Genomic DNA, 72089 nt, shown 5'->3' with positions numbered 1-72089 from the left:
GTATTTCTGTCCGCGTGACCTGAAGACTTGTTACACTTGAGGACTGTGAATCCTCCAGCTGGTTAGGCGTCGCGTTCTGAGCATCCAAGAGTCATTGTGGATCGCCGGTGAACAAAGTCTGTGAAGGTTTGGAAGTCTACCTTGAAGACTTACCAGAGTGATTGGGCGAGGACTGGGTGTCCTTAGCTCAAGGGGAATAAGGTGAAGACATGGTCTTCTGAGTTAAATCTCAGCCTCCCTAACCAGACGTACAGTTGTCACAGCAACTGGAACTAGTCCAACAAATCCTTGTCTTCATCAAGTGACTGGTTCTATCTTCTCCCTCTCTTTATTTACAGTTTATCTTCATGAAGTCATTGCCTGCCCTATTACCTGTTTGACTTCACTGTGTGGCTTCTATTGTTGTTTGGTTTCATACTATCTTCCATCCTGATCGTTACTACCTAGCTGCTATTAGTCTTCGTGCTTTCACTTCATTGAATACTTGACTATGGCTTTCCTAGTGTAGTATACCTTCCGCTGCATGTCAATAGGTTCATTTCTATTGTTTGTCTTCGAAACTCCCATGTTTTGAAGACGTTCATAGAAATCGCCTATTCACCCCCCTCTAGTCGATAACTAGCACTTTCAATTGGTATCAGAGCAAGGTACTCCCTTGTTCTGTGTGATTCGGTTTAACCACCTGGAGTTTTAGCTATGTCGACTGTAGGGATAATCAAAGTCTCCGCTGCATGCCCCGTCTTCGATGGAACTGAATATCCCTACTGGAAGAATAAGATGCGCATGCATCTTGAAGCCATTGATGTCGACCTCTGGTATGTCGTCAAGAATGGTGTTCCCAAGACTGGTGAAGGTGTCACTCCTGCTGATGTCAAGAAGTTCATTCAACTGGATTCTACTGCCAAGAACATCATCTGTGGTCATCTGACCAAAGGACAGTATGGCCGTGTGAGTGCTCTGGAAACGTCGAAGCTAGTCTGGGACTGGCTCTCCAAGGTCAACGAAGGCGTCTCAACCCAGAGAGATCTCAGGATCATTGTTCTTCGCAACCTCTTCAACCGCTTCAAGAGAAACGACAATGAGAATGTCCAGCTCATGTTTGATCGCCTCACTGACATCACAAATGAGCTTCGGGCTCTCGGTGCCACTGAAATCACCAAGCATGAAATCGTCAAGACACTCCTGAGATCACTTGACAGCTCGTTCGACACCCTTGCCCTGATGATACAAGAACGCCCTGACTTCAAGACACTCGATCCGTCTGACATACTTGAGAGGCTCAACACACATGAGTTCCAGCTATCTGAGAAAAGAGATATCTATGGTCCAAACTATGTCCGAACTCGCGCTTTGAAGGCAAAAGCTGTTTCCTCATCTAAAGAAGAATCTGACTGCAGTTCTGGTGATCCTGAAGACATTGGAAAGGAGCTTGCTATGCTTGTGAAGAAGTTCCAGAAGTTCACTAAGAAGAAGGGCTTCAGAAAGTCTTCACGATCCAGCTCAAGAAATGATGAAGCTTCCACTCATGATTACAAGAAGAGAACATGTCACAAGTGCAAGAAACCTGGACACTACATCTCTGAGTGTCCATAGTGGGACAATGAGAACAACAACAAGAAGAGCAAGGAATATGATTCTGATGACAAGAAGAAGAAGAAATCCTCAAAGTCTTCTTCCAAGTCTTCGTCCAAGTCTTCATCACACAAGAAGAGCTCATCTGGCAAGGCTCGTGCTTTTGTTGGCAAGGAGATGGATTCAGAGGAGGAGTCTGCTTCTGAGGAGGCGGAGGTGGAGTCTGAGGAGGAGTCCGACTCTGGCGTTGCATGTCTGGCTCTAGCTACAACCTATGTTGCCAAGTCCATATTCAACACTGAAGACAATAGCCCCATCACCAACGCTGATGCTAATGACAAGGACGAATCTGCTCCCACCTACTGCTTCATGGCACGTGGTGCCAAGGTAAAATCACGCGATGCTTACTTTCAAACATCAAGTGAAGATGACTCTGATTGTGAATCCAAACCCAGCTACAAAACACTTGCTAAAATTGCAACTGAACAACAGAAAGCTATGGAACATACTCAAAAACTGTTAGACAAAAGCGATGACCTGTTGGACGCAGAAATGACTCGATCTTAGTCCTTAATTGAAGACATAAAAAATCTTCATGTTAAGTACCAGGAACTTGAAAGTCGTCATGAAACGCTCTCAACGACTCATGAAAAGCTTTCCTATGATTATCTTCAAAGGAAGCAAGAACTTGAGAAATTGAGAGCGGCTCATGAAGATCTTCAAAAGGAGAATGAGTCACTTTGTGCTCAACAGATCAGTCCCGCTCAGGAAGGATTTGAACCACCATGTCTAAAATGCCTTGAGCGTGATAACGCTACTTCTGTTGTTGAATGTTCTACTGCTGCTACTGTTGCAATATCTTCAATTGTTGATGTGGTAACTAACCCCTCTGCTGAGGATACCACTACTATTGCTGATGAAAATGCTAGGTTGAAGACATTGATTGAAACAGGGATGTACAAAAGTCTCAAAGGGCATCAGACACTGTGCGATGTCCTCAAAAAGCAGATTCTGAACCGAAACCCTAGGAAAGAGGGTGTTGGGTTCGAGAGGAAAATGAATGTTGATGGTTCTTACTGGAAGCCTGAGCAGTACCCCAAAACCACATGGGTTGCTGCAAAGGGACCTTTAGTGGATCCATCCACCTTATCTGGCTTCACTTGTGCTAACCCTATTATCATTGATGAATCCTTTGATGCAAACTATAAACTGTTTAAGAATCAGAATGGTGAAGTGTTTGCCAGGTATATTGGTACTAACTATAGGAATGGGCCACCTATGAAGAAGATTTGGGTTCCCAAAAGTTGTCTTGAGACTCTTCCTGTCAATGTCATCATGACACCGCCTGGGAAGAAGATAAATCCCAGACCAAAGGCTTCATATGGTCCAAAGGCTTCATACAGACACGGGACTCACCTGAGTCACCCTAACACCAATGTTTTGCAGGGAAATCATACTCAGATGTATGAATATGAGCGTGGTTCTTCAAAGCGCTATGTTCATAAGACAAAGAACTTTTCTGCTTATTCATATGAGTATTATTCTCCTCCTGCAAGGCTATTTGCTAGGGCTCCAAAGCCGAAGTTCTCAGATGCTGCACTTAGACTCATTGCTTCTAAGCCACCCCTAAAGATGTGGGTGGTTAAGAAGAATTAACTTTTTTTGCAGGGAAAGGTCTCCAGCCGGAAATCAAAGGCGTCTGATGCTATTGCTGGGGACCTAAAACATCTTGTAGGGCGCAAGATAAAATGCCCAAATGGTCTTACTATGTATATTGTTCCTGAATCGCTTGCCAATCATCCTATCAGTCCTAACCTTGATCTGAGCTTTGATAATCCTCTTGTCCGTCAAATGTTTATGCTTCACAATACTCTTGGTGAAGCCTATCCCCCTAACTGTACTGTAGGGTATGACACATCATGCTTCAGAATGGATTATGGACAGCGGATGCACTAATCATATGACTGCTGATCGAAGTCTTCTCATGGACTCAACCTTACGTCCATCTGACAAGAGTCACATCACATTTGCTGACACTGGTAAAAGCAAGGTATTGGGTCTAGGTAGAGTTGCAATCTCAAAGGATCAGCACATGGATAAAGTGATACTTGTTGAATCCCTTGGTTTCAACTTAATGTCTGTCTCAATGCTTTGTGACTTGAACATGATTGTGATATTTGGAAAATATCGTTGCCTTGTACTAATGGAATCTGGCAAGTCTCTAGTCTTTGAAGGGTATCGAAAAGATGATTTGTACATGGTAGATTTCTCAGCAGGACCACAGCTTGCCGTATGTCTTCTAGCAAAAGCTTCAGAGTGCTGGCTCTGGCATCGGAGGCTAGGGCATGCTGGCATGAGGAACTTGCACACTCTCGCAAAGAAGAAGCATGTCATAGGCATCGAGGGCGTCAAGTTCAAGAAGGATCACTTATGCGGTGCCTGCGAAGCTGGAAAGATGACAAGGGCCAAGCATCCCTCGAAGACAATCATGACGACATCTCAACCCTTCGAGCTGCTACACATGGACTTATTCGGCCCTACTCACTACTCTACTCTCACTACTACTGCTTGTCTCTATGGTTTAGTCATCGTTGATGATTATTCAAGATATACTCGGGTGCACATAATCCTCTACAAGACTGAAGTGCAGGATGTCTTCGGACGCTTCGCCAACCGTGCCATGAATAACTATGGCGTCAAGATCAAGCATATCAGAAGTGACAATGGCACAGAGTTCAAGAACACCGGCCTCGACCTTTACCTGGATACATTGGGCATCGCTCATGAGTTCTCCGCTCCATATACACCTCAGCAGAATGGCATCAATCTGAAGCAAGTACCACTCTACTGCGACAACGAAAGCGCCATCAAGATTGCCAACAACCCAGTTCAGCACTCGAAGACAAATCACATTGAAATTCGTCATCACTTTCTCAGAGATCATGTCATGAAGGAAGATATTGGTATCATTCATGTCAACACTGAAGAGCAACTGACAGATATCTTCACAAAGCCCTTGGATGAGAAAAGGTTTTGCAAGTTGCGGTGTGAGCTAAATATCTTGGAATCCTCGAATGTCTTGTGATTAGGCACACATCCTAACACTTATGCATGTTGACGACTTAGATGTGCAACACATGAAGTATTGTATATCTTCAATCAATGAAGACTTACACTCTGAGTGTGAATATATTAATGCGGAAATTGACTTCGGAGCGCCACGATAATTGTGTGCCGTCTCTGGGTCTAATACTTCCTATACGGTGGGTAACGCCACCACCAAATCTTTGTTTGAAGTGTTTCTCCTGGCATTACATTTGCTAAGTCTTCGCATTTGTTTTATCTTCAACATTGATTTGTCTTCCTGATGATTTTCACCCTGTTGATTTAGTTTTACTCACATATACATATACTTGTGTTTTGTCCTCTACAACATTCACTTATAGCTATGTCTTCTCATTTGAATCTTTTGGACTAAGTGAATGTGATCGGACCCTAACTTCTCTATGCTTCTTCCTCAAACTCTATCTATCCAAATCATATGCATTCGATTGAAACTGTCGAATGTCTTCTCTGCGTCCTTGTTAGGAGAAGATACAGAGACAAACATTAAATCTATTTTAAATGCTCAATCCTTATTGCCTGAAACCTGGAGAAGCCGGAACGACCACCCGACAGTCCAGGCGTGCGTGGGAACATGGAACAACTTCCAGTGTGTTGCATGTTCGCCATGTGTCCCTCAGATGTGAACCGCCAGGGGCACCTGCGTAATTGCGCTGTGCTGTCCCTCTCCCTATAAATGCACATCACATCGCGGTCAAAATATTTCTTCCACCTCTCCACCTCGACAAACCCTAGCGCCACCGCTAGCTCTCGACGACGCCGGCGACGAAGCGCTTAGCTTCCGTGACATCTCCAACGTCGTCCTCACGCCGGCCGCGGACATCGCCTTCTCTGCCGCCGCCGTAGGTGTCTTCCGTCGCCAAGTTAGGGCACAGAAGATTGAACTGCTCGGCCTCCTCTTCTACTCCGTCTAGCACTTCATCGTGTGGTAAATTAAAACTCTCTTTTTACTGTCTTTTTGATCCAATAGATTCATCCTTCCTACCAAAAGTGGTTTCTGCCTCCACAAATTTGGATCTATCCTGTTCTGCATCTCATATTATGCCTAGTATATTCACTTATGCTTCATACGTAGTTAGATTCCTCACTTGTACCTATTCTTGGATTCGTACAAATCTGGAACCAACTCTCAACATATAAGTGAATGTCTTCGCGCTATGAGGTCAATGTCTTCTAAACTGATTTATCTTCAAAATCTTCTGAGAATGCATATGACCTCTTCCCCTTCCCTTGCATCTCTAATGCTGTCACAGGTACATATCCGTGGGAGAATCCCTTGATTCTCATAGTCTGCATTCATTTGCAGAATTCTTACAACATCATATCAACTCTCCCGAAGCTAGTTCCTATCTGACCAGCAGACGGAAGCCTTTGACAGTTTGAAGCCATTCAGTCTGAACTACATGGCCACAGATAAGTCTGCTAGGAAGGGCGGCAGGCATCTCCATGGGGGGACATCAAGAGATTTGCCACCTGACCTCTATGAGCTGTACAAGACAGATCCAGAAGAGGATTACAATCAGCGCAAAACACGAATCCAATGGATTTGAAGATATTGGGCTGAGCAATGGTACAAGTACAGGTTCGTGACCCAGGAATATGCTGAGAAGAATGCCATCAAGCGACCCTGGGGAGACATCTTGTACAAAAATCTTCCACCCAGGTCCAGAACTGAAGCCATTGATCAAGGTTTCTACCCTTGCATGGTCCGTGGACCATAGCCTGCTGATGCCGACCCATCTTCTCTGCTGTGGTGTCGTGAAGACAATCTGTTCAAGCGCAACTACCAGTTTGCCAAGAACTCGGCCAAAGAGAACAAGAAGTCGCGAGGATTAGACTTCAACCCCGGTCCCTCTGCTCCTCGTGCTGATGGCACCCGTGATGCTGAACCCAATATTGTTGGGCCCTTCTACAACCTTGAAGGTCTCATCACTCATATTATGGTTCAAGGGGCTGCCGTGGATCACTCTGCCGAAGACGCTGATTCTGACGAAGCGCCTGCACCACCGAAGCCTAAGAAGCTAAAGAAACCCAAAGCTTCAAAGCCCTCCACTGCACTAAGAGCTTCACAAGCGAAGCCTCTAGCCACTGCTCCTCCTGCACCAAGTGTGAATTCTGAAGATCTCTCACGCATCTCCAAGTCTGAGAAGAAGAAGAAGCCCATGCAAACTGCTGGTCAAGCACTGACCCCAGCTGCCGTTCTGAGAAATGAGAGCGAAGCCATTGATCTGTCTAGTAACGACGATCTTGGCGATGATGCTCCTGAGCTGCTAATAAAGAGCAAGCAAGAGGCGGAAATCTTCAATGATCTTCCCCTCTTCGATGTGGAAGTCCTGAACAAGTTCATTGATGAGTGGTTCGATAGCCCAAACCTCAGCTTTGATGATCTTCAGCTCCCCATTGGCCTTAGCATCTCCTTCCATGGAGCCATTGCTCCTGAGCTGGCTCTAGCTCAGAAAATTGTTGAACTGAAGCACAAGATTGACTATGAAAAGGCTCAGTTCAAGAAGCATATGGCTAAGCTCAGTGTGACTGATGTTCAGAATTTCAAGCAAATGATGCATGAGCTCAAGGAGGCGTTTCACAAGAAACGTGACGAAGCTAAAGGTTCTCGAGAGCGCATGAAACACCTGGCTGCCAAATGTGTTCAAGCCTACAATGAAACTGAGAAGCGCAAGGCACTTGGGCGTCCTGCCATCGACCCCAAGATGGCTGCCAAGAAGCAGAAGCCTGCTGTGGACCAAGCTGAAGCATCCAGGCGGGAAGAACCTCGCATTGTCTTCCCCGCCAGTATGACAGGCGTGAAGCCTAAGGTCCCCATAGTGGCTTCGGAGCTCAAGAAAACAAGGGCAGCTGAAGCCAAAGCCAGAAAGCGCAAGACCAAGAACACCACTGATGAGGCTCCACCAACCAAGAAGAGAAGAAACATCGGGCTGCTCCCACAGAGCCCCTTGTCGTCGAGCCGATCTCAGTTGCTCGTCCTGCGTTAGAACACTAAGAGCGTCAGTTGATAGTTCATGAGCCTGCTACCACAGAGGCTCCTGAAACTGAAGAGATTCCAGCTGTTGACCCCACCGCAGCTGAAGGCATTCGTCACCAAGACAATGTAGAAGATGATGATGTCCTTCCTTAGATCGAGCACAATGTGGTATCATCGCCTGTTCTCACGAACAGCGAACTCATCAGCATTGGTCGTCCTTTGACGCCAATTGCTCAGGATAATTCATGGGCTGATCACCCTCAAGACTCCCCCCGTCAAGAAGAATCACCACGTACTCCCCCAACTCAAGTCACCACTCCGGTGCTTGATGACGATGACTTTGAGGCCCAGCCTACTCCATCTCCACAAGCGTCGCCAGCGTTTCGCAGGCTTCACAAAGGACCAAGGCCACAAGTCACTCTTTCGAGTGTTCCAGAAGGAGAAGAGCTCCACCACTCTGTCTCACGACAAGTGTTTCCTGAAGTCTCTCAAACTGCGAACATCTCAGAGTCTGAAGCCAAAGCGGCTGAAGACATTCCGGCTGCATCAGCCGATGAACAAGAAGAACCAAGAGCAGAAGATGAACGTGTTGCTACACCCCCTTCCAACCCTGAAGTTGTTCTCGAGGAGAACATGCCCGACCCTCCAGCTACTCAAGTGGAGGCTGACAACACTGAGGCAACCACCAACACCAATACTGAAGCCAATGACGTTGTCATGGCTGAAGCTAATGTGGCGCCTGAAGTTAATGTGGTGCCAGAAGTAGTTGCACCTGAAGCCAATGCTGCACCTGAAGCAAATCTGCAGCCTGAAGTCAATGCCACTGCTCCTGCCACTACTCCTGTACCGCCTCCAAGGCCACACACCATCGAGCAAGCATTTGATCATGGTCAGCTGGTTACTGTCAGATGGCCCATTCTGGTTCCTCCACCTGCTACTGGTCCGCAATTTGACTATCATGTAGAGCACAGGCCTCAGGTCCAGAAGCCTAAGCCAAGACTGCCAAGGTTTCCAGGTACTGCAACTTCACCAGGGTCCTTCAATGCAAATGGCTTCATTGCGCACAACACTTTATTTGATAGTGCCAAGAACCCCTACTCCAAGCCAAGAATTTCATCTGATCGGTTCTGGAGCTATCAGCAGCGCAGTTACTATTCCTGTGTTCTCTATGATCAAGGACGCATCTTTCCACATATGCGCCTTGACTGTGAAGCTATTGCTGGACTGCCCTGCTTAGAAGAAGCCCTTGAATTCTTCCGTGATGCTGGTCTTCTGAACTTTGTAACTGATAAAGAGCATTGGAATGAAGAGCTTCTGCTACAATTCTATGCTACCCTCCACATTCGCGGCTACAACAGGGATCCGAAGACATGGATCCTTGAGTGGATGACAGGCAACGTACATCACGAAGCGAAAGCTCTTGATATCATTGAGCTCACTGGCCTGCCCGCTCCAGGTGAACTTTTCGAGCCTGGTTGTCAGCTTCACCGCAATGCATTGGAGAGCATCTTTCAGAAGCCAGAGCCCAACATGAGCCAAATGCTGAGCATGATGAAGCCTCTGCCACGCGACGCTGAATATCCAAGAGAATTCTTTGTTGAAGACCTAGAGTATCTGCCCCGCACGATCTATCATATCATAAGGCGAACTCTATGGCCCATCAAAGGACATTCTTCTGCAGCGAAGCTTGAAGGAGCGATGAAGACATTGGTCTTTTATATCTTCAATGGCATCAGCTTCAATGCTCAAGACATCTTCATCAGGCAATTGGCTGCATTTGGCTCTGACCTCTTTGGTCTGAAGTTCTATGCTCCTTGGGTTATGCGCCTTATCAAGCTTCATTCTGCTGTCAACTATCAGCCTTCTACTCGCAACCATTTGATATTCTTGCCAGAGGATGATATGTATGTTGAAGCCATCTACCCAGATCCTGCCAAGGAGCCAATTTATCTTCATAATGCTGATCACCAAAGCTTCACACAGCCCATTGAAGGAGTTCTGGCTGCCACTCGTGTTTATCCTTTGGCTGGCAATACACGTGCACCACACCGTGCTCATACTGAAGCCACTGAAAGCACAATTGCACAAAGGCCTCGGAAGCGACCTCGTGTTCTCAATGACCAAGAGCTTCTCGTCGCTCTGCATCAAAAACAGGATAAGCGTCCCTACTGGCTAAAGCGACAGATGCAAAGCCTCTTGGTGGACGTCAATCGCATTCGCAACCTTGCCACCAAGAATGCATTTGTCACTCATGAAACCTGTCGGAGGTCTTGGAAGAGTTTGACTTTGCTCAGTGCTAAAGCTGATCTTCAAGACTATGGTTTCAATGAAAGATTCAAGTTTGACACCACTCCTCCAAGGAATGCTGTCTTGCGTCGGACTCCCTCTCTTGAAGACTCTGACTATTCCTCCTCAGCTGTCACAGTCAATGCCAGAGTCATTGATGACCAAGATGATGCTACCTCACCACCTCCAACTTCGGCGCGTATCGACACTGCACCAAGTTCTTCTGCACCACCTAACCTCAACGACGACCCTGCAGCTTCACCGCCTACTCCTCATGGGAACGAGTAGAGGCTCTATGTCTTCAAACCTTTTTGGTCCTTACTGACAAAAGGGGTAGAAGCATATGGGTTGATAGTCTTCAAGCGGGTCAATATGGGTGGTTGCTTTATATTTTGCCAAGTGTTTACAACTCTCAGTTTTGATACATTTGGTTCTTTGAGTTGTAACACTTAAACTTGATGGTCGTCTGCTACTTGTTTGCTATTCTGTGTTGCGATGATAAATTCCGCATGTGCGATGATAAATCCCGCATGAAGTCATATTGCAGACGTCCATTTTTCATTATGCATGTCATTATATTTGTTATATCTAATCATGCATGATGAATTGCCTTCATAAGTTGAAGAGGATCTCCACAAGTACAACCTGCCATGTGCATTTGCATTCCAAAAGCAAATTACTTATATGCACATCTTCAGGGGGAGCCTTTTGCTACTTATGAAGACAATATCTTAATCCTTTACAATTTCACATACTTTTATCCCCGTTGAAAACTTCAACCAGTTTGTCATCAATCACCAAAAAGGGGGAGATTGTAAGTGCATCTAGTGACACCCCTAGTTGGTTTTGGAGTATTGACGACAAACCTGGTTGAGGGACTAATGTGTTTGTGAGAATTGCAGGATAACACAGGTAGTAGTCCCTCATTGATTCGGTTTACCTACCGGAGATGACCCCTAAAAATGTATGAAGACAATGGTGGTATGTGACGATATTCACATTGAAGACTATGACATGAGAAGACATCGCATGAAGACTTTGGAGCACGAAGACATAGTTGTTTCGTAGTTTCATTTTCTTCTTTGTTGAGTCATAGGAACCACCATACTGTTAAGTGGGGTCCAAGTGAACAAAGTCAGAGTGACTAAAGTGATGCTCAACCAAATCCTATGTCTTCGAGTGAAGACAATGAGAGCAAATCTTATCCACAGCTGGATGAGTCAGCTTTACTTGTAGCCCAAGTCAAGCTGCCGCGTGTGTTTGAAATCTGACCGTTGGAACATGTGTCAGTTCCTTAGTGACCGAGGGTCATTTCGGACAAATCAGGTCGGGTTGCCTAGTGGCTATAAATAGCCCACCCCCTACACCATAAATTCGTGGCTGCTCAAAGTTAGTGCACGACTTTTGTCGTTTGAGAGCAACCCACCTCCGAAGCTTCTGAGAGAGAGAAATCCTTGCGAGGACAAAGCCCAAACACCCAGAGCCAAAGAGTGTTAGGCATCACTGAAGTCTTTCTGTCCGCGTGACCTGAAGACTTGTTACACTTGAGGACTGTGAATCCTCCAGCCAGTTAGGCGTCGCGTTCTGAGCATCCAAGAGTCATTGTGGATCGCCGGTGAACGAAGTCTATGAAGGTTTGGAAGTCTACCTTGAAGACTTACCAGAGTGATTGGGCGAGGACTGGGTGTCCTTAGCTCAAGGGGAATAAGGTGAAGACACGGTCTTCTGAGTTAAATCTCAGCCTCCCTAACCAGACGTACAATTGTCACAGCAACTGGAACTGGTCCAACAAATCCTTGTCTTCATCAAGTGACTGGTTCTATCTTCTCCCTCTCTTTATTTACAATTTGTCTTCATGAAGTCATTGCCTGCCCGTGTTACCTGTTTGACTTCACTGTGTGGCTTCTATTGTTGTTTGGCTTCATACTATCTTCCATCCTGATCGTTACTACCTAGCTGCTATTAGTCTTCATGCTTTCACTTCATTGAATACTTCACTATGGCTTGCCTAGTGTAGTCTACCTTCCGCTACATGTCAATAGGTTCATTTCTATTGTTTGTCTTTGAAACTCCCATGTTTTGAAGACGTTCATAAAAATCGCCTATTCACCCCCTCTAGTCGATAACTAGCACTTTCAGTACCCCTTTTTCTTATGTCTTTAGCTTATCTTGCTGGGGGCGCCCCTCGGGCTGTATCATCCCCAAGCCGCTCGGGCCTGACCCAGTGGCGTGTATCTTCCCTGCATTTACTTAAGCCAGTAAGCTTCCCATGCTTAGTCTATCTATGACGATCACCTGTTTGACTCTCACCTCCCACGGGGGCTGCTCACGCTGGCACGATGCTTGTGCACGGGTCCGTCCCTGCAACATCGACAAATCTGAGCGGTCGAGCTCTGGCTCGCGGCACGCCCCGCGCACGTCACCTCACCAGGCCCTTAGTGCCTTCGTCTCCTCGCGAAGCAACCGGCGGCGGACTGGCAACTATAATGGCAAACTGTGTTTATCCTTGTGCTGGCTTGCAGGAAACTCATGAGAATGACAGTAGGCGGCACCACGAGCTCCCTCTTCCCCCATGCAATCCGCTTGCACGTTAAAAGAGGGGCTCCTAAGCATCGTGACTCAGGAGCTCCTACTGGCTCTCCAGCCCTCACCCCCCGGCCTTGACCACGGCACACGACCTGGCATACCAGCGGCGGCTGAGCTCGCTCGAGGGCCGGGACCTGAGGACGCAGAGCATAAAGGAGAGCGTGGGGAAGAGGGGGAGGCTCGCATGGACCTGGCCTAGCTACGCATTAACACGGCGCATTGCAAGGAATCGACCCCAGACCGCCAAGATAAGTCTCGCGCTCAGATCGGCTAATCATTGGAGCCTAGGGGTCACGCTCGCCGCAGCCCTGTTGCGGCAACGTCGCCTCCCTTTCTTACCTTTATCACGGCTGCTTGAGCGCTAAAGGAGACCTCCTGAGCATCACGCCTCAGGGGCTCTTACTGGACCTCGGGCCGCTCACCTCCTCGCCTTAACCACGGCACGCGACCTGGCATACCAGCGACGGCTGCAGCTTGCCTGGGGACCGGGACCTGTCAGCGTAGAGCAACGAGCCGTCGCGAGGTTGGAAAGGGGAGACCGAGCCTAAACAGAACATGCATTCGCAATTTTTCATAACAAGGATAGTATCAACAAAAGACATTACAGAACCTTTACACGCCCCCACGGGGTATTTCTTGATTCCTCGCTGGGAACAAAAGACGAGAACTTAGGGGAATCCTATCTACACCCTCCCGCGGCCGACGCCGTCATCAACAGTGGGCCACGGGAGGCCGGCGCCAACCCCATACAGATCAGCGACAGCGGCGTCTGGACGCTGTAGCCCTGCTCCGGGCGCGGCGAGAGCTCGGGGGCACGTAGCTGTCGTCGCTCGTCTCCGGAGTCTCGTAGAGCTCAGGAGAACCACTGGACGCCCAAGAGTCACTGCTACTGGAGGAGCCGCAGACCGGACGCGCGTCATCCTGGCGCTCCCCTCCAGGGCAGCACTCCAGGTGGCGGCCCTCCGCATCGAAGACCTTGAAGGACAGCGTGGAGGCGCCATCATAATCAAAGTAGATCGCGAGGGCGCCCTTAGCACGGCAAACCCGCGCAACCTCACCCCTGCCGCGGGTCATGAAGATCTTGCCGGAGGAGACCACTTCAACCTCTGCTCCGATCGCCGGGGCGTCGCAGTCAGCATGCTGCAACCAGAGCTCGAGGGGTCCCCTCGGCGGCATCACGTCAGAGAAAAACCGTGGGAAGCGGATCCAAGTGCTTGGGGGCATCGCCGCCCACAGCACGAGCTCGCGAGAGGAGTCCGCAGCGTGGATTCCAGGGGCGACGGCGCGTGCCGCCATGGCGTGGCGGCCGCGGTCGCGGCGCGGGCGGCGCCGCTCGTCGCTCCTTCCTCCTGAGCCCTCGGCTTGGGCATATAAGGGCAGCGGATACCCTGGAGGTGGCCGTTCTCACCAGGGCCTCGTCACTTCCGCCCTCACGACAATGTCGCGACGGTGGACTGGCCTCTTCTCAGGTGGAAGCGGCCCTGGCTTGTCACAGGGAGCCTTTCCTTTCTCCTCGGCGGAGAACCTTCGGATCGGCGCCATGGGAATTGCTACTAGCAGTAGAGCAAGGAGGAAGAAGCAAGCGACTGGGAAGAGATGGGCGACGGGGGCTCTGCCCCCCTCCCCATTTGTAGCGGGAGAAGGCCAACCGGCGCCTCCCACGATCACAGGTAATGATGGTTTTCCCTTGCATGTCGCAGGGACTTGTCAAGTCGGGCAGTTGCCGAGGCAGCGTGGGGAAGCGGAGAAGCCCACGTCCAGTCAACCGCCACGCGTCGACCAAGTCTGCAGGCTTTTGTGGCCCGCGGCGCTCCGCACTTGGCCTTTGGCTTCGCCTCGAAGCCAAGCCCGAGCACGCCTTGGGCCCGGGGGCTACTGTCGGTGTTCTGGGAACGGGGGTCCCCAGACTTGCCTGCCTGCGGCCCACGGCGTGGCTCTGTGTGTGGGCCCGTACGACCCATCTTCACGAACAAGCATTCAAGACCTCGCGAGGGACCAAGCCTCGCGAGGCGGATGACACAAGACCGCCTCAGGAGCGGCCTCACCAGGTTGGCTCGCGAGGGGCGGAGAGATCAAGGCAAGGCAAACCTCGCGAGGTTCTCGTGAGGTGAGCCATGACGATCGAGATCAGGCGGGCGCCAGCGCGCGCAGTGTCCTTGTTTCCCCTTTGGTGCTAAGGAAGCAAGCGCAGGCGCGGAGTACCGAGGCGTCATGCAAAGGTTTCCATATCGGTGCAACGAGACCAAGACCAGCAGGACGGCAAAACGGAGGTCACCATGGAGCCCAAGGCGGCGTCAGCACCAGAGCCTTTTGCAGGCGAAGACCGCTTTTGTCAGGATAAGCTGTACTAGCTGTCCCCTTTCAAATTGGCAGTTGTTGGCTCCCTTCCCGCTCAATATTTGGGGAGAGAACCAGGGCCTATATAAGTAGGACTAGCCACCACCGTAGGGGGCATCTGATCTATAGCTGAGCCTTAGCCGCACACCAAGCACAAGAACACCTCAACCTCAGGAGGCTGTTCTTCCCCTTGTACTGGTCATCATAGCCCAAGAGGCAATCCACCACCACCACACTGGAGTAGGGTATTACACCACAACGGTGGCCCGAACCAATATAAATCTTGTGTCTCTTGTGTCGTGAGTTCGTGGAGTTAACCCTCGAGATCTTAGCAAGCTAGGACATGGATCGGTAGGAGGAGAACTTCGCGCGCACCCCAGAGTTCGAACCTTAAGGGTTTTTCCGGAACCCGTGATCCGACATACTCCGACAATGACTTTCCCCTCCGACGGAGCTCCGAAAAAGACCTCTTTGTGGAATAATGGCTTGCGACGGCGATAAAATTATTCTAGAGGTACGACGAATAGTTCAACATTTATATGGATTTACGGTGGTGGAATCAGGTCAAGGCGGTAAGTAGGGGCCTCACACGGCAGGGAGATGATAACCCACAAGTATAGGGGATCACAACAGTTTTCGAGGGTAGAGTATTCAACCCAAATTTATTGATTCGACACAAGGGGAGCCAAAGAATATTCTCAAGTATTAGCAACTGAGTGTCAATTCAGCCACACCTGGATAACTTAGTATCTGCAGCAAAGTATTTAGTAGCAAAATAATATGGAAGTAACGGTAACGGTAGCAAAAGTAATATTTTTGGGTTTTGTAGTGATTGTAACAGTAGCAACGGAAAAGTAAATAAGCGGAGAATAATATGTGAAAAGCTCATAGGCATTGGATCGGTGATGGAGAATTATGCCGGATGCGGTTCATCATGTAACAGTCATAATATAGGGTGACACAGAACTAGCTCCAATTCATCAATGTAATGTAGGCATGTATTCCGAATATAGTCATACGTGCTTATGGAAAAGAACTTGCATGACATCTTTTGTCCTACCCTCCCGTGGTAGCGGGGTCCTAATGGAAACTAAGGGATATTAAGGCCTCCTTTTAATAGAGTACCGGAACAAAGCATTAACACATAGTGAATACATGAACTCCTCAAACTACGGTCATCACCGGGAGTGGTCCCGATTATTGTCACTTCGGGGTTGCCGGATCGTAACACATAGTAGGTGACTATAGACTTGCAAGATAGGATCAAGAACTCACATATATTCATGAAAACATAATAGGTTCAGATCTGAAATCATGGCACTCGGGCCCTAGTGACAAGCATTAAGCATAGCAAAGTCATAGCAACATCAATCTCAGAACATAGTGGATACTAGGGATCAAAACCTAACAAAACTAACTCGATTACATGATAAATCTCATCCAACCCATCACCGTCCAGCAAGCCTACGATGGAATTACTCACGCACGGCGGTGAGCATCATGAAATTGGTGATGGAGGATGGTTGATGATAACGACGGCGACAGATTCCCCTCTCCGGAGCCCCGAACGGACTCCAGATCAGCCCTCCCGAGAGAGTTTAGGGCTTGGCAGCGGCTCCGTATCGTAAAACGCGATGAATCCTTCTCTCTGATTTTTTTCTCCCCGAACACGAATATATGGAGTTGGAGTTGAGGTCGGTGGAGCAACAGGGGGCCCACGAGGCAGGGGGCGCGCCCAGGGGGGCATGCGCGCCCCTACCCTTGTGGACAGGTGGAGGCCCCCCTGACGTGGATTCTTCTTCCAGTATTTTTAATATTTTCCAAAAATAAGTTCCGTGGAGTTTCAGGTCATTTCGAGAACTTTTGTTTCTGCACATAAATAACACCATGGCAATTCTGCTGAAAACAGCGTCAGTCCGGGTTAGTTCCATTCAAATCATGCAAGTTAGAGTCCAAAATAAGGGCACAAGTGTTTGGAAAAGTAGATACAACGGAGACGTATCAGGAGCTCAGCCTACCCCTTGGTCATGCCACCTGGCCGTGTGGCCCCTGGCTGCTCGTCTCGATCTCCCCCGAGTCTTATAGTGTTTCTTGTGCCAAAAAGAATCGTGTTAAATCGGCAACTTATTTTGACCTTCGTAGATATTTATTTCATGCGAAGCCAAAAACAAAAACAAAATAGGTACTAGCACTGGTCACTGAATTAATAGATCAGTCCATCAAAATAGTATATTTTTTAAAAAAGTATAAGAAATGATAATATAATAACATGAAACAATTAAAATTATAGATACATTTTAGACGTATCAGTCACCATCTGCACCGCGCTGCTGCCACCTATGCCCCCCCCGCCACACACACACACCATCCACCATGCCATCGCCCCTACCTCGGCAGCGTCCACGGCTGTGCCTCAGTCGCCCGTTCCACCGCTCCAGCGGCCGCAACCGCCGTTGCCGACTCTATTGTGGATCCTCCTCGTCGGGTCGAGATGGGCGACCCTAATCCTGAGGTGCGCGTGCAGTGACCACCTCAACTTCGCCAAGATGATGGAGATATCATCGCAGTTCACCAATGTCAACAATCTCGTCGCGAGCCGTGAGGTCCGCAGCGGCAGTGCATTTTCCCTATCGATGGTGTCAGTGTGGTTCCCGTCGATTTCCTCTTGTGGGTGATGGAGGAGGACGAGTCGGACGATCTCGGACAACATCTTAGTGTGCCAAGCATCGGTCTCTTGTTCGGGCCCGCGGCTGATGCAGTGGAGGCGGTGGCGCCCACAACCATCATTTTGGATGACGACAAGATGGTGGATGCTGACGCCAATGCAGAAAATAGCGCAGGTGGTGGATGGCGACGATAATGCAGCGGCGGTGGAGATGGTGGTAGACGTGCCTCGGCTGGGCTCCATTGTCCGATGAAATTCTTTGGTACAATGGTAACAAAAGAAATTGCAGATGCTCTCACAAAATATGGAGGCTATGACGAAGCATACCCCTCATCACCCGCAACAACCCTGGAGCTCATGTCCACAGAGATGCTCTTCCGCGTCGAGAGGTTTTGTCGGCGAACTACTTATGAATTTCCTTTATGTGACTAATATGATGCTTGTGAACTTTCTATGCTCCTTGTTATGTTACTTCTACATATGGAATACATGTGATGTATATATATGGTGATTGTGGTGTTGATGATCACTCGACAATGGTTTGCCAAGTTTTGGTAAGTGGGAACTTGGCAGAAAATGTGCCACATCTCGAACCCCAAATCCCGATTGTGTGGGTGTGAAGTGGAAAAATCCCGTTCTGGGTCGCAGGTTCATGTCCTGCTATACCAAAAAAAAAAAACCACTCTTGTATTCTACTCATCGTTGGACTGCTTAGTTCCACACTCGGCAAAGGTTGTTGGACACATGGCACTGTTGTTAACGGCCGTTTCACCTAATGTGGTAGTTTGCCGAGATCTCGTATTCTGGAACTCGGCAATGGCTATTTAAATGTTTGTCGGGTGCCCAATAATAGGAACTCGGCGAAATTAATGATTGTGGGCGACCGTCCAGCCGAGTACTGTTTGACAAGAACGGAACTCAGCAAGCAAAATGCCGAGTTGGGAACTCGGTGAGTTCAGCGGTTCATGTACTGGTTAGGACTTCCATTGGATTTTTCTAAGCACTATAGTTGAGTTAACCTACATTCCTTTGCAGTACATCTAGTGTGTCATGCTCATGCTGTTGGAGGCCCATTCCCTCGGTGGCCCATTGGCCCACCAGCAGCAGCTCCTGCTGTGCCTGCTCCTTCACTTGGGCCTCGGGATCCAGCTCTCCTACTCCCTCGCCGCCACCAGCAACCAAACTACGTGCCGGCCGGACCAGTCCTCGGTACTGCTCCGGCTGCGGCGTTCCTTCTCCGCCACCACCGACTCCACATGCACCCTCGCGTCGTGGCGTGCCGGCACGGACTGCTGCCACTGGGAGGGCGTCGCCTGTGCCGCCGCCGATGGCCGCGTCACCACCCTCGACCTCGCCGAATGCGGGCTGCAGAGCGCTGGCCTCCACCCGGCGCTTTTTGAGCTCACCTCCCTGAGGTACCTGGACCTCTCCTTCAACAGCTTCAACGAGTCGGAGCTCCCGGCCGTCGGGTTCGAGCGGCTCACCGAGCTCACATACCTCAACCTGTCCTACACCGACTTCCGAGGCAAGATACCACACGGGATACGGCGGCTCAGTAAGCTGGTATCCCTGGACTTCACCAACTGGATTTATCTTGTTGAAGGCGACAACGACTATTTCCTGCCACTCGGCGAAGGAAGGTGGCCCATCGTAGAGCCAGACATTGGATCATTCGTCGCTAACCTTAGCAACCTCAAGGAGCTTTATCTAGGCAACGTCGACTTGTCCGGCAACGGGGCAGCATGGTGCAGTGCCTTTGCTAATTCCACTCCACAGCTTCAGGTTCTCAGCCTACCAAATACCCACATCGATGCTCCCATTTGTGAATCCTTGTCCACCATTCGATCACTGACCAAGATCAACCTAAACTATAACAAAGTGTATGACCAAATTCCAGAGTCCTTTGCTGACTTACCTTCCCCCAGTGTTCTTAAGCTTGCCTATAATCGCCTCCAAGGACGGTTCCCAATGAGGATCTTCCAGAACAGAAACTTAACGGCTGTTGATGTTAGTTATAATTCCAAGGTATCTGGTCTGCTTCCCAATTTCTCATCACATAGTATTATGATGAAGGAACTGCTTTTTAGCAACACTAACTTCTCTGGTCCCATTCCGAGGTCAATAAGTAATCTCAAATCCTTGAAGAAAGTAGGTATTGCAGCAACTGACTTTCACCAAGAGCAGCTTCCCACTTCAATTGGTGAGCTCAGATCATTAACATCACTACAGGTTTCTGGAGCTGGTATAGTAGGAGAAATACCACTTGGGTTGCAAATTTGACTTATTTGGAAACTTTACAGTTCTCCAACTGTGGGTTATCTGCTCAAGTACCTTCCTTCATAGGTAACCTCAAGAACCTAATTACATTGAAATTGTATACATGCAATTTTTCTGGTCAAGTTCCTCCACATCTATGTAATCTTACTCAATTAGGCACCATAAATTTACATTCCAACAGTTTCCGTGGTACCATCCAACTCAGCTCGTTCTTCAAAATGCCCAACCTATTTAGCTTGAATCTTTCAAACAACAAGCTTTCCGTAGTAGATGGGGAGTACAATTCTTCATTGGCATCCATCCAAAACTTTGATACTCTATGTCTTGCATCTTGTAGCATATCCGAGCTCCCTAATACCTTGAAGCACATGTATAACGTTGAAGTTCTTGACCTCTCAAACAATCACATCCATGGCCCTCTACCTCAGTGGGCATGGGATAATTGGACCAAGTCTCTCATCTTGATGAACATATCATACAACCAATTAAGTAGTGGTATTGGATATGGCCCTGTCATTTCTGCTAATATGTTTGTTATCGATATCAGTTATAACCTATTTGAAGGGCCTATACCTATGCCAGGACCGCAGAACCAACTATTTGATTGCTCAAACAACCATTTCTCATCCATGCCATTCAATTTTGGTTCTCACTTAAGTAGTATTTCCCTACTCATGGCTCCTGGAAACAAGTTGTCTGGAGAAATTCCACAATCAATCTGTGAAGCAACAAGCCTTATGCTCCTTGATCTCTCCAATAATGATTTGATTGGCTCCATCCCTTCTTGTTTAATGGAGGATATGAGTCGCCTCAATGTATTAAATTTGGAAGGAAATAAACTTCATGGAAAATTACCAAATAGCCTGAAGCAAGATTGTGCATTTGAGGCATTAGACTTCAGTGATAATCAGATTGAAGGACAACTACCTAGATCTCTAGCTGCTTGCAAAGACTTGGAGGTTTTTGATATCGGGAAGAATCTTATTAATGATACATTTCCATGTTGGATGAGTATGCTTCCTAAACTTCAAGTCCTTGTTCTAAAGTCCAACAGGTTCATTGGAGATGTGGGGCCATCTATTTCAGAAGATCAAAATAGTTGTGAGTTTGAAAAACTTCGAATTATTGACTTGGCTTCAAACAGTTTCTCTGGATTATTGCGAAATGAATGGTTTATGTCAATGGGATCCATGATGACTAAAGATGTCAATGAGACGTTGGTCATGGAAAATCAATATGATCTACTTGGCCAAACATACCAGTTCACCACTGCCATCACATACAAAGGATATGATATTAGTTTTTCTAAAATATTGAGGACCATTGTCATCATTGATGTTTCTAATAATGCATTTTATGGCCCTATTCCTGAGTCAATTGGGGACCTTGTTCTACTCGGTGGGCTAAATATGTCACATAATGCCCTCATTGGACTGATACCATCTCAGCTTGGCATGCTACATCAACTTGAGTCACTAGACATGTCTTCAAATGAACTTTCTGGAGAGATCCCATGGGAGTTGGCATCATTGGACTTTCTTTCAATGTTGAATCTATCCTACAACCAGCTGCGGGGAAGAATACCTGAGTCTTCCCACTTCTTGACATTCTCTGGTCTCTCATTTTTAGGAAACATTGGCCTATATGGGTTTCAAGTGTCGAAAGCATGTAACAACATGACACCAGATACGATACATCAGTCTAAGAAGGTATCAATAGACATTGTACTATTCCTTTTTGCAGGATTGGGATTTGGTGTCGGATTCGCAGTTGCAATTATCTTGACATGGGTGAGGGTATCCCAGATTACCGGGGTCCCACACAGCCGACCTGTCTCTCATGGTCCATATTAATGGGCCACTCCAATTCATCAAAGGAAGGCCGGACTACAAGCGACCCCGTGCTCCAGCAGGAAACCTCCGAAGACTTGGCGTCTCCTCCAAGAAAGTTAAGGGTATCCAGCATGTTTACCTCCTTATGGCAACCGGCCATATGTTACCTTAGGTACCCCTGGTTTCTATATAAACCAGAGGGTTTAGTTCGTAGAGGCAGAACCATAACCATCACCCCCATCTAGGGTTTAGCTCATCCGATCTCGAGGTAGATCAACTCTGTAATTGCCAAACCATCACATCAATACAATCAAGAAGGACGTAGGGTTTTACCTCTTTTAGAGGGCCCGAACCTGGGTAAAACACCGTCTCTATGTTCCCTGTTACCCATTGACTCCAAGATCCACAGTCAGGGACCCCCTACCCGAGATCTGCCGGTTTTAGTACCGACATTTGTGCTTTCATTGAGAGTTCCACTGTAGAATCATCAAGGATCGATGGCTGGCTTAGTCATCAGTGATGGCATCCACAGCGGGGATGTTTTCATTCCCGGTCAACTCTTTGCGTTTGGTAGCATCGTGCTGCACGCCAATCAGGCCGGGCGTCTTGGTAAGGTCGGCAACTTCACCCCCATTTAGGAGATCAGGTTTGGAAACCTAGAGTTCATTGCCGACTCCCGGGGAGATCTTATTCTTACAGGGCTTCCAGCTTCACCTGAAGGGCCTACATATCCTTAGGCTTTGACTTCGGGTCCGGCTTACCCCACCTTCGGGTCAGCGGCCACTCCGGATCTGGCCTTGAGCTCGGATCAGATCTCTGCACTCGACAGCCCAGGGTCAGCCTTGGCCGCGCATGACTACAGGGCGATTTCAAACGCTCCCAACGCAACAATACTGCGGGTTGACCCTGAGAACTGTCAGAACATGGATCCGACGGATCTCTCGCTGTTAAACGGGATACTAGATCGGATCCAATCCATGGAAATTACCAACGGCCAGTCCTCGGTCTATGCCCAGATTGGGCTTAAAGCTGACGACAAGGAAATTTACATCCCACCTAGCACCCACTTAGTCGGCACTATCGAAGATTTGACCGAGAGCTCGTCCCTGCTCCCTCTAGAGCCTAGGGCGGATCGGGTATAGATTTCCGATCATCAAGCTCCGCCCTCTAGCTCGACACCCGACCTTGTGCTTGATGTGTTCGACACATTGTCTGGCTGGATATTTTGTGATTTTATTAGGGAAGACGATGGATTGATGCTTCGTCGGACGAGGAGTATGGACCGACGGAGTTTGATCAAATGATTCAAGATGAGTTCTTCGATTCCTTGGATTCAGACGAAGAACTGCACATGATCATGCTCATGAGCATGCAAGAGGAATGGAATGGCAAGTGGAGCATATTCTCAACTTCAAGGGCTGTATCAAAGGGAGAAGAATGGACCCACAATGGAAACAAAAGAGCACATGTGGACCGATAAATTTTATCTTATTTATGCTCGGTACCAATATTTGTTATTTACGTGCGACATTGCCTTGTATGATCGACATGCATGGATTTGAGAGTCCTGATTTGAGATATATAGATGCCAGGAGCGAAATATGAGGGCCAGTCTGGATGCGTCCCCGGGCGTGCCCGGGCGCGTCCGCAGGCATAAGAGCATCTCTAGCATACCCCTTATATCGCCCGACCCGGGAAATAATGTCAGTTTACGGTTTGGCGCTGAAAAAGTGACCCGAACAGAAACCGTAAACGTGTCCGACCCATAAACATTTTTGAGGGGTGCGGTAAATTGCCCCCTCCGACCTACGAATACCCAGGTTTCCCCCCGCCCCGTCGGTGCCCTGTATCCCGCGAAAGCAGTTGGCGGGAGGGACATTATGGCACGCACGTTCCCCACATCCCCCTCCCGCAGCCGCCCACCAGCGTCGCCGCCCGCCCGCCGCCCGCGTTTCCGACCACTTCTGCCAACGGAATTGCGCCGCCGGGCCGCACTACACCCTGGTCCCCTCGCCGGTGCCCCTGATCCGCCGAGATGAGCCGTCCCGGATCGACCACCGCCGAGTCGTCGTCCGCCCCGGATTCGCCGAGCTGTCCCCGGGTCGCCGCCGCCCCGGCTCGACCGCAGCCGGTGAGCCCCTTTTCAGCCCCTTGTAGCTCGACCGCAGGTGTTGAAATTTCGTTGATGCAAGCTCGGATGCGGTTTTTGTAGATGGATTTGAGCCCTTGCGAGCAATTTTTGCTCGAGGACTCGTCCGACGACTCGGTCGCGGAGTCGATGCTCGAGCGCCATCAGCAACAGATGGTGGTGGCGGTCCTAGCCGTGAAGGAGGTCGAGGATCGAAACTGCAAGAGACGGCGAGGATCGGCCGTTGGCCGTCTTTGCATCCCTCGCAACCGCCATCACGGGAACATGATGTTGATGCAAGTATTTCGCGGACAATCCTACTTATCCACCGCACCTCTTCCGGAGAATGTATCGAATGCGCCGATCCCTCTTTGTTAAAATTGTGCAAGCTTGCGAGGCCAATTGTCGGTTTTTTACTCACAAGAGAAACACCATGGGTTGTTGAGTTTTAGCGCATATCAAAAAATCTCGGCAACTATGCGGGTGATTGTATATGGCATACCGGCTCACTATGGTGACGAGTATCTTCGCATTAGCAAAGATATCACAATTGTGTCAGTGCGTAGGTTCGCCAAAGTGATCATCCGCGTCTTTGGTCCTGTCTATCTTCGTGCACCCAACGAGGAAGACACTAAAAAGGTTGATGGCAGAAAATGAGACGCGAGGTTGGCCCGGCATGCTAGGAAGCGCTGATTGCATGCATTGGACTTGGAAAAACTGCCTGAAGGCATGGCATGGGCAGTATTGTGGCAAGTCTCATGATGAAACAATTGTGCTAGAGGCAGTAGCATCCGAGGATTTATGGATTTGACATTGTTTATTTGGGTATGCTGGGTACTCTCAATGATATCAATGTGTTGCAATGGCCTGGTTTGTTTGCTAGACTTGCTAGTGGTGATGCTCCTGCTTGCAACTTCATGGTGAATGGGCATGAGTACACAAAGGGGTACTATCTTGCAGATGGTATTTACCCTTCTTGGTGTACATTTGTCAAGAGCATCAAAAAGCCCAAAACTAGCAAGCATATTGAATTTTCAAAGATACAAGAGTCTGCCCGAAAAGATATTGAAAGAGCCTTTGGAGTTTTGCAATCTAGATTTGCCATTGTTCGTGGCCCTGCTCATTTTTGAGACAAAGCCAACCCTGAACAACATCATGACATGTGGTGTGATTTTTCACAACATGATCATCAAAGATGAGAGGGACATGAACTTGGAGTTCTTCTACAACAATGTCGATAGCTGTGTGAAGCCAGCTAGAGACCCTAACCGCATAAAAGCATTCCTTTAGACATACCGGCAGACTGAAGACGCAAACACCCACCATCAGCTTCAGGAGGACCTCATTGAGCACCATTGACAAAGGCATGGCCAACGGCATTGAGCACCATTGGCAAAGGCACCGGCCAATTTTACATTCATTTTATTTAATTCATGTGTGATCGGTATCATTGTTGTATTCGGGACAATTATTGTATTGAATTATTAGTTTAGAGACAGGAGTAGGTCCTAGTACTTTTCATGTGCTAAGAAGTTATTTACCTAGAATGATAACAATTAGTAGTGGTTAACTTATGATGATCATTATGGTGAGACATTGTTATATCACTACGATGATGATGAGTTCTATATCATTGCTAATGTATAAAAAATTGTATAAGGGTGTATAAATACAACATAAATATGCAGAAATAAAATACGCAGGTATAATAGTGGAGCAGGGTAGTACCCGGCGCTACAGCTAGTCCTACCCCGCACTACTGCTAAAAGACGGGTTACTACTATCAGTTAGCTACAGCGCGCTAACAGTAGAGTCTTTCCTAGTAGCGCCATATATACTTAATGTCAAATATAGAATGAAAACTACATAAATTATAGAAAATGCGTGGAGACTGAGACATGGCACGACCGATGCTCCTGGTAGGCACCCCGCTTTAATGTTGATTCCAGTGAGATGCCTCATCCACTCTTGGCCGGCATGAATGCGACTCGGGCCAAAATGAATGAACGACAACCGATTCGCGCAGGAGAGGGCGCAGGCCCGTGAGAAGTTTTCGGGTTGCTCTTGGGTGTCCGATGCTTATGTGGTAGTGGTGTAGATGCCCGAAAGCCCCCTTGATTTGCGTTCGGTTTATGGAAAAACGGACAACTAGACCGCTCGGTCCACGATTGCGGACGGTTTAAGGGTTCACGTTGAAGATGACCTAAGCATCGATCTATTAGTTGTACTCATGAACCTTTGTCCAAAACATACATACGAGAAGGACTTGCAAAGAAAAAAACATAAAATGGACAATATGGACAATGAACATCGCTTTTTAAGGCCGTCTACAACGCTGGCCACCTGACCAGGCGCTTATGGAGAGAATTTCAATTAGAAAGAGGCAAATACATCAGTGGTACAACAAGTTGCATAGGATGATCACTTTGGTGCCTTATGTTGAAAAATACATAAAAGTAGTGCCCAAACATGTCTTTTGATGCATATACGGTGTAGATTTCATCCGTAGCCGTATGCAATGCCAGCGTGGCGACTAGAGCGTTGTAATTTTATTTTCATAAAACATTTTGAAAAAGCACGTACGTGTGTGTGAGGGCGTTGGGATCGAACCCACGACCTCATACAATGAAGTCTACGGAGCTAGCGACTGTAGCCGAGTAATTTTATTTTAGGTTTTGTCTATGGCACATCTAGATGTGCTCTAGTTATTGCACATCTAAGTGACTCAATTAAGATAGAAAGAATTCTCGTCGTTGGAACTTGCGTGCAAAACACGCAGCGCTAGGGTTTCTCTCCTCTCTGGCGACTCGCCGCCATTGAGTCTCTTCACTGCCTTGGCCGCTAGCGACCAAGTCTGACCTGGGGATCCCCACGCTACGTGGTATCCCTCCCCCGATATACCCCAGAGTTTCCGACGAGGGCTCGTGTGAAGGTCTCATGGCGGAGGCTACTGATGCTCAGTCAGCAACAAGTGGAGGATCGAGGAGGGATGAAGATAGATGTGATTTGGGTGAGTTCTTCGACCAATTGGACCTGAACGATGCTGTTTTCGATGATGTTGAGATAGATGAGGATGATCCGTCCCTGAAGGAGAGCGTTATGTGGCTAGCCCTCGCTAGGGTTCACACTGAGATTTTTTTTAGCCAAACCGCCTTCTACCGGGAATGCGAGTTGCGTGGAACACGTCAAAAGAGGTCCGCTTCCGTCCTGTAGGCGCCAATCTCTTCGTAGTTCAGGCATCTTGTCTCGGCGATTGGGAACGAATTATGGAGCAAGGGCCATGGTTATTCAGAAATTGGGCTGTTTTGCTAAGCCCTTATGATGGGTTCAGCATGACGGAATCTGTGAGTATTGTGCACATGCCTATATGGCTTCAAGTTCATAAATTACCTGACGGGTATTGCAAGGAAGATCTAGTGGAAAAGTTATTACGAAACGCCGGAAAAATCCTGGAGATGCGCTTGAGCGGGAACACGAGAGGCGATTATGTCAGAGTTCGGGTGCTTCATGATGTGAGACAGCCGCTGACTAAGTTTGTCAGTATTGTCAGAGGAAAAGAACGACAGGTTTTCTTGGTTCGGTATGAAAAACTGGCTAAATTCTGCAAGGTTTGTGGATTAGTGGGTCATGATTACAAGGAGTGTGGAACTGGTGTTCATGATGCGAAAAATATGAAGTTTGGTGACTGGCTGTACGCCGATCCTCCAAACAAGGCACGTTTTGAACCTGAACAAAGCTCCTGGAACATATATGGAGGGGCTGCAACGCATCAGTGCAGGCCTGCCAATGTGAAGCAGGGTGCAGGGACGGCCGTGGAAAGACGTGCGACCAAGGAAGTGGTCGACCCGGTGACTACTGACACGGCTAGCAGACCAGAAAAGTTTGTCATTGCGTCCATGGATGTAGACAGGAATGCTAGGAAAAGATTGGTTCTGGAGCCTATGGCAAATGATGGCAACCTAGGCACGACCTTTAATCCAGGGTTGCTAGCAATCACAGATGGTAAAGGAGAGGACTTGCATGTTGAGTCCCCTACTAATAGTTCAAGCAGTAAACACGCGAAAACTGGAAACAGTGGAGATGATGTTCCGGCTAATTTGGCGGGCTCCCTCGAGGGGCGCCGCCAGGAACAATGAATATCTTATCATGGAACTGGGGGGGGGGGGGGGGGGGGGGGGCTGGGAACCGCCGGACAATTCAGGAGCTGTTGGCCCTCGCAAAAGCCAATTTCCCCAAGGTTGTTTTTCTCTGTGAGACAAGGCAATCGTCAGCGAAGATGGAAAAGTTGAAGTGGAGGTTGTGTATGAAGGGTTTTGCAGGTGTGTGCAGCAATGGTCGGAGTGGAGGTTTGGCTCTATTCTGGGATGAATCTCTACAAGTCACCGTGTTGGATTCATGTGCGAGCTTTATTGATGTTCGAGTGGTGGATAATAGCAATGACCAGACTTGTCGTGCGACATTTGTTTATGGCGAATCACGGGTGGAGAATCGTCATCTGATGTGGGACCATTTGACAAACCTGCGTGCCATATCGCAGGAACCATGGATCGTTTGTGGTGATTATAATGAAGCATTATGGCAGCATGAACATTTTTCTTTGACGCTGCGTTCTGAGAATCAAATGAATGCTTTTCGGGATTGCCTTTTGACGTGTGAGTTGGAGGACTTGGGCTTTTCAGGAGTGCCCTTCACGTATGATAATGGGCAGCAAGGCGATCGGAATGTGAAAGTCCGCTTGGACAGGGCGTGTGCGGACGAGGCCTGGCGGGACATGTTTCCGACTGCTAGGGTGGTCCACTTGGCATCCTCTTGTTCTGACCACTGCCGGGTCTTGATTGAGACAGCTGTGTGTGATAGAGATACAAGGCGTGCACCACCCCGCTATGAGATTATGTGGGAGAGGCACCATGCGCTCCCGGTAGTGATTGCCCAGTCATGGGCCAGGAAACGTCCTGCTGGAAATCTTGGATCAGTGAATGAATCTCTTAAGCAAATGATGAATGATCTAAGGGTGTGGAGTAAGCAAAACTTTGGGCACGTAATGAGAGATATTGAGAAGCTACGTAGAGAGCTCTCAAATTTGCAGCTTACTAATGCTGACCGTGCTACTATTCGGTTAAAAATGAATGAGCTTGATGAACTCCTCTATCGCGAGGAGATGCTTTGGTTGCAGCGCTCCCGTATCACATGGTTGAAAGAAGGGGAAAGAAACACTAGATACCTGCACAGGCGAGCGGTTTGGAGGGCTCGTAGAAACCATATCCAGCGACTCCGCAAGCAGGACGTACGGATCTTGGTGCTCAGTTCCTTCAGATATGGAACGCATGGCGGTGTCTTATTTTAAAGAGGTTTACTCTAAAGATCCGACTTTAACTCCCGATGTTGTTCTTGCTTGCATAGCCCCAAAGGTTACACAGGATATGAATGACATTTTGTGTGCTCAGTTTTCTGAGAAAGAAGTGTCGGACGCCCTTTTTCAAATTGGACCTCTTAAGGCCCCGGGACCGGACGGATTCCCGACACGTTTTTATCAGCGTAATTGGGAAGTTTTGAAAACGGAGATTATTGCTGCAGTTTTGGAGTTCTTTCGTACAGGGATTATGCCTGATGGCGTTAATGATACAACAATTGTCCTAATTCCTAAGGTGCCTCACGCAAAGGACTTAAAGGATTTTAGGCCAATCAGTCTGTGTAACGTGGTGTATAAAATTGTCTCCAAATGTCTGGTTAACCGTCTTCAGCCCTTACTCACGGATCTCATCTCAGAGAACCCGAGCGCTTTTATTCCTGGATGACTTATCTCTGATAACTCTATTATTGCTTTTGAGTGCATTCATTATATTCAGTCCTTGAGGAATAACCATGCATGTTGTGCTTACAAGTTAGACCTCTCCAAGGCATACGATCGTGTGGACTGGGTTTTTTTGGAGAAGGCCCTCGCTAAATGGGGCTTCTCGGCTCAATAGATTTCGTGGATTATGGCATGTGTGACTTCTGTGAAATACTCTGTGAAATTTAATGGAAGATTATTGGATTGCTTCAGTCCTCCAAGGGGCCTCCGTCAAGGTGATCCACTTTCACCTTTTTTATTCCTCTTTATTGCTGACGCACTGTCCGCTCTCATCAGTAAGGCTTGTATGGATGTTGGTTTGGAAGGTGTTCAGATACGTAGAGGTGCACCTGTTATATCTCATCTCTTGTTTGCGGATGATACGATGCTTCTCTTTCAGGCTACGGGCCAACAGGCAAATATTGTTAAAGGTTTGTTGAACACTTATGCATCAGCGACGGGTCAACTCATTAACCCTGCAAAATGTTCCATCCTTTTTTTCTGATAATTGCTTGCAAGCTGTTTCAAATGAAGTAAAGAGTGTCTTGGAGATTTCACAAGAGGTCTTTGATCCAAAATATTTGGGTCTTCCGGTGCCAGAAGGAAGGATGCATAAAGGAAGGTTTGAAACACTACAAGCTAACATGAGTAAGAAGCTTGTGGATTGGAGTGAGAGATACATGTCTGTGGGTGAGAAAGAAATTTTGATCAAGTCGGTGGCTCAAGCTATGCCCAATTATGTGATGAGTGTCTTTCGTCTGCCAACCTCAGTTTGTGATGATTTAACTCGTCTCATGAGACAATATTGGTGGGGCGTTGAGAATGGGAAGAAGAAAATGGCTTGGCTTAGCTGGGATAAATTGCGACTGCCCAAATGTAAGTGTGGCATGGGTTTTCGAGATATGAGGGCTTTCAATCAAGCACTACTGGCCAAGCAGGCATGGCGGTTGATTGATACCCCGGACAGCTTATGTGCACGTCTCTTGCGAGCTAAGTACTACCCACGAGGTAATTTATTGGACACGGTCTTTTCGGGTAACTCTTCGGCGGTGTGGAAAGGAATTTTGCATGGTTTGGACCTTGTTAAACAAGGTCTTATATGGCGAGTAGGGGACAGCTCCTTGATTAGAACATGGCGAGATCCGTGGATTCCCCGTAGGCCTGATTTTAGGCCAATAGCACCGAAGAGAAATTGTCGTTTCAACTGGGTAGCGGATTTTTTGGATGATCATGGCGCTTGGATTATGCAAAGATTAAGTGATCATTTTTGGCCAATGGATATACAAGAAATTGTGAAGATCCGCACGTCCCCCCGGAACCGGATGGATTTCTTTGCTTGGTTTCCAGAGAAGAGCGGCCGCTTCACAGTTAGAAGTGCGTATAGATTGGCCACGTCAGATCATGATGAGGCCTTTGCTGTTGGTGCATCAAGTAGTATACCGGACGGCGAGCGGCCAATTTGGAGATATATTTGGAATGCGTCTGTTCCTCAGAAAATGAAAATCATGGCTTGGAAAGCGGCGTCCGGTGCATTGGCAACAAACCAAAATAAAGTGTACAGACATTTGTCTACAAGAAGTACTTGTCCTCTATGTGGCGTTGAGGAGGAGCAGTTTCCACGCTCTCATTGCATGCAATCATGCTGTTATTTTATGGGATTTGATGAGGGAACGTTGGCTTCTTCCAGAAAAGAATGTGTTGATTGACTCGGGTAAAGAATGGCTTCTGAACGTGTTGGCAGTATGCTCAAAGGATGTGCGAGACAGAGTTATTATGTTAATATGGCGTATTTGGCAGCTACATTCAGATCAGGTGCATAGCAAGGAGGTTCCACCCCCTGAAATTTCATGTGATTATCTTGAGAGCTATATGAACTCGATTGACCAGGCCAAGCGATACACCACAGAGGAAATTTTAAAGGGCAAGATGCCGATCGAGGTTTCTAAGCCTAGGACAGTCAAGCTTCCCAAGCCGACCCTGCCATGGCCGCTACCCCCGGCTGGTTTTGTAGCCCTCTCAGTGGATGGATCTTTTCTCTCTGATGATGGAACGGCTGCAACGGGAATGATTCTCAGAAAGCAGGATGGGAGCGTGATCTTTGCTGCATACAGATTTTTGTTTAATTGTAATGATGCTCTTGAGGCGGAGATCCACGGTCTCATGTAGGGCATGGCTCTTGCTTTGCAACATTCAAACTTGCCAATTATTGTGCAGTCTGATTCTTCCGAGGCCTTAGCATGCTTACAGGGTGATGGCCTAGCTCGCTCAGCATATGGTCATCTGGTTGCGGAAATCCAAGCATTGATGGGAAGCCGGGAGTTTATTCCTCAGAAGCTTAGTAGGGAACAAAATAGGGTAGCAGATCGATTGGCGACATATAGTCGTACTGAGTGTAGCACTGCTGTATGGCTAAACAGAGAACCCCCATGTATAGAGGAACTCTTGCCTCTTGACTGTAACCTTTTCATTTTGGAATAAAACTCTTTCCCTCCCGCAAAAAAAATTAAGATAGAAAGAAAAGGAAAAAAAAGATAATGCTTGCATGAATCTAAGCGTAAAATCAATGACATAGGTTTAGATATACAATTCTTAGAGCACATCTAGATGTACTTTAGCAAAACTGTTTTATTTTAGCATCTATACAGGATAATTAGTCTTTTATAAACATGCTTCATATTTATAAATATTTGTGTGCTATAAATAATTGCATAGAAATAAAATAATATTTTTGAAATATAAAAATATTTATATTAATTAAATAAAATATTAATATTATTTGGAAAGCACAAAAACTTTATAAAACATGTGAACACTTTGAAAACAACATAAACCTTTTCTTAGCGTAAGCCGGCTGATTTCAGGGGAAATCAGTCGGCTCGGCAGCCGTCCAATCTAGGCCCCACATCCGTTGGATTTATGCTCGCATCTTTCTCACGCAGACGCTGCCGCAGCTTCGTCCTGCTCCCACATAACAACAGAAAAATTCCCCCACGCTCTCTTCTCCTCTTCCACGCACACGGGGAGTGCTGGGTAGGGCCACGAGCTCCGGCGAGATGCACTTGCTCCCACATAACAACATAAAAAAACCCCCACGCTCTCTTCTCTTCCACGCACACGGGGAGTGTTGGGTAGGGCGACGAACTCCGGCGAGACGCACTGAACGCATCACTGCTGGATTGTGGCACTGCATCTGCAACTGGCGACCTGCTGCAATGCAGATCCACTGTCGGACATGGCAGCGGCGTCCTCCATAGCCTTCGCAGCACCACCGGTGGGCGTGGCAGCAGCGTCCCCGTGCTTCTCTTGCCGGAACACAGCTCCACCGCCGGATGTGGCAGCAGCGCCACGTGCTTCTCCTGCTGCAACGCAGCTCCATCACCGGCGTGGCAGCAACGGTGTGATGGCGTGGCGGCAGCTTCTTCGTGCTTCGCCTGCCGCAATGCAGCTCCACCGCCGGTGAGGCAGCAGCATCCTCGTGCTTCGCCCTGCTGCAACACAGCTCCGTCGCTGGCGCGGCAATAGCTTCCTCGTGCTTAGCCCTGCTGCAACGCAGCTCCGCCGCCGGCGCGGCTGCGCCGTCCTCGTGCTTCGCCCTGCTGCAACGCAGCTCTGCCGCCGGCATGGCAGCAACTTCCTTGTGCTTAGCCCTGCTGCAACGTAGCTCCGCCGCCGGCGCGGCTGCGGCGTCCTCGTGCTTTGCCCTGCTGCAACGCAGCTCTGCCGCCGACGTGGCAGCAGGCAACGTGAGGTTCGCCGGAAGCCGCTTGCAGCGAGAGATGAGAGAAGATGGTGGGCAGGGAAAAGATGGTGGGCGGGGCAGCAGCGAGATGTGAGATGGAGAGAGGCGAGGGAAGACGAAGACTCAGAAGAAATCTGGATGGGCATGGCGAGGGGATAAGGTTGGGAGAGACGAGCGGTTGGTGGCCATGACAGGACACGCGTCGCGTGCTGGAGGCGATTTATCAGGCGAGAGAAATCAGTCGGTCAAAACCAAGAGTTTTCCTTTCTTAAAGCATAAACATATGCATGCACTACATGACTATTTTATTAAAATGTTGAAAATTATATATATTACGTTAATATTATTTATTAAATATGTGAACACTTCTTTAAGTTAAGGGAAAAAATAAAATTCAGAAATACTTTTATTTATATGAGTGTTATTTAAAATAATATGTGAATAATTTTAAAAGTAGGCTATTTTATTTGTTTGTAAATTATTGATAATGCATGAATATTCTAAATTTTCTTGTTTATTTTGATCATAATTGACATATTTAAAAAATAATCCAAAAGGGAAAAAAGTAACATATCAAAAACAGGCCGCACTGACTACAACACTTGTAGGCCCCTTACCGTGCCCGTTCCAAAATAATATAGCTTTGTTATTTTTCCAACACATATAAGGTCATCTGTTGTAGCCGCTAGCACCTATAGTGGCATTGCGTGAGGACGCAAATTTGATCCCCAGTATGCACTATTTTATAATTATGCATTTGTATTGCTCACGACAGGTGGGCCCTGCGGTCATAGACATGCAATGTGGCATTTCGGGTCCTTTTTACCAGCTTCTTGCTAAATCAGGGGGGTTTTGCAAAAAAGAATTGCTCAAGCCATATGCCCATTCACTGACAGTGGGCCCGCCGCCATGCTGTCATGCCACTCTGGCGTCGTATACGGCTGCAGATGAAGTTTGCATCCTATATGCACCAAAAGACAAGTTTAGGCACTACTTTTGTGTATTTTTCAACTTGAGGCATCATAGTGGTCATTCTTTGCAACTTGTCGTGCCGCTGGTATATTTGCCTTAATTAGAAAATATCCAAGAGCTTATCTTCCAACACGCTATCCAGGGGCACTAGCTGCTAACTGTATGCTAATTAAACTGTTCATGTGCCACATGCGGGAAAAAAGAAGGAAATGTCTGACGCATCTCTTTGTGCCTCGCGGCCCTCGTCCGAAGCCAGGATTTGAAGGATCCAACTACCAATCGATCGGGATATCGGTGGGAAAGAAACCCCGACACGCCTTCAAACGCCCAGTGTGGACATGCCCTAAGGACGATACTTGATCCATCAATGGCTTTAACCACCACTACAATGTGCTAGGAATTCTTTTTCTTTTCTTTCAAACCACCCATCCATTATTACCATATGATATTAATAATTCAAGGAAACAAGGAGTACCATCATCGAGCAAAAACCTACAATAGATGTTCATAGGCGAGGCAAGAAAGCAGGAAAGATCCAAAATTAACATTACATACGTTGACAGGACATTCTAGTACACTTCTAGTAGGAGTATTGTACTGTAATAAAACAGCTTCGTGCCATTCTTCGGTTCTTTAGTGCAAGGAGGCGATATTGCTTGTAGCGGCACCATCTTTATTCTGCACCTCAGACAAAGCCTTGAAAATTCTGGTCACTTCAGCAAGGGGTAAATCTTTATCACCCTCCGTTGGATTGTTCCGAAGATGGTTGAAGACCGCCAGAGCCACATCATCGACGTTCATCCCGACAGCGGTTGGCTCGAAAAGACCCTGCAACACACAAATCGAAGTAAGATTTGCAAGGAACAGAGATGAGAGATTTGAAGATTTTTTTCGGCCCAAGTTTGAAGATTTAATGAAGATTTTCGGCCCCAAATCGGAAATAGTAAGATTTGTAGCAGGAAGAGGGGTCGAAGCTAGGAGAGAAGAGGTACCCTTAATCTCCCGAGCACGAGGTCGCAAAGCCTCCAAGCCACGACATCGAGCAACGCCATTGATCTCGCCGACTCGATCCGCTGCTGCTTTTTCTTCCTGGGTCAAGGTGTCGGTTGTTTGGGCCGGGGGCTCCAGTATATAAAGGCCCGGGCCGTCAGTCCGTCTCTTTTTTGTGATCGTCTGCTGGGGCCTTGCCGATGAAGAAAGACAACTCCATAACCGGCCCGCTCTCGGTTTCTCCCTTGTTGCGTTTTCCGGATCAGAGACTTCACAAGGCTATTTTTTCCTTTTTCGGAGAAACCATCTACTCGCTCCGTTTCTAAATTCTAAATATAAGACCTTTTAAAGATTTCAATATGGACATACATACAGATGTATATAGACATATTTTAGAGTGTAGATTTACTCATTTTTCTTCGTATGTAGTCCACATTAAATCTTTAAAAGGTCTTACTTATATTTAGAAACGGACAGAGTATTCATCAACCGTTAAGATAGTACACGGCGCGCCATCGTCATCACCCCTCCCTCATCGACGTCGGGCAAATCTTGTTATAATAGACAACCAGAAAGTCGTCGTGCTAAGACCCAATAAAACCAGCACGCCAAAACAACAATCGCCACCGATTAAGAGAAGCGTAGATCGGAGCACACACAAAGGAAGACCAAATCCACAAGCGTATATTTATGTCGGAAAAAGGACAATATAATTGCAGTAGAAGAATTTTTGTGTCGGACAGCTCCATATTTCTATAATCATGTCATATCAATTACAATTTTTTCAACTAAGAAAATGCAATTCATTTTTTTCCGAAAAGGAGGTTATCCCCCGGCCTCTGCATCAGAAAGATACATGCGGCCATCTTATTAATAAAAGCAAATAGTCTGACAAAGTCAACCGGTCTCACAAAATAAAAGATCACTCATCAAGAGCTAACTGCAAGAGATCGGAATAGCCACAACCGGCATAGAAAAAGAGATAGGAAACGAAACTCCTATCCTATTACATGACCGCCATCCAAATCGGTTGAAGATATTCCGTGCTACTGTCTCCCAATGGATAGACCCAGTAACCATATGCTCCCTAGCATCCGTCTGAGTGAGTAGCAACCACATACGGAGCATTGTAGTAGCCCGAAACACAACCTGCAAGAAATGAATATGTGTTGTTCTGTTAAAAACCAAATCGTTCCTGCAATTCCATATAGCCCATGCACACACTCCTACACGAATGAGATTCGCGGTGCCTGATTGTACTCCATCCAACCACGTCCCAAATAACATCTGGATGGTATTCGGAGGAGTAATGTTAAAAGCTATGTGCAAAGGCCGCCATAATATTTTTGCCATCGGGCAATCGAGAAAGAGGTGTTTGACAGACTCATCATGATCACAAAAACTACATCTCGGCGATCCTGTCCAGTTACGTTTAGCCAAATTGTCCTTAGTTAGAATGACTTGCTTGTGAACAAACCACATAAACACTTTAATTTTTAAGGGCACTTTGACTTTCCAGATGTGCAAAGATCTAGGGATAATGCCAGAATTAATAATATCCACATACATGGATTTTACCGAAAATACTTCATTCTGAGTGAGTTTCCAGCGCAACTTGTCTGGCTGTTGCAACATAAGCATCTCTACGCTGAACAATATTATAGAGAGAAGGATATTGAATAGCTAGAGGCGTTTCCCCTAACCATGTATCCTCCCATAATCTCGTTGAAGTACCATTACCAATAATGAATCTTACCCTGTGGAAAAATGCTGATCTAACTCTCATCAGACCTTTCCAGAATGGTGAGTCGGTCGATCTGACTGTCACCTGAGCTATGGTTTTAGAATGAAGGTACTTATTACGTAGAATATGTGCCCACGTGGCCTCGGTCTCTACAGATAGCTTGTACAGCCATTTGCTGAGAAGGCATATGTTTTTCACCTCTAAATTTTCGATACCCAGCCCCCCTTGGTCTTTTGGCCTGCAGATAATATCCCATCTAGCGAGTCTGTACTTCCTTTTTAACTCATCACTCTGCCAGAAAAAACGAGAACGATAAAAGTCCAATCTTTTCCGGACCCCAACTGGGACTTCGAAGAAGGACAAAAGAAACATTGGCATACTTGTGAGCACCGAATTAATGAGAATTAGTCGGCCTCCATATGACATTAGTTTGCCCTTCCAGCAACTAAGCTTCTTTTCAAATCGATCTTCAATACACTTCCATTCATTATTAGAAAGCTTGCGATGGTGAATCGGTATGCCCAGATATGTAAACGGCATCGAACCCAATTCACATCCAAACAACTGTTTATAAGCTTCTTGTTCGTCTTTAGCTCTCCCAAAGCAGAAAAATTCACTTTTATTAAAGTTAATCTTAAGTCCCGACAGTTGCTCAAAAAGGCATAGCAGAAGCTTCATGTTTCTAGCTTTCGCCAAATCATGCTCCATAAAGATGATGGTATCATCCGCACATTGTAAGATGGAAACTCCTCCATCAACTAGATGCGGAACGAGTCCACCAACCTGGCCATTATCTTTAGCTCTCCCTATTAGTATCATCAACATGTCCACTACTATGTTAAACAAAAGGTTGGATGGGATTGAGCCCCAAACAGCGAGACACATTCGTGTAGGAGTATGTGTTTTATTATGGGCCATCTGAAATTGCAGAAATGATTTGGTCTTTAACAGAACAACAAATACTCATTATTTGCAGGTTATCTTCCGAGCCACTGCGTTGATCCGTATGTGGTCGCTACTCACTCCGACGAAGGCCAGGGAGCGTTTGGTTACTGGATCTATCCGATGGGAGATGGTAGCACGGGCTATTTTCAACCGGTTTGGATGGCGGTCATGTAATAGGATAGGCAATTAGTTTTCCTATCTTTCTTTTGCCAGCCGGTTGTGGCTTTATTTTTGTTCCTTAGCTCTTTGTGAGCATCTTTTGTTTGAGACTTTAAGACTTTTGTTGGACCTATTTGCTTACTAATAAAGGTGGCCGTATGCATCACTCTGATGTAGAGGCCGGGGTTGTCCCCCTTTTCGAAAAAAAGTGCATGAACCACAGGGCCAACGGACGCACCTGGTCGGCCGCGCAGGTGCATGCCCCCCCCCCCCCCCCCACTTGTGTGCCCTTGCGCATTTTCGAATGGCTTAGTGAAGAAAGACAAATATGCGAAGATACACATTTGCAATAAAATTTGCTTCATGCTCATTTCATTAATTGGTGTTCTTTTACTTGTATAATATCAGCTATTATTTTCTTTCGTTTGTAGGTTTGTCTGGACATCCTGCTTAATGTTTGCCAAAATATTTTTGCTTCATCTAAAATTTCATCATCTGTGGTACTGTCTGAATCATATTTGAATTATACTTCAATTTGTATGCATGTAAGTATTGGCCTAATGAGTTTTGGATGTATAGTTCCATTTGAGCATTTGGCATTCGATATGAGGGTGCTCACTACTTAGTTCTGCGAACTGCTTAACACATGTACGTACATACGTGCATGCCTTGCTAAGAATCTGAGTGGACTATCACGTGACATATGTGGTAAGCAATTCAAACTAATCCAAAAAAAAGAACTTGAGTGGACTTGTTATTGCCGTTCCCACTGTATCCAGCAACTGAATCACACACTTAATTCGGGACTGACTACATCGCTAAAGCCAAGGGTTAAACGTATCTGATGGCCCGAGGTGTTGCAAGTTTAATTTCCTCCGGTGCGCGTCGTTTCCAGTTTCTACTCTGTAAAATATGAAGCCTCGCCCTGATATACATTGTGCTGTGCATGAATGACAGTTCTAGCTCGAGGGATGTCCCAGTTTGCATAATTATTTCTTTAGTTGCCTATAGCTTGCTGGATGTGAAGTCTGTACTTCACATATCATTGGTTTTCAAATTACGTTCATATTTGATGATAGTTGTAGCATCATAAAATGCTTTCTATGTCCAGGTTATCCCAACATTGACAAAATATGAGCCACACCTCACTAGTGGAAATCTCAACGAAGTTTCCATGTATAGTGGTAGTGTGTGTTCTGTTTTAGTAGTTTAATTATTTCTTGCAACCTATGCTTGTTCTTGTGATTGCTGTGCTTGGTTGAATACCATGTAGGTGGAGGGTTAAGCCGAGACTTTTGTATTCAAGAATTACGAGATTAAATAGCGAAAGACGGTGTAATTCGTTATTCAGCTTTGGAAGTAACAATTCGTTATTCAGCAAAATCTACAGCTGCAATTTGACAAATTAAGCAGAAGAGAATTGCCACTTGTTTATGAGAGGCAAACTAGCAAAAACCTGACACGGCATGCAGACTACTATGGAACCATGAAACAACACAATAACAAAAACAGATCGCCCAACAAACTACTCCTGCAAACCTAACGAGAGGAAAACACACCAATCACGACAACTCGGACAACCGAAACCACACTGACAACCCAAAAAACTGAGAAATTACAGAGTGTTTCTCTTTGATTTCTCCACACCGTAATCTGGTAGGCATGTTATATCAATAATACTACGAAGAAGGAAAATAGCAAGTATGCAGATCATATTACATTTGTTCACGAGAGTTTGTAGACTACTAACATTGTACTGTAAATCTAGCTATTGACTCTTATAACATTGTACTGTAAAGCTAGTTATTGCTTGTAGTTTCATCCTAATTTTGTCTGCACGTTAGACAAGGCCTGCACAGTGTGGGTCACATCAGCAAGGGTTATATGCTGAACACCGTCCTTCCGTAGCCCCCAGAAGACGTCGCGGGCCACATCATCGACATACTTGGCATCAAACTTGAACCGTTTCAGGGCGGCCTGCAACATAGCTTTCTCCTGGGCAGCCGTTGGCTCGAAAAGACCCTGCAACGCGCACAAATCCGAAGTGAGATGATTGGCATGCATGGAACAAAAGTGGAAGATTTATTTAGGATTTTCGACCCCAGCTCGGGTTCGCGCAGGATTTGGGTGGGTGAAGGATGGAGGATTCGGCAGCAACGGTTCTACCATGGACACGCCGCGGAAAGAAAGCGGGCGCCGTTCTGGAGCGCAGCAACGAGAGGGATCAAAGGTAGGAGAGGGAGGAGTACCGTTTTTGTCCCGAGATGGTAGCAAAGCCTCCTCGCCGCCTGTCGGAGCGCCGCCATTGTTCTCGACGAGTAGGGATCCGCTGCTGCTTCTTCTTCTTCTCGGTTGTTGGGGCTAGCGTTTGCCACGGGTGTGCGTCGACGAGGGCGAGGCTCTAGTGTATATAGGGCCCGTCCGTCCGACTCTATTTGTGATCGGTTTGCTGCCTTGTTCAAGGTCTCAAGGAAGAAAGAGAACTCCAAAACCGGCCCGCTCTTGATTTTTTTTTTTTTTTTGAAAAACTCTCTAGAAATATTGCCAAGGAACAATTTGTACTTCTGCCGTCTTACGGTTTCGGACAGCAGAGCATCTTCGGAAAAAAAAAATATGATTTTACGTGTGGAGGGATAAGGTTTAGGTTTTTTTTTTTAAAAAAAAATCTGGTTTTCCAGCAGATCTAATAAAATTGATGCCGTGTTCAAAAAAAAATTGATGCCTTAAAACTTAAAACATGAACGTAACCACTTAAATTTAGCTCTCTATGAGCAGAACAATTACTTATCCATTGTTGAGTGAATTTTTACGATGAATAATGATACTCTAACGTTATGATATTTTTTTATTAGATGTATATGGACAAAGTTATATTTGCTATTCATGCACCACTAGTTGTTTGTCAAGTCTAGATAATTAATCATAGTATATGTTAAACTATTTTTTCTGTTTGAATGCATCAAGAAAATAGAAAATTTTCGTAAGAGAATAGAAGTTGAGAATAAAAATTTAGCCAAAACTTTTTTAACTTGAAACGAGTAGCAAGTAGAGGTGGAACTCTCAAACCATAAAAGCATGGATTGTTCCATACTTTGTTTTGAAGTTAGCACTCAAACTTGTCCGCTTTTGTTTTCTCTCATAAGCGTTGAGCATGCTTAGCTTTCATGATCACAAGCAAAACAATACTACCTCCGTCTCAGTGAATAAGTCATTCGCGTAGTTTTAGGTGGACGATTTAACTATCTAAATATGTATTATATGTAACAAAATATATATATTTAGAAACTACATCCGTGTAGAAATCTAGTGATATACTTTTTTTGACATATAACACATATTTAATTGCTCAAATCGACGACATAGAACTACGCGAATGACTTATTCAGAGTAAATAGCATAAAACTACTACTTTACAGGCTAGGGTTCCAAAAAACTACCGGTTTTAAATTTTTCTCAGATAACTACCAAACGAGGGGTCGGCTGTTTCAAAAAACCCAAAACGCTGAGTGCTTATCAGTTGATCGTGATTATGACAGGTGGGACCCGCACATAAGAGAACCGTTTGTTTGACTGTTACCTTACATGTAGGACCCACATGTCAGTATCTATGTAAGTTTAAAAAAAAGCAATTAGGTCCCTATATCTTTTTAGAAAAAGCAATCGGGTCCCTGATGTTTTCTGGAAAAAGCAATCGGGTCCCTGATACTTTCTGGAAAAAGCAATCAAGAACTGCGCCGGCAGCTCGCCGGCGGCCAGATCGCCGGCCAAGCGAAAGGCGGCGGCTCTGCCGCCGCGTTCCTCGTCGCGACGGCGGGCTTCTCTAGTCGGGCGACGGGCTAGGTGGAGGAGCTCCTGGCCATGGCGCGCGGCTGGTGGCGGCCCGAGCCCCTGGCCATGGCGCGGCTGGCGGCGGCCCTTGCTCGTCGGCGCGCTCCTGGCCATGGCGCGCGACTGGTGGCGGCCTGAGCCACTGGCCATGGCGCGGCTGGCGACGGCCCGAGCCCCTAGCCATGGCGCGCGGCTTGCGACGGCCTGAGCCCGCCATGGGGAGCCGGCGTAGATGCAGCCACTGGCCCGGTGGCGTCGTGCAGCACGGCTAGGCGGCAGGCGTAGAGAGGTAGGAGAGAAGGAGGTGAGGTGGGGCAACGGCCAGGGTTGAGCCCCGGTGAGCGCCGGCGGCGGGCGGCTCACCGGCCGGAGGAGGCGGAGCCACGAGGTCCAGCTCGGGAGCGAGAGGAGCACCAATGGATCCTGGTCTGAGAGCAGGGACCCGATTGCTTTTTGCAAAAAAAGCAGGGACCAGATTGCTTTCTTAAATTTGTGTGCAGGCCCACACCTAACGGTCAAACAAATGGTCAAACAATTAGAGCTCTTACGCATGGGGCCCACCTGTCATAATTACAATCAATTGATAAGCACTCAGCGTTTTGGGTTTTTTGAAACAGCCGACCCCTCGTTTGGTAATTATCTGAGAAAAATTAAAAACCGGTAGTTTTCTTGAACCCTAGCCTGTAAAGTAGTAGTTTTATGCTATTTACTCGACTTATTCACCTAGACGGAGAGGAAATGAAAGAGACCGGTCAAAGTATTAAATTCCAAATAAATGCGTGAAGCTCTATAAATGTTGAGAGACCCTCACTATGACCGAATTTCAAATAATTTCTGCACTAAGCAATCAATCATTAAATCAAATGATAACGCCCACACGTGTAGCGCTTATCAACACACCCACATGCACTCGATGCCGTTCGATCCATTTGCACGAATTTTGAAGCGGTTGCCATCTGGGTGGAAAGCCACGTAAGCACCCAGCGGCATGTGGGTGTTATCATTTAGTGTCACACGTGTGTGGACGCTCCTTGCCCGAACGGCACACAAGACGCTCGCCCGGTGAATAGATGACAATTACTGGTGCACATGGCAACTAGTTAATCACACATGGCAACTATATTTTATCATACATAGCAACTATGGTTTGACCACACATGGCAACTAGTTAATCACACACGGCAACTATGATTTGATCACACATGGCAACTGCCGTTAATTAGACATGGCAACTATAATTAACCTAAACGAACCCCCAAAAAAAAGACGATATGGAGAAGTTGCCATCCCAGGATAACTAAAGTTACCATCCCGGGGTAACTAAATTTGCCATCAAAAAATATCTGGGTGGAATTGCTTCGTGCCACACGTACGGGGCGGGGGTGAGTAGTTGTTGTTGGTTCGGTGTGTGGTACGAAGTTGCTGCGTCCGGACGTGTGGGTAGTTCTAATGTTCACCCACACGGGGTTGTGTGGGCTGCCTGCCGGGCATGCCACATAGGGCCGTGTAGTCGGGTGTCCACTGTGCCACACGTGTGGCAGTTATCGGCGTCCATCATTAAAGGTGTGGAAGCCTCTCTAGTTATCTCGTTAGTAGAAATTGTTAGGTTGATCTCCTCCCGATCGAGCCCAACGTTCGACGGGCCCTTGACTCGCGCCCTGATCTGGGGCGCCCAACCGAACTCTGGTTGGTGGGCCCCTGTCGCCGCGCTACATAAAGAGGTGGGGGGCCGGACGCACATGGCACGAGGTTCACCGTGCGCCGCAGCCCCCCACCGACACCCCTACCGATCTAGGGTTAGCGTAGGCCGACGGGAAGCACCACCGCCGTACTGCCCACTCACCATCGTTGCCGTCGCCCTACACCATGGCCACTCCGTCGGACTCATCGAGCCAAGGAGAAGGTATCCTCCTCCCATCTCTGCGTCCTCACTTCACAAATGCATAGACAGATTAGTAAACAAAGATAAACTACCGCTAAACTCTAGCCTACCCGATCCGAAGGATCTATCAGAAATATCCCGAGCCGGTAGCAAAGCCTCCTCGCCGCCTGTCGGAGCGCGCCGATCGTTCTGGACGACTAGGGAGAGGGATCCGCTGCTTCTTCTTCTTCTTCTTCTTCTTCTTCTTCTTTGGATGCTGCCTTGTTGGGGCTAGCGTTGTCACGTGTATATAGGGCCCGGCCTGTCCGTCTGACTCTATTTTGGCTCAGTTTTGAGTGGATGAACGGTTTCAAAAACTTTTTTTTCTAGTGCACGATCTTGTAGTGTGAGCTGGTGCGGTCCGGGCACATTATCTATTCCGGTGGCCTCACGAAACCGTCCTAAGGCGAGCCAAGAGCATCAACCGGTCTAGTGGATCCACAGTGTGCACCGCATGCACACACTCGAGGAAAACACCCATGTGCGGTGTTCATTATTTTTGTCTCAAGAGAAACATGCTCTATTTCCATTCCTATTTTGTTAGGAGAAAGCTGCCAAGAAGATGGCGCATGCGACTAGGAGCACTTCCACGGACACCAAGAACGGTCCGCAATCCCTTGGGGCCAAGGAGCCTACACCGGGTGTCAAGGTGCACATAATTGATGGTATTGTCTGGGAGCTCCGTGCTGAGATCACAGCTATGGTGTTCACGAAGCTCAAGGAGACTACCGAGGCATACATAGCTCGGTCACGCGATCTGCTACTACTAGGCGATCGTCATAGTCCTGTGGCTTTACAACAACGGTTCATCAAGGGAAGCAAACCTTCAATGCCACAGAGCTCGCCAGACTGCTCGTCACGAGGATGTTCGACGAGCCGACCAAGATGACCGTTGCTCACTACCTTCACAAGTAGCTGCTTGATGAGAGAAATGTCCTCGTGCTCCACTTCAGCAGCGGGACCTCCGAGACGAGCGTCATGACGTATGTGGACAATGTGTTCAGAGGAGACCATGATACTTTCGGTGACCAGCGCAGGGTAAGATATCACGCATTGGTGAACTGTCTTTTACGAATTCAATCTTGAACCGAGCCGATCACATGTTCATGGTCCGAATTATTCTAAGAAGCAATTAATTTCACCCGAGCTAATAGAAATACCTATCTATGCACGGCAGCAACACTAACTAATAATGTCACATATTTTGAACACCTTGTAGTTTGGACACCATTATGTGCCCTCGCTCCCGATGACACTTAAGCTTGAACTGCTACCTGATGCCCTCGCTCCCGATGATGCACGCAATGTAGTAGACGGACCTTAGCATTATTGTAGTCAGGCTCAGGCATCCCCACCACCTCCCAGAAGCACCGAGCGAAGGAGAAACATAGAATGAGATGGTTGGCCGTCTCGAGAGGCTTGGAGCATAGGGGGCAGCCCGCAGCGGCTCGATCGATGATGTTCTTGCGCAAGAGCACATCTATGGTGTGTACATGGGTTTGAACCAGCAACCACATGAAGAATCGCACCCGGTCGGCTGGGAGGATTGCTCGACCAGACAAACTCGGCGAACGGGGCGTGGACGACGTCAAAGCGGCATAACCCGTAAAGCGCGGAGGAGGACAAGCTCCACAGTTTGGCTGCCGCATGGCGCAAGGGCCTCTTGTCTGGCAGCGTGGACAGCTCACTCGCATGCCGCACCTGGTCGAGCACATTCACGACTGTTGGACGCATGCATCCGCACATGCAGCTCATGCAGCACCGACGTGACCACGTCCCTCTCCCTCAACTGCCTGCGCTTCCACCTCCACTCTGATCGCATGCAGCTAGGATCTAGGGACTTGGTTGGTTAGTTTAGTGTGTGCACGTTGTGCCTCTGTACTCATATATATGTACTACTCTGAATGAATATACAGTGCGTGCGTGTGATTGTTCCACTACATGGTATCAGATACCTAGTTCTCTTTCTGATCCAAACCTCTCGCTTCCGCCTCCCTTCCATGGATCTCTCTGATCTGACCTCCGGTGGCTCCTCTGGCTCCAACCCGTTCGCCGCTTCGGCCAGCAATCCGTTCTCCGCTCCGCTAGCCTCCTCTCTGTTCCCCTCTCCACCATCCTCACTCTCAACATCCATGGCCAAATCCCCGTCACCCTCACCCTCACCCCTCCCAACTTCAAACTCTGGTGCTCCTTCTTCCACTCTCTCTTCATGTCATACGGCATCTACGACCACGTCGACGGCACCGTCGACGCCAAGCACCGCCGCCACGACATCGCCTGGACTCAGGTGGACTGGTGCATCGTCCGCTGGTTGTACACCATGCTTTCCGCGGAGCTCCAAGGTATGGTTCCGCAGGACCAACCCTCTGCCTTCACCCTATGGACGGCCATCTGCAGCTTGTTCCTGGACAACCGCACTCAGCGCGGCCTGATCGCCCTCGAGGAGTTCCACTCTCTTCGTCAGGAGCACCTCTCCGTCATGGACTACTTCACCCGCCTGCAGACCCTCGCCGACACCCTCCGCGACTGCGACATGGCCGTCACGGACCGCGGCCTCGTCTCCAACATGCTGCGCGGCCTCTCCAACAAGTTCAGTCACGCCATCGGCACCATGACGTACGACGAGACCAAGCTTCCGACGTTTCTCCAGGCACGCTCCTATCTGCTCCAGGAGGAGCGGCGCATCGATCGCGCGGCGGCCCATGAGCCCGCCACCGTGCTCCACGTCGCGGCTCGCGCCGCCGCCACGCCCGCGCCCACCCCAGCGCCCGCCCCGCCCGCTCCTCCGACAAACCCGGGCTCCTTCAACAACAACAACGGCCAGCGAGGCCGCAAGCGCCGCAAGGGCGGCAATGGCGGCACCGGTGGCTCCAGCCCTCCTGCCGGCCACGGCGGGGCTAGCGGCCACGCCCCCGCCCTGCCAGCTGGCGCACCCATGCACCACCCAGCTCCCTTGTTCCCGGGGTTCAACCCCTGGACCGGCACCTTCCAGGCCTGGCCCGTGATGCCGCGACCCTCTGGCGCCGGTGTGCTCGGCCCTCGCCCCTCCACTCATGGGCTCCTCGCGGCCACGGGCGCTGGACCCACGCCCACTCCTCCCGCCGCCACTTGGGACATGTCCTCGCTCCAGCAAGCCCTCCTCTTCATGCCGCAACCCTACTCCGGCGGTGGTGACTGGTTCTTCGACACCGGCGCCACCTCTCACATGGCCGCCGACCCTGGTATGCTCTCACGTCCCTTCTCCACCAACACGCATCCCGGCATCATCGTCGGCAATGGCACCACCATGCCCGTCTCCCACTCCGGCGACGCCATCATACCCACCCCTTCCTCCTCTCTCACTCTCCGCAATGTGCTCATTTCGCCTCACCTTATTAAAAATCTGATTTCAGTTCGTGCTTTCACCCGTGATAATTTTGTTGCTGTCTCATTTGACCCATTTGGCTTCTCTATTAAGGATCTCACTTCCGGGACGGTGCTCCTCCGATGTAACAGCTCCGGCGACCTGTATCCTCTTCGCCCCACTGCCGACGATCACCAGCCCCACTCCGCCTTGCTCGCCGCCGTCTCCACCGACCTGTGGCACCAGAGACTTGGGCATCCCGGCCGCGCCGCGTTATCCACAATCACATCTTCTTTTGATTTTCAGTGTAATAAAACACAGGTTCATACCTGCCATGCATGTCAGATTGGCAAAACTGTTCGGCAGCCATACTCTGCCTCTTCTTCCATTGCTACTGCTCCATTTCATTTGTTACACGTGATGTATGGACTTCTCCCATCGTTAGCAACTCTGGCTTTGATTATTTTCTTGTCCTTCTAGATGATCATACTCACTTTGCATGGACTTTCCCACTACGCCGCAAATCTGACGTGTTTGAGATCCTTGTTTCATTTCATGCGTTTGTGAGCATCCAGTTTCAGCGACCGATTCTCGCATTCCGCACCGACAACGGTCGCGAATTCGACAACCGCGGCTTCCGCCCCTTCCTCGCCAAGCATGGCATCGCTTTCCAACTCTCCTGCCCATACTCCTCGCCACAAAACGGCCGCGCGGAACGCATCATACGCACCCTCACCGAAGGCCTCCGCAGCCTTCTCTTCCATGCCTCCCTCCTCCCAAAATTCTGGCCCGACGCTCTCGCCACGATCACCTACTTGCTCAACCGCCGGCCGTGCCGTCCTCGCCAACTCACTACTCCCTACGAGCTTCTCCATGGCTCTCCACCCTCCTATCACCACCTCCGCGTCTTCGGCTGCTTGTGTTACCCCAACACCACCGCCACTTCCCCTCACAAGCTCGCCCCACGCTCGCACGCATGCGTTTTTCTCGGCTACCCTCCCGATCATGACGGCTACAAGTGCTTCGATCCTCTGACCGGCCGCGTTTATATCTCACGCAGCGTGTTCTTCGACGAGCACCTCTTTCCTTTTTCGCAGGTCTCCGCCTCGCCACCGGCCCCGTCTCGGCCGTTCCTCATCGACGACGGCCCCTCCGCCGATCCTTCCCCTCACGCCCAGCGGCATGCCCGCGTCGGCGCGCCCACGCCCCCGGCTTCACCACTTGGGTCCGCTGTCGTGGCCCCTAGCCCGTCTACTCCCGGCTCGGCTGCCACTGCGCCATGGCCCGGTGGCTCGGCTGCTGCGACAGCGGCCTCGACACCGTCATCACCTGCTGCCTCGGTCGGCTCCCTCACCCCGGACGCGAGTTCGCCGCGTTCCCCGACGCTCTCCGCCGCGTCAAGCGCGGGCCCGGCCTCATCACCGCCTTCGTCTGGTGGCTCGCCTGGCCCCTCCGACGTGGCCGCGGCTTCACCGCGGTCCCCGTCACTCTCCGCCGCGTCCACCCCGAACCCGGCCTCATCATCGTCCTCGTCTACTGGAACGTCCGGCCCCTCCGGCCCGGCTTCAGCCTCGCCTGCGCCACGAGCATCGTCTCCAACCCCACCGGCCTGCGGCCACCGCATGGTCACGCGCGCCATGGCTGGCGTTCAGCGCCGCAACACAAAGTACGATGCAGATTATGTTCTCACCGCTGGGACTGCTGCGCCTTCGCCTATTCCGACGTCCGTGGCCGCCGCCCTTCGTGATCCGGCTTGGCGCCTCGCCATGCAGGAGGAGTACGACGCCCTCTGTGCGAATCGGACCTGCACTCTCGTTCCTCGTCCGCCCGGTGCCCATCTCATCTCCGGGAAGTGGATCTTTCGACATAAGTTGCGCCCTGACGGCTCCCTCGACAGATACAAGGCCCGCTGGGTCGTGCGGGGCTTTTCTCAGCGGCCTGGGATCGACTACACCGACACTTTCTCCCCGGTCGTCAAGCCCGCCTCGATCCGGCTTGTTCTCCAGCTCGCTGCCGCTCGCTTGTGGCCAGTGCACCAACTCGACGTGAAGAACGCATTTCTTCACGGCGAGCTCACTGAACATGTCTACTGCCAGCAGCCAGCTGGGTTCGTCGATGCCTCGCGCCCCTCCGACGTCTGCTTGCTGTCCAAGTCCCTGTACGGGCTCAAGCAAGCTCCCCGGGCATGGTTCGTGAAGTTCGCCGGGTGCCTGTCTAGGCTGGGCTTCGCCGCGACACGCTCCGACGCGTCCCTCTTCGTCCTCAAGCACAGCCACGACATCGCCTACCTGCTGCTATATGTCGATGACATTGTGCTCACTGCCTCCTCCGACGCTCTCCTTTGGCGGATCATCAGCCAGGTTCATGTTGCCGTGTCTCTCAAAGACCTCGGGCCTCTCAAGTTCTTCCTTGTCATACAAGTGCAGCGCTCCAGCCGTGGCTTTCTCCTACACCAAGCACAGTACGCCGAGGAACTTCTGGAATGCGCCGGCATGACCTCGTGTCACCCTGCCCCGACGCCCGTCGACACCAAGGCCAAACTCTCGGCCACCGCTGGTGACCCTACCGAGGACGCAGCCTTCTATCGCAGCATCACCGGCGCTCTGCAATATCTCACACTCACGCGCCCTGACTTGACATATGCAGTTCAACAGGTCTGTCTACATATGCACGCACCGCGGCAACCCCATCGCATACTACGGTATGTGCGCGGCACCACTGCGCATGGGCTCTTCATCGTCGCCACACCACCGACCGACCTCGTCGTCTACACCAACGCCGATTGGGCCGGCTGCCCCGACACTCGGCGCTCGACGTCCGGCTACTGTGTCTTCCTCGGTGGCACGCTCGTCTCCTGGTCCAGCAAGCGGCAGCCCACGGTCTCTCGGTCTAGTGCCGAAGCTGAATACCGTGCCGTTGCCAACGCGGTTGCCGAGTGCTGTTAGTTGCGCCAGCTCCTTCACGAGCTTCACTCCGACCTGGGCAAAGCTACCGTCGTCTTCTGCGACAACGTCTCCGCTGTGTATCTCTCACAGAATCCAGTACATCATCGACGCACCAAACACATCGAGCTTGACGTTCATTTCGTCCGCGAGAAGGTTGCCCTTGGCCATGTTCGTGTTCATCACGTTCCAACCAGCCAACAATTCGCTGACATCATGACGAAAGGCCTCCCTGCTGCAACCTTTGCGGAATTCAGATCCAGTCTGTGCGTTGTTGACAGCGCCATCGACGCTCACACTGCGCGGGGGGGGGGGGGGTGTTGGACACATGCATCCGCACATGCAGCTCATGCAGCACCGACGTGACCACGTCCCTCTCCCTCAACTGCCTGCGCTTCCACCTCCACTCTGATCGCATGCAACTAGGATCTAGGGACTTAGTTGTTTAGTTTAGTGTGTGCACGTTGTGCCTCTGTACTCATATATCACTAGTAGAAACAGAGGCTTCCATACGCCCCCATTAGTCCCTAAAAAAACCGCGACCAAAGGGGTCTTTAGTCGCGGTTCGGGAGGAGACCCGCGACCAACTATCTGGGCCCAGCGCGCTCGGTCGACAGCTGGCGGACGGGAGGGGCTTTAGTCCCGGTTGGCCTGGCCAACCGGGACTAAAGGTTCTCAGGCTGGCCCGAAGGCCTTTAGTTGCGGTTGGCCAGGCCAACCGGGACTAAAGGCCCATCCCTATATATAGGACTCAGCTCACTTCACTTAGCCACAATTCAGAAGGGGGGTGGTGGGTTTGCTTTTGGTTCCTCCTATGCACACAAGGTGTTCGATGAAATGCCCGAGAGCATGAAACAAACATGATATGAAGTGTCCGAGCCACACTTGAGCTTTCTCATTTATTTTTCCTCCGCGATCGCAGTTAGCAACTTGAACCTTTCATGTGTCATTGATAAAATATGCATGTGTGTAGTTCATTGTTTAATTTGTATTATTTCTAGCTAGTTAGTTTAACAAATGCATGATGGTTAATTATATACTTTATATAATAATAATGCAGATGAATCGGCAATGGATGTACGGTCCCTGACTCTCCGGCGAGTTCACTACGGGTTTGAAAGATTTCCTCGTAGTGGCAAATGCGAACAAGCAGCGAGGTTTTATTATCTGTCCATGTGCTGTCTGTAAGAATCAGAAGGGTTACTCCTCCTCAAGAGACGTTCACATGCACCTGCTTCGGCACGGTTTCATGCGAAGCTATAATTGTTGGACCAAGCATGGAGAAAGAGGGGTTAGAATGGAAGAAGATGAAGAAGGGGATGATATCGATGACAACTATCATGATCATTTCGGTGATACTTTCATGGAGGATGATGCTGAAGGTGGGGAAGGGTTAGGTGAAGGTGAAGAAGAGGCACATGATGAGCCCGCTGATGATCTTGGTCGAACCATTGCTGATGCACGGAGACGCTGCGAAACTGACAAGGAGAGGGAGAATTTGGATCGCATGTTAGAGGATCACAAAAAGTCGTTGTACCCAGGATGCGATAATAGTCTGAAAAAGCTGGGCTGCACACTGGATTTGCTAAAATGGAAGGCACAGGAAGGTGTAGCTGACTGATCATTTGAAAATTTGCTGAAAATGTTGAAGAATATGTTTCCGAAGAATAACGAGTTGCCCGCCAGTACGTACGAAGCAAAGAAGGTTGTCTGCCCTCTAGGTTTAGAGGTTCTGAAGATACATGCATGCATTAACGATTGCATCCTCTACCGCGGTGAATACGAGAATTTGAATGAATGTCATGTATGCACTGCATTGCGTTATAAGATCAGAGGCGATGACCCTGGTGACGATGTTGAGGGCGAGAAACCCAAGAAGAGGGTTCCCGCCAAGGTGATGTGGTATGCTCCTATAATACCACGGTTGAAACGTCTGTTCAGGAACAAAAAGCATGCCAAGTCGTTGCGATGGCACAAAGAGGACCGTAAGTCCGACCGGGAGTTGAGACACACCGCTGATGGAACGCAATGGAGAAAGATCGACAGAGTGTTCAAAGATTTTGCAGCTGACGCAAGGAACATAAGATTTGGTCTAAGTACTGATGGCATGAATCCTTTTGGCGAGCAGAGCTCCAGCCATAGCACCTGGCCCGTGACTCTATGCATCTACAACCTTCCTCCTTGGTTGTGCACGAAGCGGAAGTTCATTATGATGCCAGTGCTCATCCAAGGTCCAAAGCAACCCGGGAACGACATCGATGTGTACCTAAGGCCATTAGTTGATGAACTTTTACAGTTGTGGGGCAGACCTGGTGTACGTGTCTGGGATGAGCACAAAGAAGAGGAATTTGACCTACGAGCGTTGCTTTTTGTAACCATCAACGATTGGCCTGCTCTCAGTAACCTTTCGGGATAGACAAATAAGGGATACAATGCATGCACGCACTGCTTACATGAGACTGAAAGTGTACGTTTGGGTAATTGTAAGAAGAACGTGTACCTGGGTCATCGTCGATTTCTTCCCCGAAATCATAACGTAAGAAAGAAAGGCAAGCATTTCAACGGCAAGGCAGAGCACCGGCCGAAGCCTGCGGAACGTACTGGTGCTGAGATATTTGATATGGTCAAGGATTTGAAAGTCATCTTTGGAAAGGGTCCTGGCGGACAATCAGTTCCGCGGGGAGTTGACGGGCACGCACCCATGTGAAAGAAGAAATCTATATTTTGGGAGCTAGAATATTGGAAAGTCCTAGATGTCCGCTCTGCAATCGACGTGATGCATGTTACGAAGAATATTTGCGTGAACCTGCTAAGCTTCTTGGGCATGTATGGGAAGACAAATGATACAAAGGAAGCACGGCAGGACCAGCAACTTTTGAAAGACCCAGATGACCGGCATCCGGAATGGTTTCAAGGTCGTGCCAGCTACGCTCTTACCAAAGAAGAGAAGGTCATTTTTTTGAATGCCTGAGCAGTATGAAGGTCCCGTCTGGCTTCTCGTCGAATATAAAGGGAATAATAAACATGGCGGACAAAAAGTTCCTAAACCTGAAGTCTCACGACTGCCACATGATTATGACGCAATTGCTTCCGATTGCTTTGAGGGGGCTCCTACCGGAAAATGTTCGAGTAGCCATTGTGAAGCTATGTGCATTCCTCAATGCAATCTCTCAGAAGGTAATCAATCCAGAAGATCTACCACGGTTACAGAACGATGTGGTCCAATGCCTTGTCAGTTTCGAGTTGGTGTTCCCACCATCCTTCTTCTATATTATGACGCACCTCCTGCTCCACCTAGTCGAAGAGATTTCCATTCTCGGTCCTGTATTTCTACACAATATGTTCCCCTTTGAGAGGTTCATGGGAGTATTAAAGAAATATGTTCGTAACCGTGCTAGGCTAGAAGGAAGCATCGTCAAGGGCTATGGAAATGAGGAGGTAATTGAGTTCTGTATTGACTATGTTCCTGACCTTAAGCCGATTGGTATTCCTCAATCGCGGCACGAGTGGAGACTAAGTGGAAAAGGCACGATCCGAAGGAAATCAACGATATGTATGGACGGTCATTCTATGACTGAAGCACACCACACAGTTCTGCAAAATTCTAGCTTGGTGGCTCCGTACTTCGAGCAACACAAGAATATTTTACGCTCGGACAACCCGGGAAGCCTGAATCCTGGATTAGAAAGGCCCACATGGAGACTTTCGGCAGTTGGTTGCGAAAACATTTAATGAATGACAATGATGTTGGAGATCAGTTGTACATGTTGGCCAGGACACCATCTTTGACTATAACGACTTTCCAAGGGTACGAGATAAATGGGAATACATTTTACACCATCGCCCAAGATAAAAAGAGCACCAACCAAAACAGTGGTGTCCGCTTTGATGCAGCAACCGAGAATGGGCAAAAGGTCACATATTATGGTTACATAGAGGAGATATGGGAACTTGACTATGGACCCTCCTTTAAGGTCCCTTTGTTCCGGTGCAAATGGTTCAAGCTAACAGGAGGTGGGGTAAAGGTGGACGAGCAATACGGAATGACAATGGTGGATTTCAACAATCTTGGTTACCTTGACGAACCATTCGTCCTTGCCAAAGATGTCGCTCAGGTTTTTTATTTGAAGGACATGAGTAGCAAACCGAGGAAACGGAAAGATAAGAAAACGATCAGTACATCATGCGATGATCCAAAGCGCCACATTGTTCTTTCAGGGAAAAAAAACATCGTGGGAGTGGAGGACAAGACAGACATGTCAGAAGATTATAATATGTTTGGTGAAATTCCGCCCTTCAAAGTGAACACTGACCCAAGCATTAAGTTAAATGATGAGGATGCTCCATGGATACGGCACAATCGTAAGCAAGCAGGGACACAAGGGAAGAATTGATGTATAATAATTTATTGTACCAAACTTTGTTGAATGGATCATGTGAATTAAAACGTACGATGGCGAATTCAGATGATTTGTATTTGGTCGATGAACTGAATGATGTATCAAACCTTTTGTCAAACCTTCAAGGGATCGAGGATGTAGAACAAAACAATCGGTCTGAATTTTTAAAATGAATTAGTTTCATTTTTCTGGATTTTTTATATATTATTTGTATTTTTAAGATTTTAAAATGAATTAGTTTTATTTTTTGAATTTTTTGATATATTATTTCTATTTTTAAGATTTTAAAATGAATTATTTTTATTTTTCTAATTTTTTTGATATATTATTTGTATTTTTAAGATTTTAAAATGAATTAGTTTTATTTTATTGAATTTTTTGATATATTATTTCTATTTTTAAGATTTTAAAATGAATTAGTTTTATTTTTCTGAATTTTTTGATATATTATTTGTATTTTTAAGATTTTCAAATGAAAAGTATATGAAAAAGGACACGAACCGCGACTAAAGGCTCTTTCCGCGCGGGAACAAAAGCGGCGCGAAAGAACCTTTATTCCCGGTTGGGGACACCAACCGCGACTAAAGGGTACCTTTAGTCGCGGTTGGTGTCCCCAACCGGGACTAAAGGGTACCTTTAGTCGCGGTTGGTGTCCCCAACCGGCACTAATGATCTGTCTATATATACAACACTTAGTAAATTTCCCCCACCTCCCATTCTCCTCTCGACGCCGACGCCATGCCCCGACGCCGACGCCGCCAGGCTACTGCCCCGACGCCGATCGACGCCGACGCCCTGCCCCGACGCCGACGCCCTGCCCCCAGTGAGCTCCGCCGCCCCCAGTGAGCTCTGCCCCCACTTCCCCTGCCGTACGCCGCCGCCCTTGCCCTGCACTGCCGCCGCCGCCCCTGCCCTACCCTGCGCGCCGCCGCCACCGCTGCCCCTGCCCCTGCGCGCTGCCGCCGCCGCCACCGCTGTCCCTGCCCCTGCGCGCCGCCGCCACCGCTGCCCCTGCGCGCTGCCGCCGCCACCACTGCCCTTGCCCTGCGTGCCGCCGCCACCGCTGCCCCTGCCCCTGCGCGCTGCCTCCGCCGCCCGCCGCCGCCTGCCTACCGTCCTCCGCCTCCCGCCGCCGCCTGCCGTCCTCCGCCGCCCGCCGCCGCCTGCCTACCGTCCTCCGCCTCCCGCCGCCGCCTGTCGTCCTCCGCCGCCCGCCGCCGCCTGCCGTCAACAAACGGAAAGAGAGAGCAGAGAGGAAAAAGAAAAGGAAAAAGAAAAGGAAAGAGAGAGCAGAGAGGAAAAAGAAAAGGAAAAAGAAAAGGAAATTTATTTGGGAATAATTGTATAAAGGAAAAAGAAAAGGAAAAAGAAAAGGAAAGAGAGAGCAGAGAGGAAAAAGAAAAGGAAAAAGAAAAGGAAATTTATTTGGGAATAATTGTATAAAGGAAAAAGAAAAGGAAAAAGAAAAGGAAAGAGAGAGCAGAGAGGAAAAAGAAAAGGAAAAAGAAAAGGAAAAACATCAAATTTATTTTTTAATAGCTCTTAATCATTCAACCGTAGCTGCTCCTCCTCTATGTCCCCTTAATCTTATTTTTTAATTTCTTTATACTTAATTAATTTTTACTACATGCAGGAGTGACATATGGCGGACGATAGAGCCGAGCCGCTTAGGGATCCGGAGGCTGAACGTTATTTAATGGGCATCATAAACAACGAGATTCCTTATGTGCCGGGCTCAGAATATGAGCAAGAAGAGGATGTAGTCTCTTCTTTTCTGAACCTTGATGGTGGAACAGACATTGTCGATGATCAAGAAGGTGAAGGAACGGACATTGTCGACGGAGGTCAACCGTCAACAAACGACGATCTCGAATTGCAAGTAGCAACCACCTCCGGCGAGGTATATATATACATTGAGCCTCTCGTGATACAAACTTACTGAAATGTGAATACATATGTATTAACGCGCGCGACTCTCTTTCTTTTTTTAGCCCTCGGCCGGATCGAGTACGAAAAAGCGTGGCAAATCCAAGGCGATGAAAACAGGAGAAACATATGCCATTGATTTTGTCAGTGAAACCGGCAAGCCCCTACAGCACACCTCAAAGTTTATCAACCAATGCAGAGTCGTTGTTAGAGACAACGTCCCGATCACCGTCCAGGAATGGAAGGAGCCAAAGAAGGCACGTCTTGGTTTCAGTTTTGTCGACAAGAGAATGAAAAAGGATTGCTGGAGAAAGCTTATGGAACATTTCATTCTACCTCCGGAATACAACAAAGTCGATGAATTCGGTAACGAGGTTCCGGGTGGACGTGAGAGGAGGAGGCTAGTTAAAGAGTTCGCTCTTCAGAAGATGGGCGAAGCATTCCGGAACTTCAAGAAAAATTTAACCCGTGACTATGTCAACAAGGGCAAGACTCCGGATTTCAATGGACAACATGAGAAACTGAAAGATGATTGGCCAGAATTTGTGAGGCAAAAGAAATCGGAGCATTTCAAGCAAATATCGAAAAAAATAAGGATAATGCGAGTAAGAAAAAGTTCCATCATATTATAGGGCCAGGAGGATACCGCCTTTCGGAGCCTAAGTGGCAGAAGATGGAGGAGGACCTGAGGGTGCGAGGAATCCCTCTAGGTACAGAGGGATGGGACCCAAGGGCCAAAAGCTGGTGGTACGGGCATGGGGGATCGCTAGACCCGGAGACAGGGGTGTGTGTTCACCGGAAGAAAAAGTTTGCTCCCACCCAAGCCCTTATTGACGCAATGACCCAAGCTCAAGAGGGCTTGATCAAGTTCAACAGAGAGAAAGACGCACTGACAACAGCCCTCGGGAATGATGAACACGGAGGACGTGTACGAGGCAAAGGCAGAATTCCGTGGAAAGTAGGGTTTTCCCAGGACAATGACCCGTACTGTTACATAAGCCGTAAGAGAAAGACGGACCGGGATGCATATCTTTTGGCGAAGTTTGCATCGGAACTCCATGAGTTGAAGCAGACCGTGCATGAACTAGTAAAAGAAAAATCGGCTGCAGGGCCGCATGAAGATCATGAAGCGGATCGCGGAAGCCAGCAGCGGAGAAGCAGCGTGGCTTCCACGGATGCCCTGCCTGGTGCTAATGCACCGATGATCGAGATTCGTGCACCGGAGCCTCACTACCCCGTGGATGATGTAAAGGAGATGAAAGAATGTGATCTGCATTATCCCGTGGGGAACGTTTCCACAAAGGTAGCTACTGGCAGTGCTTTACCCTGTACACCTGGAGCACTCCACCACAACAACCCCATTGCATATGGCTATGCTCGTGTCACGGTGGAAGACATAGTCCAAGAGTTTGAGGACCTGGAGATTGACAAAGCTACACCCGAAGGGGAGAGAAGACTTGGAGATGTCAAGCGCCAGATCATTCTATGGAAAAATAAGTACATAGTGTTTCCAGGCGAGGCGCCAAGGCTAACAAGTCCACCCCCCTCCGATGGTGGTGGTGGTGGTGGTGGCGGCGGTGGTGGTGGTCGTGGTGGTTCACCTACACCTCCTTCACGCCATTCGACGTCGTCCCCCGATCCACAACCTCCGGCGGGTAAGCAGCCGCCGCCCCCCAATCCTCCTCCGGCGGGTACGACGCCCCCCAATCCTCCTCCGGCGGGTACGACGCCCCCCAATCCACCTCCGGCGAAGAAGCAGAAGCAGGCGGACAGCAAGGAAACCTGCTCCTGGACTATTAACCCGGACCCTTATGTACCTAAGACCACAAGGGTACCGGAGCCATCACTGAAGCCTCTCCTCCCAAGGCCTTGGGAACTTAGTGAAGTTGAAACCAAATTGGACGCGTCTGCTCATTATGAGAAATGGAAGGCGGATACGAAGGCGATAAAAGAGCCTGAGCCCAAGCAAGTATTCACTGAGAAGCAAAAGAAGTGGGCTAAGGATTTTTTGACGACACCGTCCCAAGCCGAGCTGAATATGCCTGACGACTGTGGACATGAACTTCGTAGGCAAGTAAAAATATTGAAGGAGGGGAAAGAAGAAAATAAAAAAAGCGGGAAACAAGTTGACCAGCTCGGGATGCAGAATAAACAATCGATCCCCCCGCTCATAGTGAAAGCCGGTCCGGAAGAGGACCCCGAGATCATAGCAGCTACGGCAGCACTTGGATTGACTGTAGCGAGTGCCATGAAACAAGCGTCCGAGATGGGTTTGACTCTTCGTGCCTTCTTAGGCCTTGAGGATGCGCCAGTATGTGAGATAGCATTACAATATGTGCGGAATGGGCCTCTCGTCGAGCCTGCGCGGGAAAAGAGTCTACCACCACAAATGCGAAATCTGCTATGTTGGTACAAGCAATTCATAACATGGGCCGACAAAGAATATATTTATGCGGATGTTACAGAGGAGCATCACACCAAATGGTACTCTGTACAAGTTCATATGAGTGAATTGTTCCAGCTGTTCAATCTGCGCGAGCTCGACAAATCTATCCCGAGTTGCTACGTTCTGTAAGTGATTTATTTCTACCTCATCTCGTTCTTCATTGCCTGCACTATATATATATATATATATATATATATATATATATATATATATATATATATATATATATATATATATATATATATATATATATATTGTCCTAACTATATTGTTGCGTACGCTATTATGCAGATTGAAGATTTGGGAATGCAAAATAAGAAACATCCATGATGTTGGGTTCATTGACCCACATATCGTTAATGGACATGTGTTACAAAATCACCCCGAAGACATGGAAAAAGACTTGTACAAGTTTCTTAGAAAGCATCAACTCAAAAGTCATATTCTATTTCCTTACCATTTTGGGTGAGTGTTTCTCTCTTGTGCCCATTCTCTTTTGTTTACTCCATGCATGGTATGTCTAATCGATGAGTTATGCATGACTGTGCATGTAACGTGTCCGCAGGTTCCACTGGATTCTGCTAAATATTGAACTTCACACTTCCAGAGTTCTAATCATGGACTCTATGGATTCGGATCCAAAGCGTTGGGCCGACATGAGAAAAATGCTGCAAAAGTAATTATTTTCAATCATTTGAGCTCTATATCGATCGGTCTCTTTCGTTCATTTCCTAATATCAAGTAACTAATAACTCCCTTGTTCATTTAATTTTCTTTGCCCTGTAGGGTTTGGAGACGGTTCTCAGAAGAAATTGTCGGTGAATTCAAACATGAGCTAGATTTTAGAAGGTTAGTTAATGTGAATAAGCAGCCACCGGGGACCAATCTATGTGGATACTATGTTTGTGAGAACATCCGGAGACACACCTCTGAGCGGAAGGCATCGGATAGCGTGCGGAAGGCGACGGATAACTTGCGGAGGAGGCTTAGTCCAGAAGCTCGCTTCCGACCAATTCAAGATGAATTAGCAGGATTTTTCATGAGGGAAGCCATCAATCCTAAAGGAGAACACTATACCGAGGACGAAGAAATTTATATGCATACCCGAGATTGAAACTTGTTCGAAGTTGTATATGGTCATCCATCCTAATTGTGTATGGAAACTTGTTCGAAGTTGTATATGGTCACCCGAGATTGAATATATATTATATATTCCTCTTGAATTCTTCTTATTTGAAATTTCATATGCATGTATATAGTAGCGTAGAATATGTGTACTGAAACTTCATCAAAATTAAAATAAAACACAAAATAAAAAATAAAAGAAATAAAACACTACAAATTAAAAAGAAACCAGGTTTAGGGGGGCTAAAACCCTAAACCTGCGGAGGAGGCCTTTAGTCCCGGTTAGCCACGAGAACCTGGACTAAAGGTCCTCCGCCCCGACGGACTCCTGGCGCCCACATGGACGGGCCTTTAGTCGCGGTTCGTAAGAGGCGCGACTAAAGGGGGAGCCTTTAGTCGCGCATATTTAGTCCCGGTTGCACAGCCGGGATTAATGGCCTTTGCGAACCGGGACTAAAGGCATATTTTCTACTAGTGTATATGTACTCTGTGAATGAATATACAGTGCGTGTGATTGTTCCACTACAACGACGACGAACAAAACGGTGGCGTCTGGGCAAACGAAGTGGGAGAAGAGCGACGGCATAGCCACCGCCAGAGGGCCGTCCGAGAGCCAAGAGTCGAGCCAGAAGGGAGTCAGCAATCCTCGCCTCGTCCATCATTGTAGCCGTTGAGATGCCCCGGTAGAGCGACATCAACCCGACCAGGGACAACCAGTGAGGGTCAGAGAGGCCGGATGCCGCCAGGGTCGAGGGGGAGAGCATGCACCCATCAAGGAATGTCAAAACCTAGAGAGCTCAGGGGGAGTCGAGCTGGGCGTGCAGACGGTACAACATCTTCATCCATAGATAGTTGTTCAACACTTAGACCGAAAACCGAGCCTTCCTTCATGTTTGGAGCGACACACCCTGTCCCACGAAACGAGACATCGATCCCCCGAGGCCCGAGGCCTTGTTGTCCATGGACTGCAAGAAGGAGCGACGCAGAGCGTTAATTGACTAGACCACCGATGGTGGAAGCTCCATAGCTACCATGTCATATATGTGTAGGGCATCCAAAACAACATTTAGCACGACGAGGCGGCCACGAAAAGGCAACAGTTACATGCACCATCTCTAGAGGTAGCACTTAGCTAGCCTTGGCAATCAATGGTTGAAAATTTTCAATTGTGAGTTTATGGGAGGAAAGCAGCACCCGCAAGTACACCTGGGGATGGACTCCACGCAGCAGCCGAGCACAACAGTCATGGCCAGGAGATCATCTTCCAAGACACTCATGGGGCGGCCGTGCTCTTGTGGAAGTTGATCACAGTCGTCGAGGACCCGCTTTAGGTGCTCCACAAGCCGGAGGTCCGCACGCACGATGATGAAAGTGTCATCAGCGTACGGAAGGATCGAGGGCGGCATTTTGCAAACCATAGGGTCAGAGAGGACGCCGTCCTGCCTGATCATCTATTAGGGGACATCGGCGACCAACATGAAGAGGTGTGGCGACATGGGATCCCCTACCGTAGGCCCCACTTGCACCGAATCCTCCAGCTCGGTACCCCGTTGAGGATGGCCGCTAACATGGAGGACTGGAAGATGGATTCCATCCAGTCGCACCAGCAGTCGGGAAACCCACAGATCCTTCACAAGCTATGCCAGTCGACGGAGTCAAAGGCCTTGGCAAAGTCGAGCTTGAGGACTAGCGTGGGGGCGTTCCTTTTGCAGCAGCACCGAAAAACCTCGTCGGCGTAGATGAAGGTCTCGGAGAAGCTTCTCCTGGTGATTAACTCTAGTTGGTCGACATCGATGATGGAGTTGATTAACCAGGGAAGAAATAAAACTCCACAAATGGCCCTTGCACTTTGTTTCTGCCGTGTTTCCGTATATAAACATGGCAAATTTACCTAAAGGCCAATTACCTAGACAACAACTAGATTTTATGTTTTCTATGTGCTAACACCATGTAAACGACTATTTACAGTGACTTGGGCCACCGCTCCAATCAGATAGGCATGTCCACACCTTAATTTCGAAGATAGAGAACCATTCGACCTTATAAAGGAAGAAAATATCCAAACACGATTCTCTTAACCGCAAAGATCAAAATATCATCATACTAGTAATTAGCTAGTCGAATCATAAAGATAAAAATATCATCATATAGGCACTAACGTTTATAAAGGTTAAGTTTCTAGATTTCTAAAGCTAGTCGAATCATCCTTCGGCTTCCCTTGGCCATCTAGGCGTCTATGAATGAAGGAATGCCCTGGTTTGCTTAATTGCCCATTTGGTTTAGGCCTCTAGCTGTTGTTGGTGTTATTACCATTTATTTATTTTCAAAAAAGGAAGAACTGATGATAAATGTGAAGTTTGTACTTTTGATAGCAATTGTTAAAATTATGCTTGTCTTCGACGATATTAGTAGCTTCGTAAAATGCTTACTTGCTTGGGGATGTGTCCAGCACCAAGAAATATGAACTGAAGTTGCACCTCACTCTAGTGCAATTCTCAAGGAAATTTCTTGGTGTAGTGGTTGTTTGTTTTATTTCAGTATCTTTTCTTGCAACCTATGCTTGTTCTCGTGATTCATGTGTTTTGATTGAACAGCCAATGGTTTAACCAAGACTCATCCGCAGAACTTGTTTCAGCAGGATTCCATGCTTGGACATTATGTTTTGCATCCAGCTTATGTGTGGTCACAATGTTTTTACACCCTGAGACTCATCCTACTTATGTGTGGTCACAATGTTTTTACACCCTGAGCCGAAGAAGATCAAGGGAACTGAATGGAGGATACCTCCTTGCAAAATTTGTTCATCTGGCTAGAGAAGGCACCAGACTTGCCTTCTCACACAAAGATGCACGAGGAAGGAGACTTCCATAGCACAAAAGAAAATGAAAACTGACAATACGAACACTAAACATCAGTCCGTGATGATACTTGATCTTGATCATCAATGGCTTGCATCACCACTCCAATCTGGTATGCCTTTTTTCTTTGTTTCCAAATGACCATTCCATTACCATATTCTACAACTACAAGTAGATGTTCACACGCCGCCCCTATTGCTAGCCTGAAAGCTTACACTCCAATCTGGTGGGCATGTCAAGATCAAGAACAATGACCTTGAGAAGCAAGAAAATAGCAAAGATCCCAACATCACATACGTCCAGTAGTCCCCACAAAGCGACAACATAGGAAAGGTTCAAATATTACATACTGCAAAGCTAGTTCATATTAGAGCAAGAGACGATATTGCTTCCTAGTAGCGCATCTTCATTCTTCTTCCTGAATCTCAGCCAAGGTCTTGAGTGTCATGCGCACTTCACGAAGGGTTACATCTTGATGACCATCGACAGGACTCTCCTGGAGAATCTGGAAGACCTTCAAAGACGTAGAATCGACATCCTTGACATGAATCTTGGGGAATTTCCTGGCAGCCTTGAGATGCTCGGGAAGTCGGGATCAATATTGGGGAATTCCTTGACAAATTTTCGCTCGTAAATAACCAGCAACAGAAATCGTAAGTAAGACTAGCATGGAACAATTAAAGGTGGACAGCCTAGCAATTGAAAATACCTGCTTGCATTGCTAGTTTTCCCACATTCTCAATTTGAAGGTTAAAATTATAATCGAGCGGGCATTATCCAAATTTTGTCGTTAGGACATATACTACCAAAGCGTACTTTCATATCCTGTTTGTAGTCACTCTAGACAATTTGCAAGGCCCTAACAAGGCAGTAGTGCAGTACAAGCATGTGTCTTGCTCGGGAAACCTTATATAGGAGGGGAAATTCGACTATTTTTCCCTTACCGTCAACTACGTATGACTATCAAGGTCAACACTACTATATATCATGACAAAGCTTATCAAAGTTGAGAGCAAGCGTCATATGCTGAAAGAGATTATTTTTTCACGTTATTACGTACATACATCCTCAGAATCAATGTTTCATGTGGCGCCTAATCTCCGACAATCGATCGCCGGATCTGAAGAGCAGATCAATGTCTGGAAGTGGCTCCTAACCGCCAGTAATCGAGAATTTTTGGCCCCAACTCATAGAAGATTTAAGATATGCGCAAGGTTTTTGGCCCCAACTCGGACAACAAAACGGCAAAGGATGGAGGAATCTGCAGCAATGGGCAACCCTAGATTTGGCTCCCACGCCGGAAACAAAGCCAGCACCGCTAGAGAGGGAGAGGAGTCGGAGGTAGGAGAGGAGAAGTACCGCTGATCTCCCGAGCACACGGTCACAAAGCCTCCTCACCGCTAGCCTGAGCGCCGCCATTGCCCCCGCCAACTCGATCCGCTTCCTCTTCTTCGACCGACGGGTGGGGGCTCCGGTGTATTTGGCCCGGCCCGACCTTTCTTTTTTCTTTTTAGACTTGGTGTGTGATCGGTTTGCTTGCCTTGCCAAGGAAGAAAGAAAACTCCACAGCCGGCCCGCTCTTTGCTTCTGCCCCCTTGCCACGGCGAAATTGTTCTGATTTTTTCTTCAAGACATCTTTTTTTAACACAGCATAATCGCACATACTCATTTCTATGAACGCACACACACGATCCCACCCAGCCTAGTATGCCGGCGCCGCCTCTTCGCGATTGCCATATGCTTGTAGTATGTTTGCATCATCTACCTTTTTACCGGTTCCACTAGATACCGGTAAGAAATCCAGTGTCCATCCGGCATCAAGATTAGCGAGGATGCCACTTAGGAATCACCTATTTCTACCATACCAAAGCTAATATCGACGCAATATAAAGGTGGGACCCATATAACCAACTAAATATCCTGCACGGTTCCACCATTCTCTCTCACGCGAGTTTCATCTCTCCCCCCTTTCACCTTTTTCGGGTGAGATCAATAACAGAGCCAGTCAGGGGCGAGTTGGGGCCATGGTTCCCCCATGGTAATCTATTTTCTGAAAACAACCTTAGATTGCTAGTTCGGAGCGCTCTAAATTTCCTAGCATTTTATCTTTTCCATTGGCCCACTTTTAGTATGATTCCTGGCTCCATCCCTGCGTGAGATCCAACAATAACTGAACGGGAGTGAGGCCGGATCACGCCGGCTGACAATGGATCCATGGTTGGGCAAGCGTGAGCTCTCGCTGGTCGTGCCTTGGCGTCCAGATCAGGCGAGATCGGCCACTGAGTGCCTGACCACCAAGCCTCTCGTGTCTCGTCGACAGTGCAACCACTCCGTCAGACCTCGTTGAGAGCCTAAGGTGGCGATGCACTAGGAGGCGAGCCCAAGGTGGCTTGACGATGGCGATCTGTCATCCTCGATTATCGATGGTTTCCTTGTCGGCGGTGGACCAAGGGAGTTGTCGACCACGTGGTTTACCCAACTTTGGTCAGATTCTCTCCTACTCTGTCGCTCTCTTGGTCCATGTCAAATCTCATGGGAATAGAAACCACGACGCCACTTTGCTACCGACCAAATCTATGAGGGCGCCACAAGCCCCATGTCGTGGATATAATCCTGACAATACCGCGGGGGGGGGGGGGGGTAGGAATGTAGAGGCAGTGATAACTACCGAATGGTGCAATTGGGAGTACGCTCAAGGATTTATACAGGTTCAAGCACCCTCTGTGGTCGAGGTAATACCCTACTCCTGTGGTGGTCTTAGCTCTTGGCGTAAGGTATGATGTGTGGATGTTCGACCTTTAGCCCAGAGCTTCCCTCCGGCATATATAGATTGCGTCAGGAGGGAGTACATAATGGGCTGATATTAATGTTGTTCATGGCCTCAGGTATGGCTGACTACCTCATGGCATTTACTACTGGTAACTGTTGTATTGAACTAGATTATGCTGCCATTGAGTAACTACCTTCATTAAGACATCGTGGGCGAGATGTATCATAGGTAGTCGCCGACTCATGGTCTAGCTGACTGCTCCCTTCATTTCCAGCCGACTACTAGCGATCGGCTGTCGGCTGACTCAGTCTAGGGACTTAGCGCGGTCCTGAGGAACCCTCCTTATATTTGATGGGCTGATGAAGAAGCCCCTTGGCCCATGGTCTCCTGGGCCATATCCTGGATGGATCATGGACCTCTGATGGGCCATCCGTATACTTGGGCCAACCCCGTATTTATAACCCTGACAGTAGGCCCCCGAGTTAGTCGAGGTCTCGCTGGAGAGGATGGTTGTCTGCTTCCCCTTGGTGAGGTGTCCGTTTGTGGGCGAGCTTGAGGTTCGACTGAGAGACCCTGGTGGACTCAATTTGTTCATGCCCTCAGAGGGCAAAGAGATGAGCAATCGGGATAAAGACTTCGTGATACCCATTTTCAATCTCTTATGGAGAGGACGGCTTGTGGCCCGACTGTGGGCTTATCATAAAATTTCGAGCGGCGGTCTGGGGCATCTGGGCTTGATCAAATCAAGCGTTGCCAGCAGTATCGTTTATCAGGAATGCCTGCCGGACGCCTTTCAGCGGAACCAAGTCTGCACAACCAGATATTTGGTTCCCAGGGAGAATGTGACTCGTGCCACAAAAGATATCGTGGGAGCCCCTTGCTCCTACGCAGAGAGGATCTGCGACGAGTGCCATCCCACTCGGTTTTCTTCGAGTGTATGGCACTAGGATATCATCATGCCTTGGACACAGATTGTACGACTCGGGACGGGCCCTGTCAGTCGGTTTGTTCGTGGTTCCTAGCCGACCGAAGGTCCCTAGACGACTGGAAGGCGAGTCGTCAACAGTCATCATTGCGAATCTTTATGACACGTCATATCGAAATCTTTTGTGTGTCTATCAGGCTTTTGTCAGACCATCTGTGCAGGAAGACTCCTCGAATTCCTCAAGCCGACTGACTGATAATCCGAGTGACGCTTCATGGTGTAGTGGGTTTTAAATATCGATTGTCTTGATTCCCGCGCTAATTTGACGCTTCCCCCTCCGCCGGCGCTATGAAAAAGACATCCAGATGGGATCTTCGTGGAACAGTAGCTTGCGGCGGCGATAAAATTCTTCCGGAGGTACGACAAATAGTTTTGGTATTTATAGGGATTTATGGCGGTGGAATCAGTTCAGGTCAATAAGTAGGGGACCCACCGGGGTAGTGGGTGCGGCCTACCGACTGGCAGCACCACCTGTCCGTGTGGTCCCCTGGCTGCTCGTCTCGATCTCCCCCGAACCTTCCAGTATTTCTTGTTGCCCAAAAAATTCATGATAAATCGACAACTTATTTTGACCTCCATATATATTCGTTTTCCAGGAAACCAAAAACAAGTAGAAAATAGGAACTGACACTAGGCACGAAATTATTAGGTTAGTCCATAAAAATAATATAAGTTGTGATAAAAATTATACAGAAATGATAATATAATAGCATGAAATAATAAATAAAATTATAGATACGTTCGAGATGTATCAATCGCCAATTCCATGGCACCGCTGCCACCTACCTCCGCCCCCACTATCCTCCAAGCCATCGCCACCTACCTCGGCATCATCCGCAAGGGTGCCACAGTCGCCCGTTCCATCGCTCCCACGGCCGCAACCGGCGTTGCCGACTCTGCTATGAATCCTCCTCGCCGGGCCGAGATGGACAACGCTAATCTTGAGGTGTGCATGCGGCGACAACCTCAACTTCGCCAACATGATGGAGATATCATCGCAGTTCACCAATGTCTACTAGCTCGTCGAGGAATTGCGAGCCATGAGGTCCGCAGTGACAATGCTAGAACGGCAATGAATTTTCCTCGTCGATGGTGTCAGCGCGGTTCCCATCGATTTCCTCTTGTGGGCGATGGAGGAGGAAGATTCAGACGATCCCAGATAGAGATCTTGGTGGGCCAAACATCAGTCTCTCATCCAGGGCCTGGCGGCCGAGGTAGTGGAGGCGGTGGGCAGTGGCACGGACAACCATCATTCCGGACGATGACGATATGGTGAACGCTGATGCCACTGCAGAAGTGGCGCATGTGGTGGATGGCAACGACAATGCAGATGCGATGGAGATGGTGATCGATGCGCCTCGGCTGGGCTCCATTATCCAATGAAATTCTTTGGTACAATGTTGAAAAAAATAATTGCATATCCTCTCAAAAAATATGGAGGCTATGACGAAGCATACCTCTCATCATCCACAACAACCCTAGAGCTCATGTCCATGGAGATGATCTTCCGCGTTGAGAGTTTGTGTCGGCGAACTACTTGTGAGTTTCCTTTATGTGACTTGTATGATGCTTGTGAACTCTCTATGTTGCTCGTTATGTGACTTCTTCATATGGACTTTATGTGATGTGTGATGTGTGTGTCTCTGTGTGTGTGTGTGTGTGTGTGTGTGTGTGTGTGTGTTGATGATCAATCGGCAAAGGTTTGCCGAGTTTTGGTAAACGGAACTCGGCAGAAAATGTGCCATGTGTCAAACCCCTACTCGCCGTTGGACTGCTGAGTTCCACACTCGACAAAGGTCATTGGACACGTGACACTGATATTAACACCCATTTCACTTAATGTGGTAGTTTGTCATGTTCTCGTTTTCTGATACTCGACAATGGCTATTTAAATGCTTGCCGTGTACCCAATAATAGGAACTTGAAGAAATTAATAATTTTCGGCAACCGTCCAGCCGAGTACTGTTTGCCGAGAACGAACCTCGGCAAGCACAGCGCCGAGTTGTTTCTAGTCTTTGCCGGTGAGTTAGGTGATTCAAGTATTGGTTAGGACTTCCATTGAATTTTTCTAAGCACTATAGTTGAGTTAAGCTACATTCCTTTCCAGTACATCTAGTGTGTCATGCTCATGCTGTTGCAGGAATATCAGACTTTCCAGGACAGAAATAACGAAAGCTGGAAAATCACGTATATGAATTACCTAGTTATGTTTTTGAAGTTTGATTTATACTTCACTGCTTCTATGTATGTTCTCTTCTATGTATTCTAATTCATTGCACGCTGTTGTCAAGGTACTTGCTTTCTAGTCATATAGTTTTGTTGTGTAATACGTTGGTGGAACTTGGAACCAGTTTGTGTTTTAACCTTTTCTCAGTGTCACCTCCCCACACATTGGAAAAATCTTGGAAGGCTTAGCAAAGAAAGACAAAGATGCGAATATACACATTTGCAATAAAATCTGCTTCATGTTCATTTCATTACTTGGTGTTCTTTTACTTGTATAATACAGTATCATCTATTGTTTTCTTTCCTTTGTAGGTTTGCCTGGACAACCTGCTTAATCTTTGCCAAAATATTTTTGCTTCATCTAAAATTTCATTATTTGTGATACTGTCTGAATCATATTTGAATTATACTTCAGTTTGTATGCATGTAAGTATTGGCCTAGTTAGTTTTGGTTGCATAGTTCCATTTGGGCATTTGGCATTCGATACGAGGGAACAATATGTAAGTGAAGGGTTAAGCCGACACTTTTGTATTGTCAAGAATTATACCAGGTTAAATAGCGAAAGGCGGCATAATTCATTATTCAGCTTTGGATGCAACATCATCTAGCAAAACCTACAGATACAATTTGGTCAATTAAGTAGAAGAGAATTTCCAGGTTCACTAATTAGTGAAAAACTGGATGAAACCAGTTTGACACTTGTTTAACCATGAACCAACACGACAACAAAAACAGATCAACCAACATCCCTGACACGCTACTTCTGCAAACCTCCAAAACATGGACTACAACTGGAGGAAAACACACCGACCATAACAAACCCATACAACCAAAACCACACTGAAAACCCCAAAACTGATCATCATCCATCATGATTTGCGGAGGCCTTCTCTTTCGCACCACTTGCTTTTTTTTTCTGTTTGATTTCTCCACACCCTATCGCTAGCCCAAAAAATACACTCCAATCTGGAGGCATGTCATATCCGATAATACGAAGCAGGAAAATAGCAAAGATCCAAATTAATATTACATGTGTTCATGAGGATTACTAGACTTCTAGCATTGTACTGTAAATCTAGTTATTGACTCCTATAACATTGTACTGTAAAGCTAGTTAGTGCTTGTAGCCCCATCTTTGTTCTCCTGCATGTCATACATGGCCTGCACAATGCTGGTCACTTCAGCAAGGGTTAAATCTTTTTCTCCCTCCATTCGTTTGTTCTTTAGTTGCCAGAAGATCTTGCGCGCTTCATCATCGACATCCGTGATGCCAAAATCGAAGGCTTCCACGGCTGTCGGCTTCCAAGCTTTTCCCTGGGCTGCCGCAGGCCCGAAAAGACCCTGCCACGCACACAAATCAGACGTGAGATGATTATCATAGAACGAAATATCCATTCTTCTTTTTCGCCCCAAGTCGTTAAGATTTATTCAGGATTTTCGGCCCCAACTCAGATTCAGCAGCAACGGTTCTGGCATGGACAACCCTAGGTCTGCCCCTGACGCCGCGGAAACAAAGCGGGCGCCATTCCGGAGGGCAGCAAGAAGAGAGATCAAAGGTAGGAGAGGAGGAGTACCATTTTTATCCCGAGCCGGGAGCAAAGCCTCCTCGCCGCCAGTCGGAGCGTCGCCATTGTTTCTCGACTACCAAGGGAGAGGGATCCGCTGTTTTTTTAGGCAATCCGCTGTTTCTTCTTCATTGTTAGGGCTAGCGTTCTCACGCGTATATAGGGGCCAGCCCGGCCCGGCCCGTCTGACTTTATTTTGGATTTACAGTACAATGTTATACTCCCTCCGTCTCAAAATAAGTGTCTCAAACTTAATACAACCTTGTAGTAAGGTTAATACAAAGTTGAGACACTTATTTTGGGACGGAGGGAGTATGATTCTGTCGTATCGAACGCAACTCATCGCCTCGCTAACACCGCCAGGCACCAACTACCAGCAGGAACCAGTCCAAGGCGATGCGCGAGGCGATTTTTGCCTGCCTCTCTCTCCGCCGGCGTTGCTGAGGGTCCTCGTCCCCCATGTCTGCCGCTTCGGTGGTGGGATTGGACGGGGACCCGTTGATTCTATCCGGCAAGGAGATAGGGTAGGCTAGTTTCTTTGAGAGGCGTCACATCAATGGAGGGGATGACGCCGCGTCCGAATAATTTGCCTATGTTTTTCCTCATCTCAATGATGTTCTAAGCAGCGGTGCCTGGCTTGGTGTTCTTGCCGGTCTTCGGATCCGGTGATTTGTGTCTAGTGGTCGGCGCTTGGCACTCTCCTGGGTGGGGTTGGCATAGGCTGTTGTAGTTGTGTTTGGTGTCTTACAGTGGGATACGTGGATGGCGGCAGACGGCGACGTTCCACTTCTTCCACCGTGTTGGATGAAGTTGATAGTGCCGGGATCTAATGGACGGGGGAAAACCCCGGTCGACGTGCCACAAAGCATTGGTATCGTCGCTTGCGGCGGTCCGGTTCATCGGCTCGAAAAGCATTCTTGTATGCGAAGGTGCTCCCTCAGATCTTGGTATGGTGGTTGTTCTCCTTTCTGATGATGGAGGACAATGGTGGGCAATGATTCGACGAGGCACATGGTTCTTCACTCGTGAAATTCTAGTTTTACCGGTAGGAGGATCTTTAGTGCAAACATGTAAGACACCTATGTATGTCTTATGTGATGACTATGTACTCTCTATAATAAGTTTGTCTACTAATGGAATATACTGTATGTGGTTATTTCAAAAACAAAAACCCTCATCGCCTCGCTTTATTCCTGTGGTATTCAAGCACCACCACCACAGACACAAAACAAAGAAGTCGTCCTACGCTTCTCTCTCTTCTACTGTGGTGCCACAACTACTACCACATGTAGTCGATTCAAACTTGTTACAAACATGTGCAATTTTTCATGTACATCCGTGCAGAATGCACCATCGTGTTTACTTTAGACACACGAACAGGAAAAAACGTGTGTGCATTAAAAAAAAGAATAATCCTTAGCCTCTACATCGAGCGATGCGCACAACCATCTTTGTCATTTTTCAACAGATTCTAAGAAAATGAATACACCGATCAACCAGAAGCAACCTTTCTGGCGAACAAAGTCGCTACACCTACAAGCTTGATAATGTGCCCGGACTGCATCAATGCATACTATCTAATCTGGTG

At 48.1% G+C, this 72089-nt stretch overlaps 1 protein-coding gene and 1 pseudogene across 1 annotated transcript; both read left to right on the top strand.

Moving 5' to 3' along the window:
- The first annotated feature begins 18599 nt into the window (after positions 1-18599).
- Positions 18600-21679, top strand: LOC123161290 (receptor-like protein 43; annotated as a pseudogene).
- Positions 21680-45928: 24249 nt separating this feature from the next.
- On the top strand, positions 45929-46919 carry LOC123161280 (uncharacterized). The gene is made up of 3 exons (XM_044579131.1): positions 45929-46629; positions 46663-46851; positions 46907-46919. The coding sequence occupies exons 1-3, from the start codon at positions 46124-46126 to the stop codon at positions 46917-46919; spliced, it is 708 nt and encodes a 235-aa protein (XP_044435066.1). The 5' UTR covers positions 45929-46123.
- The last annotated feature ends 25170 nt before the right edge of the window (positions 46920-72089 follow it).

Source organism: Triticum aestivum, chromosome 1D (assembly GCF_018294505.1).
Source record: "Triticum aestivum cultivar Chinese Spring chromosome 1D, IWGSC CS RefSeq v2.1, whole genome shotgun sequence".
In the NCBI taxonomy this organism is placed as follows: Eukaryota; Viridiplantae; Streptophyta; class Magnoliopsida; order Poales; family Poaceae; genus Triticum; species Triticum aestivum.
This window is presented reverse-complemented; position numbering and strand designations above follow the sequence as displayed.

Coding starts and splice junctions, on each gene's coding strand:
- LOC123161280 (XM_044579131.1), top strand. CDS start 46,124: ATGTCATACGGCATCTACGACCACGTCGACGGCACCGTCGACGCCAAG. Junction 46,630..46,662: donor GCGGCCCATGAGCCCGCCAC/CGTGCTCCACGT, acceptor CGCCGCCGCCAC/GCCCGCGCCCACCCCAGCGC.